This window comes from Gigantopelta aegis, chromosome 13, assembly GCF_016097555.1.
Source record: "Gigantopelta aegis isolate Gae_Host chromosome 13, Gae_host_genome, whole genome shotgun sequence".
Taxonomy (NCBI): Eukaryota; Metazoa; Mollusca; class Gastropoda; order Neomphalida; family Peltospiridae; genus Gigantopelta; species Gigantopelta aegis.
In genome coordinates this window covers 37,714,152-37,766,814 of record NC_054711.1, presented here as the reverse complement: position 1 = coordinate 37,766,814, position 52,663 = coordinate 37,714,152, and the positions used below count along the sequence as shown (strand labels likewise).

Genomic DNA, 52,663 nt, shown 5'->3' with positions numbered 1-52,663 from the left:
TTGACGAGTTACATAATTAAATTTTGTAATGAAAACTGCAATAAATTCATTTAATAATAGGGATATTTGTATGAATACCCTGACTGAACTAGTTTTGTAGTTCCTTATTACACCTACATTTTTAATGAACAACATGCTATGAACAAGTATGGTTTTTACGTTTTACTTAGGCAAAGTTATTGTTTACGTTTATTTTGTAATTGTAATACGTAATAAAGAAAGCAAATATTTATGTTGTTTCGTGGTCACTTTATTAAGCACAAGGAAGCAAAGTAATATTCAATTAATAATGTAATGTTTATTTAACACGATGGACTTTCAGTGAAAATAATTGTTCATTAATCTCTCTCTGGCAGTTTTTCCAGCAGCAAGCCTGGCACGTTCTATCATTGGGTTGTTTACAGGTAGGACTTCCTCCATGTGGGCATCTGAAGCTTGTTCATAGTCAGGTTCATCGTCACTGTCACTGTCTGTGTCTGGGACATCTAAGTTGAGCCTTCTGGCACGGTTACTTAGCATAACACATACTGCAATAACTTTACATGCCTTGGCAGGAGTCAAACGAAGTCTGCTAAGACAGTGCCATCTCCTCTTCAAAACGCCTATGGCCCGTTCGATAGCTGTACGTGTTGAACTATGACTGAAGTTGTAGTTTCTCTCTTGACGTGTAGTGGGATTAGAAATCGGAGTTAACAACCAGTCACGCAACATATAGCGACTGTCTCCTAAGATGATTCCTCTCATAGGCTGCCTTTTGTTCTCAAAATCTTCGAATAAAGATGACTCTCGTAGTATTCTTGAATCATGTACACTTCCAGGCCATTTCGCAATACAGTTGATGAATATGAGGTCTGCGTCACACATCAGCTTTAAAACAAATATTAACTGTTTATGCATTTGAAATAATTTACAAATGCATACAAAAGATATTTCAATCATAAATCAACATAAACACTTTATAATCCAGCCAGCACATTACCATATACTTATCAACATATACCCACCCATGCACCTTACCGAAAGCTAATCCTTAAATACCTACCTACATACCTATCTACATACATACATACAATACATACATACATACATACATACATACCTATATACACATGCACATACCTACCGACCTACACACATACCTACATACCTATATACATACATACATATTCATGAAATATATATTTATAATACATAAATCATCTTACCTGAACATTGATGGAATGGTAGCCTTTCCTGTTAACAAATTCATGTTCATTCTGCGTAGGAGCTTGTATTTGAACTTGAGTCCCATCGATGCATCCAACCACATTTGGAAATCCACTCATGTCATAAAATTTAGTTTTTATGGCATCTTGTTTTTTTCCATTGGGTAATCGAACATGATTTGGTACCTGACGTAGCAAGACGTCGGTGACTCTTGTCACAGTTCGGCTTACGGTTGACTGGTCAACTCCTATAAGCTCCCCACAAACGTCTTGGAAACTGCCACTGGCAAAGTATCTAAGTGTAATTAGCACTTGCAGAAGAGGGGTCAATGAACCCATCCGTTTAGATAATAGAATATCGACGCTGATGTCATCTGTGATTGCTAGAATTTCCTGTCTTCTAAATCTAAACTTGGCAAATATGACATCATCGTCAAAAACATCAAACGGATGAGTTCGGTCCCTAAATATTCTGTTTCTCCTCAGTAATCGGCGTTCTCGATAACGCTGAAGAATGACAGCAGCCATGTTGTTTTCTGACTTATACGCGGTTAAGATACTTAAACGCACAAAAAATTGTGTGTAACTTTATCCGCGTTTAAGACCTCCGGTTAGTCCTAACCGTGCTTCATGCATAGGAAATTTCAGTTTTTATACGCTGGTTAGAAATTAAACGCGGTTAAAATAGTTATACGGTCGTCATGCATACGGCCCCTGGGGTCACCACTGCCATATATCTAATGAAAAGAAAAACTACACGATGGGAATCGATTAGACTGTGACATATAGTTAACCTGACACCCATGTGTCTGTGACGCGTAAGTCAGCTACAAGTGCAATGGCTATAAATAACGTTTAGTCGAAAAAGATGTTAAAATGTGCTTAAACCCTGGTTTTTGAGGATATGTAAGAAATAGAATAATACATTCGTGTCCATTAGATACCATATATCTCACAACTCATTGTTTTAAAACGTATCAAACTCGCTTTCGCTCGTTAGATACATTTTAAAACAACATTTATGAGATAAATGGTATCTAACGGCCACTCATGTATTATTCTCTCTCTCTATATAACTAAAATAGCACATACCACGGCTTTTGACACTATTAATATTACCTTTACTACTACTACTACTACTACTACTACTACTACTACTACTACTACTACTACTACTACTACTACTACTGCTATAGACCTATCAACCTGTGGCAATTCTTATGCGTGAGAAAATTAGAAGTCAGGGTCCAGGGACTGCAGGTCCAGGGCGAAGTTTTTTGTTGTTGTTTAAGTCCAAAATCTCTAAAAAAAAAAAATTAAAAATAAAATAAATCGAGCGAGTGCAAGTTTTACTAATTAATACGGTTAATATCAGCATATACTTCCATTCAGCTCTAACATATAAACCGCGATCATAAAATATTTTTATTTTTAGAAAAAGTGTGATATTATAGTAACGTTGCGTGAGAGCTTGATGATTGTTACAAATGCGTGAGACTCACGCCAAATGCGTGAGAGTTGACAGGTATGCTACTACTACTACTACTACTACAACTACTAGGCTACTACTACTACTACTACTACTACTACTGGGCTATCGCTACTATCACTGCTACTGCTATTACTACTACTACCACCACCAATACTACTACTAACAACTTTTGCATGAATGCACTTCTACTATTACCACTATTACAACTACCACCACAGCCATCACCACCACTACTACTACTTTTACTATTACTATTTAGTATTACCCCCCCCCCCCCCACACACACACACCAATACTACTACTACATTTACCACGAATGTTATTATTAGTAATACTACTTTAACTACCTCTACTACTACTACTACTTCACTACCACTACGTTATCTACCACTACCGACACTTACACTAGACGATGGTGAGACTAAGGAATAAAGTAAAATAGCACTATTCATCTTAATTCCAGCGCTGAACATGGATGCCAAACCATGTCATTGTATTGCATTTAGAAACCGGTTGATATGTTCAGTGTTGTGACGTACGGACGGGCGGCCACTTTAAAAAGAGAAACTAGCGCATGATCATATAAGTACTGTGCAACTTATATCGTTGATTATTTATTGCTGAAATTATTGTCCTACATTGTTCATTGCAGGGCTTCTAGATTATGGTAGCCCCACTCCCATGGCTAGTGATATTCAATGTTGGGCTAGTACATAATTACTATCGCCATGCCCGATGGCTAGTGAAAACAAGTTGTCAAATGCATTCCAGTTTATTTCGTAAATATGAATATCCTGCCCCCACCCCCATCCCCCAATTTGAGTGTTTTTAACTTAAAAGTAAAGTAAAGCTAGTGAATTTACAATCGTGGCTAGTAATTTAAAAAAATCACTAAGCCCATGGCTAGTGGATTTTATAAAAATTCTAGAAGCCGTGCCATTGTATTATAGTTGATCATTGTATTCCACCTTGAAGTTGTACGGGTACTCGAGTCCTGTGAACGGACTCGAGTCTTGCTAGACTCGACCCGTGCCCGGGTACTCGAGTATCCTGGCGTCACGTGTTTTCGATCGTTTAAGCGAAATATATGAATAAAATATAAATAAAAAATTGTAAGTATTTAATAATTTACCTACCTGTTGCTACAATAGTTTACCACATAAAACAATAGTAATCCGCAATGAATTCCATAATATCCTTGGAGAAAACGTCTTGCTTTGTCGTAAAGGAATTCCCTCTGTATTTTAGTAACGTCACATGTTTTCGATCGTTTCGTTGGTCGGCTATTTTCTCGGTCGCTGTTGCGTTGTATGGAGCACTATTGATGTCATATTTTACACTTAATTCCACGTTATATAACTGATTTAAAAATGTTTGTAACTTTCAATCAATGTTACTTAACTTTCAGAATAAAGAAAAAATTAGGCTAAACGTTTAACATATTTGACATAATTTTTTTCAGTTTTTTTTTTTACTCCAGTGATTATTACTCTTCCATTTCATTATGGCAAGGACACCAAAATTCGGAATGTCTCCGTACAACCCTAACTGGAGTGCAAAATTTTAAATGTACCCAATGCTGACATGCCGGATAGGTGCATTGTGCCCACGAAACGAAGCAAAGTGAAACAGTGTTTGTATTCGTCTGGTTGGCTCTTCTTGCACTTGCAGCAAAGATCGCTAGGGTCGTCAGATTCCTCCGATGTATCGTCTTCGTCTTCAAGCTGCTGTTTTGTGTTAGCACTGGGTGGGAGAAAAATTCCTGACGTACTTGGTTTTGGTGAATCTTCAGTTTTCTTTGATTTCGTACATTTTCTTTTCTGCAATCCTTCCTTGTTTTGTTTGTTCTTTTGATGTTCCCTGATATCTTCCAAAACCAAATCTTCCGTGATGGCTTTACCACTGACCACAGCACTGTGTACTTTCCTCTTCTTAGTAGGTTTTGGTTTTCTTGTGATCACTTCTTCTGCAGTTGTGAAAAACGTCTTGCATTTTGATGAATTGTCTTCACAGTTGACAGTTGCCCTGGTTTGTGATTCATTTTCTGACTCCATGTTGTTGCTTAAAACAGCTGAAGGCAGGAATGTTGAAGGCTGTATAACGTCTCTATCAAATGGATAAATCCCGGTCTTTCTGAACGATGACTGCAGGTTGGCGGGTGTGAGTGCTGCACAGTAAGCTTTGCAGACAGTCTCACAAAGGGAATGTCTGTCAATACCCGATGTTGCATGTTCGCGTATGTAGGTATGTCTCATGCCATTGTAAATGCGTTCGAACGGCCCGAAACATCCCACATCCATTGGCCGAAGAACATGCGATGTGTGAGCAGGTAATACAAATAATATTATGTGCCTCTCTCGTGCCCACTGGATCAGGGAAACATTTATGTGTGACGTGTGACCATCATAAAGAATTAAGACAGGCTTGTCAGAAGATGCTGCTGGAACATACTTTGAAAAATGTTCTTTAAGATACTTTTGAAAAATATCAGAATTCGACCAACCCGTTTCACTAACGGTTCCTGCAGTGCCTGCCGTACAACCTACTAACAATTCCTCCCGCATGCGCTTTCCCTTGAAAACAAAATACGGTGGTATGGCAACACAAAGGGCATTTCCACACCCAATAACCGTAGTAGTGTTGGACCTGCTCGTTGTTACAACAACTGGGACACTGGAACGTGATGCTACAATAGATGGGGGGTTTGTGATTTTCTACAATGCCTTTTTCATCAATGTTGTAGATGGACTCTGGACTGTTTCGTAAATCATACTTGTCTAAAATCTTTTCCAGGCTATCAAAGTATTTGTTGATGGTATCTTTTGATGTTGCTTTGGTACGCAAGATTTCAAGTAATCGTGGTTTTTGAACTCTAAGCTCGGGCCATCGCTTCATAAACCCATAAAACTATCGCAGGGAAAATGGTTTTTCACACTTTTCTCTTTTGCCAAGATGAACAGCAAGGTCTGTGGCAATATTAAGGACTTCAGTGCGGGTATTCCCAAAGCCCACTGATGACATAAACTCAACATGTGTCACTAAAGTTTGCTCCTCTTCTTGAGACAACAATGGGTCTGGTCCTGACTTAACACAATCGATGTCCGTTTTTCCACTTAGACGGTCGTGCAAGGTGGAGTATGGCACTGAACAAATCCTAGCTACTAGCTCCTAAATCAACGGTACATAATTTTTAAAGGAATATCATTTTCTTTTTTTAATTAAATATAAAATTTATTTATAATTATATAAAATACATACATAATTTATTGAATATCAATTCTAAATTTGTCCATAACTGTGGCAAATTTTAGCTTATGAGAAAAACCCTTAATTAAAATATGTCCAAAACAAGGTAACGTCAAAAACAACATAAGATTTGCCCCAAATTGTCTTCCATATATTTTTATGGTTGCATGAGTATCACGTGGTGTATCACTTGACTTTTGACAGATGTGACGTCAATGTAGCAGCCGACAAGTTTACATTTTTTGATAACTAGATATTGCTCCGTAAAGCATTTTCTTCATACCAAATATGTACATTAGTAAAAATTGATAAAATATACTATGGTTGTAGATATTTGAGTTAAAACTTACCATTGGAAACTTGACACGCAGCATTTTTCTCTCGGAACAAAAGCAGTGACTTCCGTGTTCGTTTTCGTTCTTGTGGTGACGTCAATGCTCACCCATCCTCGCACTATTGCAATTACAAATGAGCGATCAGAAACGCGTGTCGATCGAAAACGTGTGACGGTACGATACTCACGGAGACCCTAACTGCTACTATTATTATTATCATCACCACTATCATCATCACCACCACCACCAGTATTACTCAAACTACTACTATTAATCCCAATAGTAACCAGTCACATTATTGTACATACCTTTATTTGACACCCAATAGCCGACATATATTTTTTTGTGGCGGAGTATCGATAAATATTCATTCATTCATTCATATACCGGCCTCGGTGGCGTCGTGGCAGGCCATCGGTCTACAGGCTGGTAGGTACTGGGTTCGGATCCCAGTCGAGGCATGGGATTTTTAATCGAGATACCGACTCCAAACCCTGAGTGAGTGCTCCGCAAGGCTCAATGGGTAGGTGTAAACCACTTGCACCGACCAGTGATCCATAACTGGTTCAACAAAGGCCATGGTTTGTGCTATCCTGCCTGTGGGAAGCGCAAATAAAAGATCCCTTGCTGCCTGTCGTAAAAAGAGTAGCCTATGTGGCGACAGCGGGTTTCCTCTAAAAAAACAGTGTCAGAATGACCATATGTTTGACGTCCAATAGCCGATGATAAGATAAAAAATCAATGTGCTCTAGCGGCGTCGTTAAATAAAACAAACTTTACTTTTTTTTCATTCATTCATACATTCCCAATAATAACGAGACGACCGTATAGCTATGTACAGTACTCTGACAGACACCGGTATTATACAGTCTCTGTCAGTACCTGACAAAACTGTTTTACGGAAATGCACGAAATTCGGCGATCCACACGATTACCTGACAACAGACTTCGTGATAGTTCGTTCTGACAGGAAGATTTATTAATGTCGAAGTCGATCGCCATTAGGTCCGCCACCGTTCACAGTACGCTTGGCCATACAGTATGTTGTAAATCAGCGTGGGCGTTTGTGATGACGTCTTATGTGCAAAAAAGTAAATGTTAATGCTGTCAGTACTACGGTTGTGTATGTTGCTGCTGCTACTAATTCTACTACTACTACTACTACTACTACTACTACTACTACTACTACTACTTACTACTTTCTACTTCTACTACTTTCTACTTCTACTTACTACTACTATTTCTGCTACTGCTGCTGTTTCTGCTACTGCTGCTGTTTCTGCTAATTCTACTGCTACCACTACTTACTACTACTACTACTACTACTACTACTAGGCTACTACTACTACTACTACTACTACGGCCACTACTACTACTAGGCTACTACTACTACTACTAGGCTACTACTACTACTAGGCTACTACTACTACTACTACTACTACTACTAGGCTACTACTACTAGGCTACTACTACTACTAGGCTACTACTACTACTACTAGGCTACTCCTACTACTACTACTACTACTACTACTACTACTACTACTACTACTAGGCTACTACTACTACTAGGCTACTACTACTACTACTACTACTAGGCTACTACTACTACTAGGCTACTACTACTATTAGACTACTACTGCTACTACTACTACTAGGCTACTACTACTACTACTAGGCTACTACTACTACTACTACTACTACTAGGCTACTACTACTACAACCAGGCTACTACTACTACTACTAAGCTACTACTACTACAACTAGGCTACTACTACTACTAGGCTACTACTACTGTTACTACTAGGCTACTACTACTACAACTAGGCTACTACTACTACTAAGCTACTACTACTACTACTACTACTACTAAGCTACTACTACTACTACTACTACTAGGCTACTACTACTACTAGGCTACTACTACTACTACTACTACGGCCACTACTACTACTAGGCTACTACTACTAGGCTACTACTACTACTACTAGGCTACTACTACTACTAGGCTACTACTACTACTACTAGGCTACTACTACTACAACCAGGCTACTACTACTACTACTACTAAGCTACTACTACTACAACTAGGCTACTACTACTACTAGGCTACTACTACTATTACTACTAGGCTACTACTACTACTACTACAACTAGGCTACTACTACTACTAAGCTACTACTACTACTACTGCTACTGCTACTGCTACTACTACTACTACTACTACTACTACTAGGCTACTACTACTACTACTACAGCCACTACTACTACTAGACTACTACTACTACTACTAGGCTACTACTACTACGAGGCTACTACTACTAGGCTACTACTACTAGGCTACTACTACTACAACCAGGCTACTACTACTACTACTACTGCTAAGCTACTACTACTGCTAGGCTACTACTACTGCTAGGCTACTACTACTACTACTACTATTACTACTAGGCTACTACTACTACTACTACAACTAGGCTACTACTACTACTACTACAACTAGGCTACTACTACTACTACTACTGCGCTACTACTACTACTACTACTACTGCTACTACTACTACTACTACTACTACTACTACTACTACTACTACTACTACTACTAGGCTACTACTACTGCTACTAGGCTACTACTACTACTAGGCTACTACTACTACTACTACTACTACTACTACTACTGCACTACTACTACTAGGCTACTACTACTACTGCTAGGCTACTACTACTACTACTACGGCACTACTACTACTACTATTATTACTACTACTACTACTAGGCTACTACTACTACTAGGGTACTACTACTACTACTACTACTACTATGCTACTACTACTACTACTACTACTACGGCCACTACTACTACTAGGCTACTACTACTACTAATACTACTAGGCTACTACTACTAGGCTACTACTACTACTAGGCTACTACTACTACTAGGCTACTACTACTACTAGGCTACTACTACTACTACTAGGCTACTACTACTACAACCAGGCTACTACTACTATTACTACTAAGCTACTACTACTACTACTACTACTACTAGGCTACTACTACTACTACAACTAGGCTACTACTACTACTACTAGGCTACTACTACTACTACTATTACTACTAGGCTACTACTACTACTACTACAACTAGGCTACTACTACTACTACTACTACTAAGCTACTACTACTACTACTACTACTACTAGGCTACTACTACTACAACTAGGCTACTACTACTATGGCCACTACTACTACTAGGCTACTACTACTACTGCTAGGCTACTACTACTACTACGGCACTACTACTACTACTAGGTTACTACTACTACTATTACTACTACTACTACTAGGCTACTACTACTACTACTAGGCTACTACTACTACTACAACTAGGCTACTACTACTAATACAACTAGGCTACTACTACTACTACTAGGCTACTACTACAACTAGGATACTACTACTACTACTAGGCTACTACTACAACTAGGCTACTACTACTACTAGTACTAAGCTACTACTACTACTAGGCTACTACTACTCTACTACTAGGCTACTACTACTATTACTACTACTACTACTACTAGACTACTATTACTACTACTACTACTACTACTACTACTACTACCTCCTACTCTACTCTACTCTACTCTAAGTGACGATAAAACTCCATCATATTTGGTCATGTGGGATAGAAAAAATACACCACCACATAACCGCATATGATGGAGTCTTTTTCTCTCATCCATTCCGTAAATAAACTATTATTTTACACCTACTACTACTACTACTACGGCCACTACTACTACTAGGCTACTACTACTACTACTACTACTACTAGGCTACTACTACTACTAGGCTACTACTACTAGGCTACTACTACTACTAGGCTACTACTACTACTAGGCTACTACTACTACTAGGCTACTACTACTACTACTACTAGGCTACTACTACTACTAGGCTACTACTACTACTACTAGGCTACTACTACTACTAGGCTACTACTACTACAACCAGGCTACTACTACTATTACTACTAAGCTACTACTACTACTACTACTACTAGGCTATTACTACTAAGCTACTACTACTACTACTACTACTAGGCTACTATTACTACTACTACTACTACACCTAGGCTACTACTACTACTACTAGGCTACTACTACTACTACTATTACTACTAGGCTACTACTACTACTACAACTAGGCTACTACTACTACTACTAAGCTACTACTACTACTACTACTACTACTAGGCTACTACTACTACAACTAGGCTACTACTACTACGGCCACTACTACTACTAGGCTACTACTACTACTGCTGCTAGGCTACTACTACTACTACGGCACTACTACTACTACTAGGTTACTACTACTACTATTACTACTACTACTACTAGGCTACTACTACTACTACTAGGCTACTACTACTACTACAACTAGGCTACTACTACTACTACAACTAGGCTACTACTACTACTACTAGGCTACTACTACTACTACTACAACTAGGCTACTACTACTACTACTAGGCTACTACTACTACTACTACAACTAGGCTACTACTACTACTAGTACTAAGCTACTACTACTACTACTCTACTACTAGGCTACTACTACTATTACTACTACTACTACTACTAGACTACTACTACTACTACTACTACTACTACTACTACTACTACTACCTCCTACTCTACTCTACTCTACTCTAAGTGACGGTAAAACTCCATCATATTTGGTCATGTGGGGTAGAAAAAATACACCACCACATAACCGCATATGATGGAGTCTTTTTCTCTCATCCATTCCGTAAATAAACTATTATTTTACACCAACAGACAAAGATGGCTGAAAACGTAACTTTTTTATTAGACCATTTTGTTATAAATAAACTACTACATTATTGTATTTACCGTGTTTGTTTCATGTGCTAAATATAATTTAACACTACAAATTAACAATATAGCTTTTATAATGAAGGTTTTAATAACAAAACATTCATTTGAAATTGTTGTCTGATGACCTCACATCACCATCTCGCAGTAATATGATGTCATATTACCAACGACGTCTGTTTCATGTTTTTTTTTTTTAAATATAATTTTTATGTCAACGAGTGATGTCTGAACACGAAATCACTCTGACATGAAAATCGTTTGCGAAAAAACACCATAAAATTGTATGTTTATTATGTATATCAATCCTAATTTTTGTCAATGTCGTTCGCTTGTTGTTAATATCTTTCGTTCTATGGAAAACACGTAACGCCATGATATATATGTTGTGTTGGTACTTTTAAAGAAAAATTACTGGACCATGGACTTTTTAAAAGAAATATGAATAAAAATTATCTTTATTTAATCATTAAATTAATAATTATTTAATAATACTCCTGTGAAAACATACCTAAAAAAGCGATAATACCAAAATCCCCACAAAATGAAATCACCGGCCTCGGTGGCGCAGTGGTTAAGTCATCGGACTACATGCTGGTAGATACAGGGTTCGCAGCCCGGTACCGCCTCCAACCCAGGGCTCAATGGGTAAGTGTAAGGCCACTACAACCTCTTCTCTCTCTCACTAACCACTAACCAACTAACAGCTAACCCACTGTCCTGGACAGACAGCCCAGATAGTCGAGGTGTGTGCCCAGGACAGCGTGCTCGAACCTTAATTGGATATAAGCAGGAAAATGAAGTTGAAATGAATGAAAAAACCCCCAAAAACGAACCGAACGCCAAGTTAAACGACAGGACATTGTGTGATCATTATTTAGCTTCGTATTCAGTCAGTTTTAGATATTTTCAGTGCCGGATTTATAAAGGGGCAATTGCACCGGGTCCCCCTGCCAAAGGGGCCCCCCAGACTAAGGACTTCCTTTATTAAAAAAATGTAATAATTATAAAAATGTTGAGGGGCCGCCGGACCTGAAGTGCCCCGGGCCCCACAAGGTCTAAATCCGGCCCTGGATATTTTTATCGTAATTGCACTTCATATCCATTTTTTTTTAAATAGGTACAATTGTTTAAATTACATTTTATTTTCCCTAATACGATGAGATGCATTGGTAATTCAGGGCCGTAGCTAGGAGTTTCTGTTGGGAGGAGGGGGGGGGGGGGGGGTGCAACTGAGTAGTTAATAGTCTAAAACTCCTTAAACAGTTAAGAAGAGAATTTTCTTCAAGTGTCTATAATGCTTTCCGGATTTTTTTCTGGGGGGTGGGGGGCAACTGCCCCCCCCCCCCCCCCCCGCTAGCTACGGCCCTGTAATCATCAGACTTAAACAGGAAGAAGCAACACTGGCGTCAATAATTAAAACATACTAACTTACAAGGCAGATAACTGAATCACGACTTTGTTCACAACAGTATAAATATGATTTCTATATTTTCTTTTTAACTAAGGTCTCACTACACAGATGTCATCTGCAAATTTCCCAACTTCAAACGAAGATTGCCAATAGAACGGGTTCTCATTGGCACTAACAACATACACCATTGCGAACATGCATTATATAAGCATTTATTTTCACTCCAAAATTGAGAACATTTCCGACTCAGGTTTTTGCTATGTGACCGCATCTGGCAGTACAGGTGGTACATTAACCGATTCACTCCGGCTGTCTCTTGCGCTGTACACCCATGTCCCAAAAGGTCGATGCACAATACTACAAAATAACATGGGCAAAATACAGCCAGAAGGCTTACCATTAAACATACATATTGTTTTAATTCTTCACCATTTCCTAGAAGTGAATATGTGAACCATAACATGTGTCACAGTTAGGAACTATAGTGGAACTCTCACCCGGAAGTCAACTGTGTAGTGAGACCTAAACTTTATAAGTTAAATTAACTACAGTGAAAATATGACTTTTCACCGAATATCACTTTTATGGTTTCTGTAGATCTATATATTTCATTACTATGTATATAATAAAGACATTTTCATGAATCATATGTAACAAGCAAAACATCGGAAATAAAAATCCGCCGGACTAGGAATACTAGGATTGAAAGTCCTATGGACTAGGATTCCGAAGATCAAAAGCCCGATCGGACAAAGATTTTAGAAAATCACGTTACTCAGATTGTGACTTATACTTATAAAACATAAACTTATAAAAAATATTATTAAAAATTATGTTAGTTTATTTTGGCTTTTGCTGGTGGCCAAATGGTATGTGTTTTGAAGTTACCAGTTTTTATATACTATTTTCACTATTTTGAGCTCCATGTGGGGTTTTTCCATGTTTCTTCGTGTTGAACGCATGAACATACAGCCTACTTCATGTCTGTAGTTGCATTATGACATTTTGTGAAAAAGCAAGATACTCTTTTTACTTCAGTATGCTAACAAATATGTAAGACGACTACAAAAATTTACTCACGTGACTTCCACCAGTCTATCACGTAAACAAAATAATTAGAGGTTTTTTTTTTATTATTCCCATTTTTATCCACACACAGATGTATACAGTAAATATGACAAGATATTTAACTACATGAAAAACAAAGTACATGTAGTTAAAGAGATATTTAGCTAAAAATCAAATATATGTGACTGATAATCAGACATACATGTATGAAAAATTCAACAGGAGAATGAGGACATACTGAGTATCAAAAAGAAGAGAAGAAATACAATCTAAGTTTTAAATAAATTATGACAAATTGACCAACATTTGGTGAATTTATCATAATTGCACGCGGAAAAAGCTGCTGCTTTTATAACATAATAGTATTTAGTCAACTCTTTTTGGATCCATTTCAAACTGGGTACATGTGCATTGAAATGACTTTTAAATATTAAGTGTTTTGTAACAAGTACAATGGCATACAATGACACTCCAACTTATGTGACATGCAGATTTGAACACATAATAATCATAAGAGATTGGTACACTTGTTCGTCACACTACGAGAGAAAGCTGCCAAAACCTGTTTTTTCTTCTCGTGTCTTGTTAGCAGCTCGTGCAGACAGCAGCCTGTATTAGAAACTAGCGAGAAACATTTGGCAGAGTTACGTCCCCTAACTGCTCTCCAGTTCCGGCGCGTTCAGCTAACAGCAAGCATGGCCGATGACCACAGTTATTTGTGAATTGTAAGCTGAGATTTATGCATGCCAGCCCCTGACATCATAAATATCCCCACCTATGGTTTAAAAATAAAGAATGATACATGTAAAAATTAAGTTGCTGAAATTGCGTTTCGTTATAAATGACCACGTGTCAAATATAGGAGATGAGTCTAGCGAGCTGTCATCCACCCTTGATTGTTTTGGCTTTCTCGCATAGAAATTTTCGTGTTTCTTTTTTTTAAAGCTGCAATCTCGCCTCACATTAATTATCATAATTTCATTTAAACATATAAACACACCTACAGCTTTAATGAATTGTGTTTGACAGTAACACATTTGTAATAGTTAGATAATAGAAATGTGTTTATAGTCCGTCCCACGGGGAATGCATTTTTTCATACTATAGAATTTGCAACAAGTTATTTATTTCTGAGCCGATTGTTTTCTAAATTATAATAAAAATAGTATATTTTTGTTATTTCCAAAACACTTTTATTTTTATTCTTACGTCAAACCAAACTGAAATTATTTTTAAAAAAATAAAAAAATTGTAGGATGGGACGAACTATAATGTAATATTCCAATCAGAACAGTTCCCTTCCCCACGTGCTATATTATGTGGGTTTTTTCAATGTATTTTCCGGGGACACATGACCCGACTCCTCCTCTAAAAACACCACTAACCAGTCTAGACTTCCTCTACACAATTTCCTGCACACGCGCCTGTTTGACTTAATATTTCGTTTGTTGCAAATTTACTAGGCATTATAAATGGTAAATTTTTGCTGTAATAGCTAAACATATAATTTAACCTAAAAACATCTACCTAGTAACAGTACTAGTTTTATTTCCATAAAAATATTTGTATAAACATATTTAAGTTAGTCTTGCATGCCGATTATTGAAGGTAGGTAGATGCCCAACATGTTAAAATAAAGACATTGTTGTACACTTGATTAGTGGCAGGCAAAACAAAAAACCTAATATTTTTTTAATAACACCCCCACAACAACCGTACCCCTTCTGCCCCGAACCCCCCCCCCAGTAACAACTCTGCCCCCAAATAAACAATAGCCTACAAAACAAGCCCACACGCACAACCAAAACAAAAGCATAACACAGACGTACACGCACATTAGAAGAAAAAATGTTTTATCTATGTACATACACCAATGGCGTAGGAAGGTGAGGGTGGAGGTCACGCACACGCACCCCCCCCCCCCCCCACACACACACAGATAGATAGATAGATAGATAGATACATACATAATACTTATACAGGCCAGAAAAAATTAAATTATCCCCTGCGCCAGTGCGTTAATATCTATATATGTAACAGTGAACCTCGACATACATACAATATATAGATATTGATACATTAATACATACATACATACATATAAACCATCGCTGCTGCTAGTGGATCAAGAAACGTGTGTGTGTGTGGGGGGGGGGGGCATATCCCCCATCCCGCTTCCTACGAGTGATATACAGTGCCTAACAGTAGCAAGCATCAATCACATTTGTATTTGGGGGGGGGGGGGGGGGGGGCTTTATTTTGACTACGGCGTGTCTATGAAAACTGACATTTCTTAAATCGTTAGCATGTTCCAACGAAAGCATCATCGCAGACTATTTCAAGGATCCATCCTGGCAACTATGTGAGCAAAATATTGGTTATCAGTATGCTTTTCGACTAGCTAGGTATTATTTGCTGGTGATTAGTGCACCGTATATACGTGTAATTATGTTCATTGTTCTCTAATAGTGCTAATTGACACACACACACACACACACACACAGACACACACATACAGTCACACACACACATACACACGCACAGACATACACACAGACACACAGACACACACACACACAAACACACACACACAGACACACATACAGAGACACACACAAACACACACACATACAGAGACACACACAAACATACACACACACACAGACACACACACACACATACACACACACAAACACATTCGCACACACATACACACACACACACACACATGTATATGGTTGTGCATATAATATTAATAATTGCAGGTGGATAGTCGATCGTAACTATTAAATTACATATGAAATTGTGTCCGTTACACATTGTCTGACAATGTCACTGGACACGCTGTTCCGATTTGTTTGCGTATTTTCACCAAACATGCATTTATTTGGATCTTCAGTATTAAGTCAAATTTAATATACGTCATGATGTACGATTTGTTACACGTGTTTATTTCATTGGAAAAAATAATTGCATGTTTGCTCCCGAAACTGTTTTTATTACTGGGTCAGACGGCAGAAACCGTATCGGTAGGTGACGGCGAGGACGTAAATTTCTATATCGTTAGTTTCATTATTAACTACTGCATAGGTCGTAGTTAATATTGCAGCTAGCGGTACAGAAAATCGCAGCTAGTCATTTAGTCAAATTAGTGTACCCTTCCGTTCGTACACAGTGACATATACACAAAGACATTCATATTAATTGAAAAAATCAAAACTTTTAATTAACGAATTAATCATCAATGAGCCCCTTTTTTCTTGGTCTTCCAAAGACATGGTCTTAATCATTTCTTTTGAGCACAAAAAAATATTGTACGTTAAATTTCCTATTCTGTAAAAGGAGATTGCGCACAATCTGACAAACAATAATAAAAATAAGAAACTTTATTAACGTCAAAAAATAAAAGAACATGTCGACGACTACTCCACAATTCAGTGGTAACAAAGGGACTTTGTTGCGAGCGACTGGAGCATGAACGCGTCGGAAGTAATTTAGTGGACGTTCGGGCCGCTTAGCGCACATGCAAATCAAGGCCTGACAAATATTTTTCTAATAGAGGCTATAACAAACGGACATCTATATATATTTACCGTACTAGTATTTCTGTCACTGCTGAAAATGGAATTTAAGTCAGGTAGGAATACAAGTCCTAGGTGAAAACAAACATATACAAAATAAAAATGAACCAGGTATGAAAGTCCGGGTAGGACTACGGTTCTCACGAACCTGCGTTCCTCTTACACCGGTCTGAATGATAAATGGCATTTGTTTGAAAACTCTTCGGTAGCAGACGCGACCCGCTCCGCTCTATTGTCGATAGATAACGATGAGCAGGGAATACAGATCGGTTGCATCGCATTAGGAGCCGTGCTCGACGGATTACTAGCCAATCCCGTCCGACATATGCAGCGCGAGGCGGAAACCAAGCCTAGCACCAGTCTACATGCATTGGCGCATGGGCGTTGCTTGTACGTGTGTGTGTGAGAGAGTGTATGAATACGGGGTACGGTATAGAGTCCGCGGCTGTTGAGACGGTACATGTGTGTACCCCCGTCTGAAGTATAAAAGTGTAGTTACTTTATTCCGTGGGATATTAACCTGAGAAGACGAAGAGTTCAGAAGTACTCTACCAGTGTTAACACGTGTGGCATGGTAACGAGTGGCTAATGAGAACACCTTTTTACCACTCGGTTTTACTTACGTTCATATTGCATATAACAAGGTAAGACAAATGTTTTCTTTCTTTCTTTTTTTTTTTCGTTTTGTATATATCATTGTATATATTTGAACATGATCGCTGTGGATGCTACAAAATAACTGATTTTGTTTTACAAGGACTAGCATGATGATTGCCAACTCTTCATTGGGCCAGTTTGCTTCAGTTTTTTATGCTTCTGTCTACATAAAAAAGGAGTACACTTTACATGAACTATAATATTTACAAATTCTCAGTTACCGGCCCCGTTTTCCGAAGCGATTTTACAACTAAGATCACCTTGAGTGTATTCGGTAGCTATGACCTTAAGGTGATCTTAGCACTAAGATCGACTCGTGAAATGTCCAGAGATCGAAGTAAAAAGAAACCAAAAAAAAAACGAAAAAAAAAAAAAACCCGTTGGAGACCTCCTCCTCCCCCCCCCCCCCCCCCCCGCATACATACACACTTTCTGCCTCTATGCCGCACTATCACTGCATGAAAGGACGATTTTATGTGTTTATGATCGTGGAAGCGTGTGCGATGTGGCTCGGAGTGTTGTCGTGTGGCGTGGCAGTCACAATAATTTGATTAGTTTAGATCTATTTTGTTTTAATTACTCCAGTAGATACTCCACTGACGAGCCACACAATATTACCCACGGGCCTCCGTCCCCACCCAGCTGCACACAGGTGATCATTTCGGGAATAGACCTAAGAAGAAAATGAAATCAAATGAGTTTTACGGCGCCATCGTTTTAGCTTTGTAAAGAATAAATATGAAATATGTTATTGTAATTTCACTTCCGGTTAATTCTAGCCGAAATTATCAAACATAAACTTTCTTATAAGCTGTTATGCACTGAATGTTTCCCTCAAATCTCTTAAAGGGACATTCCTGAGTTTGTTGCATTGTAAGATGTTTCCGACTAATAAAAACTAGGGGCTAGTGGTTAGTCAAAGCAGGGTGCGAACTAATGGCCCCCGAAAAGCGAAAAACAGCTCATTGTTGGACCTAGCAGATGAACTAGAATTTTATGGAGACTGGTTTGTACCTTAATATTTTATGCAGAAAACTATATTTGATATGTAATTACAATTTTTAAAAAGTCTCTGTTTGTCGATAACATCTTAAAGGGACATTCCTGACTTTGCTGCATTGTAAGATGTTTCCGACTAATAAAATATTCCTACGATTAAACTTACATAAACTTACATATTAAATATATTTTCTTATTTAGAATATCAGTGTCTGTATAGTCAATGTGTTTCTGGTCGTCTTAATATTTATATAAGAAGCCCAAATAATTTCGTACGTACGAAAACAATATATTTTAGGAAATAAAATGCAATTTAACCTAGTGCAAATATTACAAAGATCAGAAACACGTTTAGATCAGGAAAATATATTTGAAATGTAATTACAATCGTTAAAAAGTCTCTTATAGTCGATAACATCTTAAAAATTGCAGCAAACTCAGGATTATCCCTTTAATTACGGAGTTATCATGGACGACTTTATTTATTACTGTTGGAGTACCGTGTGCATTTGGTGTTATAATTCGAATATTACATTTAAGACTGAACGTCAGATAATATTATGACATTGCTGTCAAAATATGTAACTTTGTTTTCAAAGGACCTACTAAATGGATGAAATAAAATATTGCATGAAAATAAATACATTGCCTTTTTCGTGAAAAGTACATTTGATAGTTTGATTTATAATTGAACTACGGATATGTAGACCAAAAGTAAGTTTTGTGGGAACTCATGTCAGCTGCAGATGCTGGTGACACATCGAGCAAGTTGAAACCAGTAGCTTGTTTAAAAGGGCGAGCGCTCGTGAACAATTTGATTGGTATCCATCCTAATCTATTAACAACAACAGCAGCAACATCAACAACAACGAAACAAACAAACAAAAGCAAGATTAAAACAAACTTAAAAAAAAGCAAAAAAACAAAACAACCCCAACAAAACCCCAACCCAACAACAACAACAAAAAACACCGACAAACCCCCACCCCCCCACCCCCCAAAACCCACAACAACCAGCAGCCCCCCAACCCAACAACAACACAGGCGCATGTGCAGGGATTTTAGAAAGGGGTGGGTTGGGGTCTAGACAGTGGCGGGCGAAGTTTATAGGAGGGTCGAGTCATGCTAATCCGAAAAATATATTTGGACAAAAAGACCATTTCGACTCCCAAAATATTGTTGTTGCACCCGCAACAGCAACAACAAAAGCGTCGCGCCCTGCTGAACGTGCACACTGAAAAGACTAACATGGTGTATAGCCATGGCTCATAGCCTAGACCACAGCCTTCTGTTAGAATTGTTGCGACGATGCAGCTTTATTATTATTTTTTATTTATTTCTCATCTGCCTTGGTCCATCCTCAGTAACCATGGTGCCCCCTCCTTTGCCTTGGTACTCTAGATATTTTCTTAATCAGTAGCACGGGGTGGTGGTTGGTTTGGGGTGTTTTAGGGGTGCTCCTACAAAAATCAACGTCATACCGCGGGAAAATGTTGACGAGCGAGGTCAAAATCGACGCGCGCGCTGACCAGAAGTGTATTTTGTTTGGCCTTAGTGACAGCAATCTCACTCTTCAAGATCCTCTACAAAAAGATCCCAAGTAGGACTTCAATGCTGCTGGTTTTAACAGGGCTGTTCTCAAAATACAATGTTCAACAATATGCATAAGAGTTACCGTCAATCTTTGTTAGTGAGATATTCCCCATAGTGCTCGTAAATACACGTGATATGGATATTAAGAATAATTGGATACACATGTACAATGCATGTTTTCGACATTTTAAAGTACTGAGAGGAGAAATGTACAAGTATTTTGCATATACACGTCACTTCGATTCATACACCGACTTTTTCTAACTTTCTGAACAGCTATGGTATCTTGTAGGAAAGGAGAGAGAGAGAGAGAGAGAGAGAGAGAGAGAGAGAGAGAGAGAGAGAGAGAGAGAGAGAGAGAGAGAGAGAGAGAGAGATCAAACGAAATAAAGTGAAATTAACATAAAATATAATGAAAATAAGTTTAAAAGCCTTGACATTATGTGTATCGTTTCACGTCATAAACTAAACGTAAAAAATAACAACCCACCCACCTCTCAAAAAACTAAAAATCCCACCCAACAACAACAACAACAAAAACAACAACAAAAGAACCCAACAACAATTACAAAAAAAGAAATAAGAAAGAAAGAAACAAACAAACAAATATTAAAAAAAAACCCAAAACAAACAAAACAAACACACATGAAAATAAAGAAAAAAAAAAAAAAAAAAGAGAGAAGAAAACAACACCAAAAAACAATTAAATTTTAAAATGCCAAGGTGGCATGGCGGTCCTCAGACCAATCGGCATTGGAAATGTGGCTGGAATTCGGAGCCCTGAACGTGATTAATAGTCTCGGGTGATCTTGATTTATAACCCCCACCTGCAACGTCTTAGACATTATGTCATGTGTTTCCAAAACAAATAAACGAATAAACTGTGTTTTCTCATACACCAAGCACTTAAGCCATCGTAGTGTTACAAGTAAACATTCCTGGAATAATTAACATTATTCATGTGTGGCTTATAGCTATATCATTGGTGGTGGGTTGGGGTGGATCGTAATTATCATACATTCCTGGAATAATTAACATTATTAATGTCTGGCTTATAGCTATATCATTGGTGGGGTGGATCGTAATTATCATACATTCCTGGAATAATTAACATTATTAATGTCTGGCTTATAGCTATATCATTGGTGGTGGGTTGGGGTGGATCGTAATTATCATACATTCCTGGAATAATTACCATTATTAATGTCTGGCTTATAGCCATATCATTGGTGGTGGGCTGGGGTGGATCGTAATTATCATTTAATGCATGGGAGGGTTGTCGCATAACCCCCAACCACCCGAACCCCACGCTTTCACAGTTTAAATAAAATGCTATTTTAAAAAGAAAGAAAGAAAGAAATGTTTTATATAACGAGGCACTCAACACATTTTATTTACGGTTATATGGAATGAATGAATGAATGTTTAACGACACCCCAGCACGAAAAATACATCGGCTATTGGGTGTCAAACTATGGTAAATGCAACAAAAAAATGTGATGATCAACATCAATATAAAAATTCAACAGTTCAATTAAAACACAGTGTAAAGAACTGTGCAACAAATACAAATATCACAGATATAAAAAATTAAAATTTTGGAATAAAAGTCTATATGGCGTCAGACATATGGTTAAGGACAACACAGATATTGAGAGAGAAACCCGCTGTCGCCACTTCATGGTGTACTCTTTTTCGATTAGCAGCAAGGGGTCTTTTATATGCACCATCCCACAGACAGTAGTACATACCACGGCTTTTGATATACCGGTCGTGGTGCACTGGCTGGAACGAGAAATAGCCCAATGGACCCACCGACGGGGATCGATCCCAGACCGACCGCGCATCGAGCGAGCGCTTTACCAATGGGCTACGTCCCGCCCATTAACATGCTATTGTATGCCCCCCCACCCCACCCCACCCCACCCCACCCCACCCCACCCCATATGTGTTTTATCCCTCACAACTGAAGGTATTAAGTGTCTGTGGGAAAGTGCATATAAAAGATCCATTGCTGTATTAGGAAAAAACAAACAATGTAGCGGGTTTCCTCTGACGACTACGTGCTAAAATTACCAAATGTCTGACATCCAATAGCCGATGATTAATTAATCAATGTGCTCTAGTTGTGTCGTTAAGCAAAACAAACTTTAAAGGGACATTTCTGAGTCTTTTGCATTGTAAGATGTTTGCGACGAATACAATATTTCTACGATTAAACTTACATATTAAATATATTTTCTTCTTTAGAATATCAGTGTCTGTATAGTCAATGTGTTTCTGGTCATTTTAATATTTATAATAATTTCGTATAAAAAAATATTTTAGGAAATAAAATGAAATTTAAAGGGACATTCCCGAGTTTGCTGCATTGTAAGATGTTTCCGACTAATAAAATATTTCTACGATTAAACTTACGTATTAAATATATTTTCTTGTTTAGAATATCAGTGTCTGTATATTCAATGTATTTCTGGTCATCTTAATATTTGTAAGAAGCCCAAACTAGATTTTGTCTTCAAATAATTTCATACGTACGAAAAAATGATATTTTAGGAAATAAAATGAAATTTAACCTAGTGCAAATATTACAACGATCAGAAACACGTTTAATATATACAGTCACTCATATTTTATATAGAAAGCTATATTTGATATGTAATTACAGTAGTTAAAAAGTCTCTTATAGTCGATAACATCTTAAACATTGCAGCAAACTCAGGAATGTCCCTTTAAAGGCATATTGTCACAGACCACTGACCTATTTAATGGTCTAACAAAGTATTACCTGAACAAGAATAATTTGATTTGTCCCTAAATGTACTTTATTCAACCATCTTCATAAACACCATACTCCGTTTATTACTGGCATTTTGTAAAAATAATTGAATTTTGGCAATGGTACATAATTCAAAAACTAAAATTGCCGAGAGGGTTGACATGGATTTCACTCCATAATGGTTCAGATAAGGTGATGCAATAGCTAGATTTGGTTTCCAACAATTAATGTAATTTTTAGTTATTATCCATTTTTAGAGGAATAAGGTCCTTAAATCCGTGACAGTATGCCTTTAACTTTTGTTCCGTAACTGTTAAATTAGTTTGTGATGTCTTTGCAATGCATGATCTGTGTTCATCGTTGATGACAAATTGGCCCTGACGTGATATATATTATGTAACTAGTTAGCTGATTACTTGGAGTGTTATATCATATTTAGTTTATGTTACTCCTGAGCTAATTGCTGCCGTGAAGGTTTATGGAAGATAAGTTAGCAGGTTTAAGTAGTACAACAACAACAACAACAACAACAACAACAACTTTATTCACAGAAAGACCACCAACGGTGCTACACGTGCGACAGTGAATGCTGACAAGCAGTATACATAAGCTTACATCCATACAAACAGATTACTATTGGTCTCTATATTTTGTTATTATAATACTTACAACTTTGCTAAGTTTCCTCAATTTTGACAGCTGTTTTTGTTTAAGTGAAGTCATGTTTATTCCCAGTTTTACTTGAGTTCCATTAACAGTTTGCTTGTTTTGTTTAACGACACCACTAGAGCACATTTATTTATTAATCATCGGCTATTGGATGTAAACAAATTTGGTAATTTAGACATAGTCTTAGAGAGGAAACCCGCTACATTTTTCCATTAGTAGCAAGAGATCTTTTATATGCACCATCCCACAGACAGGATAGCACATACCACAGCCTTTGATATACCAGTCGTGGTGCACTGGCTGTAACGAGAAATAGCCCAATGGATCCACCGACATAGTTTGACACTATGACGATATGCACTTTCCCACAGGCAGTGCATACCACGGACTTTAATTCCGCGACACGGGGAGACTAGTAGAAATGCGAGTGCGAGTGCTAATAATTTTTACATGCTCATATACCACTAGAGTTTCGAGCATGTCCGTCCCGGGGCCCATCTCTGGAATGCCAGGGGCTTGTCCCGGGACAGAAAATAATTAAGCGGACAATTTTGAAATTTACATCCAAAAATTAAATAATGGGCCTTTAAAATTTTGATGCGCATCTCTAATTAATATATTAGAAATGCAAAGCATTCCCGGTATACTGAAATGTTACGATGCAAAGGTCTTATGTACACAGACCATAATATATCCTACCTATGCTAATACACTCGGTAATGTCCGTAAACGTTCGTTGTCGTTCGACAACACCGTTATCTTTACTCGACTGGATCTCGCAGCTTCTCGGGCAATGGTTTTGAGAAAATGAACAGGCCTCTGTGGCGCAGTGGTTAAGCCATCGAACTACAGGCTGGTAGGTACAGGGTTCGCAGCACAGTACCGGCACCAACCCAGAGTGAGTTCTTAAGGGCTCATTGGGTAGGTGTAAGACCACTACACCCTCATCTCTCTCACTAACCACTAACAACTAACAACTAACCTACTAGTCTAGACAGACAGCCCAGATAGCCGAGGCGTGTGCCCAGGACAGCGTGCTTGAACCTTAATTGGATTTAAGAACGAAAATAAGTTAAAATGAATGAGAAAAGGAGAAAATTACATCAGTGAGGGAACTGATATGTTATCAATATTGAGTAATAAACATCAACTTGTATCAGGCAGTTTCTTTATACTGTTTGAAAGCTTCGTCAAAATACCGTTGACGCTACTGTAAATAATGTATTAGGATACACATATCATCATACAGAGTATTCCAAAGCCGGGAACCTGATCATACCTGGATAAAAGGGTCGACGCTAGTTCCTGTTCGATGTATTACTGTTTTTGTTTTTTTTCAATTTAAAAACGTTATTAGTATTTTTGTTTCATTAATATGCATGTTGTAGTACATGCATAGTATTTTATCTCTATCTAGTGGGGTGAATGTATTAAAAGCAAAACACAAAAAACCAAAAACACAAAACCAACAACCCCCCCCCCACCCCCCCAAACCCCCGACCTACCCTATTTGTTTCCGACACGTTCCCAGTAACATTTTGTTTTGTTTTAAAAAGATTAAAGGGACATTCCCGAGTTTGCTGAATTGTAAGATGTTTCCGACTAATAAAATATTTCTACGATTACACTTACATATTAAATATATTTTCTTGTTTAGAATATCAGTGTCTGTATATTCAATGTGTTTCAGGTCGTCTTAATATTTGTAAGAAGCCCAAACTGGACTTAGTCTTCAAATAACTTCGTACGCACGAAACAAAAATATTTTAGGAAATAAAATGAAATTTAACCCAATACAAATATTAGAACGATCAGAAACACGTTTAATATACAGCCACTAATATTTTATGCAGACAAATATATCTGACGTAATTACAATCGTTAAAAAGTCTCTGTTAGTCGATAACATCTTAAAAATTGCAGCAAACTTAGGAATGTCCCTTTAATCATTTCATTTCAACTTATTTTCGTATTTATATCCAATTAAGGTTCAAGTACGCTGTCCTGGGCACACACCTCAGCTATCTGGGCTGTCTGTCCAGGACAGTGGGTTAGTTGTTAGTTAGTGGTTAGCGACAGAGAAGAGGGTGTCGTGGCCTTACACCTATCCATTGAGCCATTAAGAACTCGCTTTGGGTTAGAGCCTAATCAAATTGTATGGAGATAGAAGCCTTCTGATAAAACCTAGATAATTAGACTCCATGGGATGAGATAAAAGATTACTTGCTCAAATTATGTCCTGATTAAAGCTGCAATCTCGTGTAGACATTTGTTAATGAACCATTTAGAATGAACCATCAACATTAATTTCCTTGATACCGACGAATCAGCATTCTTCAACATCTTTTGGCTATACTCGCTAGTTACGTCACGCGAAAACAAAGTATTAGACCAATCTAATATAAAATTAGCTCCACTAATGTCATCTGTACATGGGGAGTCCACGCAATGCTGTTAGATCTACTGGTAGACCCAGTAGAGCTAATTTTAATCAGATTGGTATTAGAGCTACTCTGCATTTTAAAACTAAAACAAGTTCAAGATTGTTGACTATTGAATGTCAAACACTTGCTAATTCTCACAGATATCAGGGCCGTAGGAACGATATCTGGAAGGGGTGGGGGTAGAATCTCTAGTCGAGGGGCCAGTCTCTAGTGGGGAAGGGGGCACAAGCCATATATTTACCTTTATTTATACAGAGTCCTCAAATGGGGTGTGGCACTTTTATATGCACTTTCCCACTGACAAGACAGTATGTTTGACATCCAATAGTTGACGATAAATAAACCAATGTGCTCTAGTGGTGTCGTGAAACAACAGAAACTTAAAAAACCCAATGACGACAGACCTTGATGCTGTATTAAGGCCGCTGTCGATAACCAGTGATAATGAAACACGACTTATTACAACTGAAGTAGTGTTTGATAATAACACATGACTTTATTAAACGTGAAGTAGTGTTTGATACTGACAACACATGACTTTATTAAAACTGAAGTAGTGTTTGATAATAACACATGACTTTATTAAACGTGAAGTAGTGTTTGATAATGACAACACATGATTTATTATAACTGAAGTAGTGTTTGATAATAACACATGACTTTATTAAACGTGAAGTAGTGGTTGATAATGACAACACATGACTTCATTAAAACTGAAGTAGTGTTTGATAATGATAACACATAACTTTATTAACACTGAAGTAGTGTTTGCAGTTTACATTAGTAAATAAGGCTATAATGCGGTAAGGTGCATCGGCTTGTAACATTAAATTATAGAATGACTTGCTTCGATTCAAGCTTCTTATATTTACGGACTCGTCTTTGTGCCCCTTTTGATTTATTACATAAGCTGGAAGATCCCATAATTGGGATGGTAGTATGGAACTGTAGCTTTTTATCGCTTGCCAAAAATATATTAATTTATGCAGGGTGACCGGTCAAGCTGACACCAAAGGCAACGAACAGGCAGATGCAGCTGCCAAGCCAGCTTCCTGCCAGGTTATATTCAATTTTATTTCGTTCATTTATTCATTTTTCGTACTTATATCCATCACATTTATTTAAAGGGACATTCCTGAGTTTGCTGCATTGTAAAATGTTTCCGACAAATAAAATATTTCTACGATTAAACTTACATATTAACTATATTTTCTTGTTTAGGATATCAGTGTCTGTATATTCAATGTGTTTCTGGTCGTCTTAATATTTGTAAGAAGCCCAAACTGGATTTTGTCTTCAAATAATTTCGTATTTTAGGAAATAAAATGAAATTTACGCTAGTACACATATTAGAACGACCAGAAACGCGTTTAATATACAGCCACTACCATGTTATGCAGGAAAATATATTAGATATGTAATTACAATCGTTAAAAACTCTCTGTTAGTCGACAACATCTTAAAAAGTGCAGCAAACTCAGGAATGTCCCTTTAATATTAATAAGCGCCAAAACAAGTCGACCGAGCGTTACGTTCCTAGACGACTTGGCTCTTGCTTGAACAGATATTGGCACTGGTGTTCGTACTGATAATAATGTGAAGTGTTTTAATGTATGCAGATGATTTGTGTTTCTGGCTGAAAATTAATCTGATTTGCAACTTCTTCTTGACTGAACTGATCCATGGCGTCTTAAAAATAACACGCCATTATTTAAATGGACAGAAATCCAATTGTACATTTCCGAACCCCATCTATCTCTAGATCATGTTATTGTTTTAAATGTGGAGATGTGGGTTTAAACACTGTAGATTATTGTTATACATATTTGGGAATTCTGCTAGACGAGACTTTAGATTTTAATGTAACTATTAAAGCGGTTGTACTGTCTGCAAGAAGAGCTCTGAGGCTTCTTGTGGCAAAAAGTATGGCTGCTAGCCTAGTCGTAGTCCATATAACGTTGTTTTGGTGTTGTGTGTAAAACAAAAAAAAAAAAAATCTTTATTGTCCCAGAAGAATACGTAATGTTAGGGTTGGGCCCTACATCACTACAATACATAGCATATATATTAGTAGCTACATATACAGGTAATTACATAGACATATCTAGTATGAAGAAATATCCTTTAAACTCCTCTAGGGCACTGACCTAAATTGAAAAGAAATAGAGAAGAAAAGAAAAGAAAAGAAATAATGAACGAAAGAAGGAACAGAGTTACTTCGTGCATAACTGCGCGTATATGACGGTATATTCATAGATATACCCACATACATAAATGCATACACATATATATGATACATGTACATATATTCACACATGTACCCACATCTACCAGAAATATATACGGAAGAGATGAAATTAAAAGTATTATATTTGTTCTAAAATGTAGTCTGAATTTTGTTTCCAAACAAGCTGTTTCCCTGTCTATATTATCTTTAAGTCTCAATAAAATAGTGTTTGCTACATTGCCCAGTGGTAAAGCGCTCGCTTGATGCGCGATCGGTTTGGGATCAATCACCGTTGGTGGACCCATTGGGCTATTTCTCGTTTCAGCCAGTGCACTACGACTGGTACATCGAAGGCCTTGTTATGTGCTATCCTGTCTATGGGATGGTGCCTATAAAACGTTTAACGCTAACATTCTGCTGGTGGTTTGTATTGAGTGTCCACTAACTGGTCTTTAAGAAACTAATAGACTTTTAAAATAATAACCCGAAGAGTAGTCTCCATGTTAAAAAACGCGGCATCGAAAGCATGCATTCCATAAGGGCGTGATATTCAAATGATGACGTCACGCGATTCCCGATAAATATTTCACAAGGTGTCCGACACGTGCTTTGTTCTGTGACGTCATCATTCAATCTAGTATTAAGACCACCCGTATTGATCCACAAGGCTGCATTATTAATATGTGATTTTAATCACACACACACACACACACACACACACACACACACACACATCCTTTTTCTGGCATTTTATAAGGCTTGTTGTGAGAGCCGATCCTAAATAAATAAAAAAACGGGGAAAAAATAAATCCAAAGAAAATAATGTTATACATTTGTTCGAAACGTAAATGTAACATCCTGAAGACCTTAAATGACCCATAACATATTCATAACCGTTACATCTCAGATGTACTTGCATTTTAAAAACTATGAAAAAATACATTTTGTTGTATTAGAAACACTAGGATGACCAAAAACACCTCGGAGTTGTGGTAATGGATAATCTGATCAATAACATTTAAGTCATATTTGATTTCAGTGATTTATTTATCATCGGCTATCTTAGAGAGGAAACCCGCACCATTTTTTCATTAGTAGCAAGGGATCTTTTCTATACACCCAGGCCCGGATTCAGACGGTGGCCCAAGCCCCCCCCCCCCCCCCCCCCCCCCCCACCACACACACACACACTATTTTTGGGTGAAACAATATAATATTATATTACAGAATACACAAAAATGCAAATCTATGCATAATCCCGCCCACTTCTGTTTTTACCCCAAACCTAAGACACGCAGCTGACCGGTGCCTCGCAGCGAGCCAAGCGTTAGAGTAATGCGGTCTTTGACGCTAACTTAATCCATTACACACTACATGTCTTTTGGTGTCCGGTATCCTTTAACCCGTCCACCTGTCAAGGACCTTTAAATTATATTTTCAAAAACTACAACGGGTTTTGGGCCGCCTCTATTAAAAGATCGTGGATCCGCGCCTGGCACCATCCCACAGGCAGGATGCTACACATAGCACAACCTTTGATAGACCAGTCGAGGTGCAATGGCTGAAACGAGAAATAGCCCGATAGTCCCAGCGACGGGGATCGATCTCAGACCGACCGCGCATCAGGCGAACGCTTTACCATTGGGCTAGGTCCCGCCCATTGTATGAAACGTAGACATTAACCACGCTTAGCAGTGAATAAACTTGGTTTACAATTCCATGTGTTCCCTTACTTATTTACATCAGTATATAGTTTCTTTTAACGACGCCACTAGAGCACTGATTTTCTTTTTTTTTATCTTATCATCGGCTATTGGACGTCAAACATATGGTCATTCTGACACTGTTTTTTTTTATAGAGGAAACCCGCTGTCGCCACATAGGCTACTCTTTTACGACAGGCAGCAAGGGATCTTTTATTTGTGCTTCCCACAGGCAGGATAGCACAAACCGTGGCCTTTGTTGAACCAGTTATGGATCACTGGTCGGTGCAAGTGGTTTACACCTACCCATTGAGCCTTGCGGAGCACTCACTCAGGGTTTGGAGTCGGTATCTGGGTTAAAAATCCCATGCCGCAACTGGAATCCGAACCCAGTACCTACCAGCCTGTAGACTTATGGCCTAACCACGACGCCACCGAGGCCGGTTACATCAGTGTATATTACAAGTCCAATATTGCATAATCAGGCCCGTAGGAACAGAGGAAGGCGGGGCGGGGGGGGGGGGGGGGGGGGCGTTGGGCGGTGGGCGGTCTACTTGTGAGCCTTTTTTATTTTTATTTTTTTAAATATATTTTTTTACACATTAATGTTTGCCATTGTAGCCAAAATCTGATACAGAGTTTGTACCCGATCCTGTTTCCGGTTCGATATGATATATTAATTATTTATTACCTTTATGATTTACGAAACGAACCCGAATATTATCGAACATGAACGAAAGACATCAATATTTGAACTCGGAATCAGCTTGTTTTGTCATTTTAATATAAACCTTTATATCCTAATAACGTTGCTACAGCAATATTCTTACTCACGCGCTCTTCACATAGGCATTCTAGACGCAGCTAAATGGCAGTTAAATGTTTTCTCTCAATTGCACTTTTCGCTGATAGACAACAAAAGGAGGGAGCGAAAACACGTGTCGTTCCGGGGAATGGTAACAGTTCGTTAACTGTTTTCCCTGCGCATGTTGCGATACCTCGGAGGTTAATAGAAATTCCGGTTTTGTTATCAGACGCCATGGAAAAGTGCAAGCATTTGGATTGAAACTGTGCGATTAATGCGAACGAGGGGCGGGCGAGACGTCGAGTCAATAGCATTCTCTTCCGAGACCCGATCAGATGTAGGTTCGATTCCACACAGTGGACGCAATTCTGATTTATTGATTTTACACCCGTCTACATTAATAATATGTCTGTGTCTGTCTGTTGTCTGTCTGTCTGTCTGTCTGTATGTCTGCCTCTGTCTGTTTGTCTCTCTCTCTCTCTCTCTCTCTCTCTCTCTCTCTCTCTCTCTCTCTCTCTCTCTCTCTCTCTCTCTCTCTCTCTCTCTCTCTCTCTCTCTCTCTCTCTCTCTCTCTCTCTCTCTCTCAGAGTGACATTGTGATTACCCACTTGTCTTCCTCTTTCCGTAAATAGCTCACTGGTAAAGCGCTCTCTTGATGCACTGTCAGTGTGGGATCGATCCCCGCCAGTGATCCCATTGGACTATTTCTCGTTACAGCCAGTTCACCGCGACTGGTATATCAAAGGTCGTGGTATGTGTTATCCTGTCTGTGGGGTGGTGCATATAAAAGATCCCTTGCTACTGAAGGAAAAATGTAGCGGGTTTCCTCTCTAAGACTATATGTCAAAATTACCAAATGTTTGACATTCAGTAGCCGTTGATCAATGAATCAATATGCTCCAGTGGTGTCATTAATCAAAACAAACCTTTTTTCTGTCTGTGTCTCGACTAACAGTCGCAGATAATGTACTGAAAATGTGGTCCTCCCACTCCTATAACACAATGTAACAAAGATACTTTTGCATTTTTCATTCAGTTTTGTTAGATTAAGCATACATTTGAAATTCATTTGTACTATATGTCACGGTTTAGAAAAAATATTCCACATTCTTGAAATTCCAAGCACCGAATATTCCAGTACATTTTAGGAGCGATGCTTTCTAGAATATTTTGGTACTTTCTAGAATCTTCCAAATAGCTGCTGTTTTAATTCTTTCTAGAATGTTCCAGTGCTGTCTAAAATGTTCCAGTGCTTTCTAGAATGTTTTAATGCTACCCCCAGATGGTGTATATATATAGGCCTTTACATACATGCATAGGTCAACTTAGTATTTTTCAGGTGCGCAATGTCTTCATCGCGAAGCTGCTTACATTCTGGCGATTCATTTTGTTACGTTTGTGGATTCTACATTGACCCAAGGAAGGTAAAACATGGAATCAAAGTATTTACGGAATCTGCACAAGCTTATGAATTATAATCAGTACAAGTGAATACCGTTTTGTATATTTCCGTAAGCCATGATTTATATCCAGTGTTCCTCACTGCACCAGCAGACGTCAGTGACGTAATCACGCTCTTCCGTTACTTATCTCTTGGTGTTGTTTGAGGTAGTCCATTTAGTTTTCATCTACAGCGATTAATTCCTTCCTGTACATAAATTATCTAGGTAATGAATGAATACGTTTTACGAAAAAAATACGAAACATCGTTAATACCTAGAATAGTAATGGTTAATTCCGTCAATTTTCGTTAACCCTCGGTCAGATAAAAGTTAAAGTTCGTTTTGTTTAACAACACCACTAGAGCACATTGATTTATTAATCACCGGCTATTGGATGTCAAACATTTGGTAATTATGACATATAGTCTTCAGGGCCGTAGCTAGGATTTTTTGTTTGGTGGTGGTGGTGGTGGTGGGGGGGGGGGGGGGGGGTGTGTCAACTCCTAAAACTCTAAAACTCCTTTTTTTAGAAGTTGCTATAATGCTTTCCGATTTTTTTCGGGGGGGGGGGGGACTAGCTACGGCCCTGGTCTTAGAGAGGAAACCGCTACATGTTTTACATTAGTAGCAAGGGATCTTTTATATGCATCATCCCACAGACAGGATAGCATATACCATGGCCTTTGAAATACCAGTCGTGGTGCACTGGCTGGAACGAGATATAGCCCAATGGGTCCATCGACGTCGGTAAAATTACTGCAAACATTTAGTTTTTACATTGGCCTAGGATGCACGAAGAGCGTTGCTCAAAGAATGTAAGCCATTCGTGTTTTGGGCACCATCGTGTTTTCGGCACCATCGGTTTTTTTTTTCTCCTCTCCATTTGTGCAGCGCCTTACATCTGGCCTGCATGTCATCTGGGATCGAGCTAATTGCTTCGCCATGTATTAAGCTCAATCAAATGAGATATAAATTTTATATTTAGAACATTCACAACAGCACTGGCACAGTGCACTGGAATATGTATGTCTACAGGTGAATTCATATCTTAATGGCAGACCACCCGGAACACGCAACTTGTTCAGCCAGAAACAACATTCATTTATATCTACATGTGTATAATTAAGGTTCATTTCATTTCAACTTATTTTCGTGCGTATATCCAATTAAGGTTCAAGCACGCTGTCCTGGGCACATACCTCAGCTATCTGGGCTGTCTGTCCAGGTCAGTGGGTTAGTTGTTAGTTGTTAGTGAGAGAGAAGATGGGGTAGTGGTTTTACACCTACCCATTGAGTCGTTAAAACTCGCTCTGGGTGGGAGCCGGTACAGGGCTGGGAACCCTGTACCTACCAGTCTTATGTCCGGCGGCTTAACCACGACGCCACCGAGACCGGTCAGACACAACGGGCCAACGCTCGCACGACGCTAACTGGTGGAGTTTTTGGATTTGTTTTTCTTTATTTAATTTATTATTATATTTTTATTTTTTATTATTTGTTGGTCTTTTCTGTTGTTGTAGTTTGTTTGTTTGTTTGTTTGTTTTTGTTTGGTTTTGTTGTTTGATTTTTTTTCGTGATACTTGTTTAACCGAATATGAACATCGGCAACCAGTAAAGTTTGTTTTTAATTTGTCGGTAATTTCGACATGTAGTCTTCAGAGAAAACCCGCTACATGTTTCCATTAGTAGCAAGTTATCATTTATATGTACTTTCTCACTGTACAGTGGCGTAGGAAGGTGCCAAAAAGTGGTGGGGGCACACTTTTATATTTACACACTTTTACACTATTATAAAGCAAATATAAAGCAAAATATCTGCAAAGTGAGGGGGGGGGGGAGCACATGCCCCCTTGCCCCCTCCCCCGCTTCCTACGCCAGTGCCACACACAGGGAAGCAAATGCTAGTTAATTTTGTTTTTTTTTTTTTGCAAAACAATTACCTCAGGAGTGCAAGTGTTGATGGTACGCTCGCGGTCGATTCAGTGTATAACCTACTGAATTTGATCAACCTCGAGCGCTCATTCAACGCTGAAGTTTCCATAGTTGACTGAGACTTTCTCGAATGGAGGTTTCTTTTTGTTCAACGACACCACTAGAGCACACTGATTAATTAATCACCGGCTATTGGATGTCAAACATTTGGTAATTCTGACTCGTAGTCATCAGAGGAAACCCGCTACATTTTCCCTAATGCAGCAAGGGATCTTTTATATGCACTTTACCACAGGCAAGTTAGCACATACCACGGCCTTTGATATACCAGTCGTGTGAGACACACGCACACACACACACAAACACACACACACACACATAGGGAGAGAGAGAGAGAGAGAGAGAGGAGAGAATGAATGAGAGAACTATGGTAATGCAAATAAATAAAAGTGAGAGAAAACAAAAACAGTGTAAAGAACTGCAGAGAGGATACTGAATTCTACTAAAAACTTCAATTTTGTGCTGTAGGCCATTCTTAAAGAGAATGTTAGAGAGAGAGCAGAGAAGGAGAGAGAGAGAGAGAGAGAAAAAAACTTAATCCTAGTCCCCGCCATTTTGATCTCGTCTCAAGTTTCAGCATTTTATTTTTATTTTACGTGTGCAAAAAATGAATTAAATAAGAGAAAAAACGTAAACCGATACTTTTTTATTTTTTATTATTATTATTTCTGAATTTTTAGATGTAGGCCTAATTCATTAATACACTTAAAGGAATATAGAGGAACATGACGGGCGGAATTGATGTCACAACATCTTCCACGCCAGGAATCCTCTCCGTCACCTTGTCTACCCATCATGCTTCAGACACATTCGACACATTTTATTTACGGTTATATGGCGTCAGACATATGATTAAGGACCACACAGATATTGAGAGAGGAAACCCGCTGTCGCCACTTCACGGGCTACTCTTTCCGATTAGCAGCAAGGGATCTTTTATATGCACCATCCCACAGACAGAATAGTATATACCATGATCTTTGATATACCAGTCGTGGTGCACTGGCTGGAACGAGAAATAGTCCAGTGGACCCACCGGTGGGGATCGATCCCACACCGACCGCGCATCGAGCGAACGCTTTACCACTGGACTACGTCCCGTCCTCGTCGTGCTTCAAGACCACAGTGTAGGCACGAACGCTTCACGAAACTCTTAATTAGCCATACTTCACAGTCCGACTTATCCTCATACACATCTGTAGCATTATTGCAGCTTTTTCACGCTTACGTCAGTGCTACTTAGAAGAAAAAGCAAACCACGCAGAAAGTGATAAACTATTAGTTGCGCACATTCTTTGAGCAAGTACGTGGCTTTGGAAGATTACACCTGTGCGCTTTCTTCCCCCATGTGATTTGTCATGGAATTGGCATTCTTTCTTCTCGCTCACTTCCTCATTACCGAGATGCAATGCCCGTATAATTTAAACTGACGGGTGTTACTGGCAGCGTTCAGATTCAGTCTCATCTCCAATATAGCGCTAACACAATTTCAAAACAGTTTGTGTACAGATTAATAACAAAAAGAAAGAAAGAAATGTTTTATTTAACGACGCACTCAACACATTTTATTTACGGTTATATGACGTGCAGTACAGTACAGTACAACACACTACAGTACAGTACACTACATCACACTACAGTACCGTACAGTATAGTACACTATCTTGCACTGCACTGCACTGCACACTACACTACCACACTGCACTACACCACACACCACACCACCTACACTACACTACACTACACTACACTACACTACAGTACAACACACTACAGTACAGTACACTACACTACAGTACAACACACTACAGTACAGTACCCTACACTACACTACACTACAGTATAGTACACTACCCTGCACTGCACTGCACCGCACCGCACCGCACCGCACCGCACCGCACCGCACCACACTAGACCACACCACACTACACTGCACTACAGTACAACACACTATAGTACAGTACCCTACACTACACTACACTACACTACACTACACTACAGTATAGTACACTACCCTGCACTGCACTACACTACACTACAGTCTTTATTGCAACCATTGTATGTTTACACCGGTACAGATTCCCATTCAAAAAAACACAAAAAAAACCGCAAACATATGAACTAGTTATATAACAACAATAAACAACAGAGATTTAATATACATATCTGTATCCATATGCCACGCAGCTAGTACACCACGACTGGTACATCAAATGCCGTGGTATGTGCTATCCTGTCTATGGGATGGTGCATATGAAGTGGCGACAGTGGGTTTCCTCTCTCAATATTTGTGTAGTCCTTAACCATATGTCCGATGCCATGTAATCGTAAATAAAATGTGTTGAGTGCGTCGTTAAGTAAAACATTAAACAAAAATATGGCAAGCAGACATAAATACACATACACACACTCACTCACGCATGCACGCACACTCACGCACACACACATTTTACTTTGTTTGTCACTCAATGATTTGAAATCACTCAATGATTATTGAAATGGGCATTAAAATACCGGCCTCGGTGGCGTCGTGGCAGGCCATCGGTACTTCGAGGCATGGGATTTTTAATCCAGATGTATGAGAAAAGGTTTATGCAAACCACTTGCACCGACCAGTGATCCATAACTGGTTCAACAAAGGCCATGTGTAAGCGCAAATTCCCTTGCCAGTACGTGGCGACATTTCCATCTAAAAAAACAGTGGATTTTGCTTTCTTTCGTTACCAAATTTATTTGCAAAATCGCTTTCTTTACCAAATGAAAAATCTATCTATCAAGCAGCATTTTTAGAATGTCTTTTTTTTAAATTCCCATGCTATGTACAGATATACTTAGTTTTGTTAAATCTTGTTTATAGTTTTGGTTTTTGATATTGTTTAAGCAAAATGCAGACGATTATCAGAATTGTATAATAATTTGTATGTTTCTAGTTTCGGAGAATTATAATGTTTGTTTGATTAGATAATTTTTGAATGCTGTAGACTGTTTATCGTTAAGTAAATGTACAGTGTGTGTGTTAAAAACACTGGGAACTGGGATATCTTGTTACTCTAGCAGCCTTTGAATATAGATATCCCAGGTTGGATAGTTTGCTGCATATAGTAATTTACTACACTGATAGGCGTCATTAAAGGGACATTCCTGAGTTTGCTGCAATTTTTAAGATGTTATCGACTAAAAGAGACTTTTTAACGATTGTAATTACATATTAAATATATTTTTCTGCATAAAATACTAGCGGTTGTATATTAAACGTGTTTCTGATCGTTATAATATTTGTACTATGTTAAATTTCATTTTATTTCCTAAAATCTATTTTTTTCGTATGTACGAAATTATTGAAGACAAAATCCAGTTTGGGCTGCTTACAAATATTAAGACGACCAGAAACACATTGAGTATACAGACACTGATATTCTAAACAAGAAAATATATTTAATATGTAAGTTTAATCGTAGAAATATTTTATTAGTCGGAAACATCTTACAATGCAGCAAACTCAGGAATGTCCCTGTAACTTGTTAACTGTATCGTCACTGAGGCCAATTTTGTATTTTAAAATGACATTATTAATATCAAATATAAGAGTGTTTGTTTACCCTTAAATTAAGTTTACAACATTTGTAATATAGTTTTGCATATGGTTCACAGAGGCGTAGGCTAGGGGGGTTCGGGGGATTCGGACGCACCCCCCCCCCCCCCCCCCCCCCACACACACCGCTGAAGCAAATGGTCCGATTTCAGAACTAAAACATACAGGTTTATACATATGGAGTTTCTGGTGGTGCAAAAACAAAATAGAAAAAGGTCCACTTGGTTCATATTCGACCCCCCCCCCCCCCCCCCACACCACACACAGGTCCAGATCACGCTACGCCCCTGAGTTCACTATCGATTAAATCGTAATAGTGCTTTATGTTATGATTGAACTGTGTTATTTGTTCATCCCCCAAATTTCACATCTGTATAATAATGTGGGTTTGATTAATGTATCAAATAGTTTATTGTATACAACAGGTGGAGTTGTGATTCCGTTAAATGACTTATGGACCTTAAAGAGTGCTTAAATAGCTTTATTATAAAGTGCTGTTCTGGTAGGTGTGAAGTTATGGTATGTATACTCAGTTGTGCTTTTTAATTCTTCCCAGTTTACTTGCTTACATACTTATGTCCGTCGTCCCTTCTGGGGCATAGGCCATTGACTACAGTTTTCCAGGTCCCTTCGCCATGTATTCTTTGGGCGGCCTCGTTTTTCTTCTGCCTTGTGGGTTCCATGTCAGAGCCTGCCTGGTGATATTCGATGTTGGCTTCCGGAGCGTATGACCAATCCAACCCCATCGTCTCCTTTTAATCTCATCTCCAGCAGCCAGTTGGTGTGTTCTCTTTCTTGTTTAATGTGAAATTAAAAAAAATCTTGTCCTGTCTACCTCTTTGGATGTTCATTGTGTTGAATGTTTTGATATTTATTTGGAGGTGCCAGCGTTTACAATAAGCTCCTAGTGTGTTAAGACTTTGTCGGAGACCTGTTGGTGTTTCTGAGATTACTACAAGGTCATCGGTCTAAAGCAAGTGTGATATTTTACTTACATTTTATGGTAACATAACAGCATATGTCTGGTGGAAAGACCAAGTCGTTAAGGAAAATAGTAAAAACGGTAGGACTTATATTGTTTCCTTGGTTTACACCTATGTTAGATGGAAAGAAGTTTATTCTGTTGTGGTTTGTTTTTACACTTTATTTTTATTAATTGAAAAAAAAAACTTTCTTCCGATATTATATCGTAATAGTTTTACGAATATGCCTGTGTGCCATACACTGTGAAATTGTCAAATGCCTTTTTGAAATCTATAAAAGCCAAATATAGTTTTATATTTTTGACGAAATATATCTGTTGATATTAGATTTTATAATAAAACATGTATCTGTTCTTCCTTGTCTAAAGCCTGATTGATTACCCAATGCAATATTGTCTTTTTCCAGATAGTTTACACGTTTTGTGTTTAGGATTGTGGAGATTTTAGCAAAACAACTTAGTGTTGATATCCCTCTACAGTGTTGTGGAACTAGTTTAGAATCTTGTTTGTGTATCGAGGATACTTAACTGAGCGACGTATTACTGGAATAGAGTCCACTATGTAGAATACTATTAAAGCGTTTTGTGAATGCTGGTAGCAATGTATCTTTACAATATACCAATATTTCATTTGTAATTTCATCCGGGCAAGGTTATATATTAATTTTTAATGATGATATTGCTTGAAGTACTTCCCTGCTTTTAATATGATCATCCAAAGAGGTGGGTACCTCTACGACTTGTATGTTTAAAGATTGTGGTATGTGCTGTCATGACTGACACATAGATTGTTTGTTTTAGGATCATAAAAACTATTTACATGCACATAAATAAGTCATGTCGGATAAAGTTAAAGTTTGTTTTGTTTTGTTGAACGATTCCATTAGAGCACATTGGTTTATTTATCATCGGCTGCTGGATGTAAAATATTTGGCAATGTTTTGAGGAAACCCGCTATATTTTGCCATTAATAACAAGAGATATTTTATATGCATCACCCCACAGACAGGATATACCACGGCCATTGAAATACCATTCGTCGTGCACCGCTAAGGCGAGAAATAGCCCAATGGGCCCACCACTGGGTTCGATCCTAGACCGACCGTGCGCCAGGCGAGCTGTTTACCACTGGGCTACATCCATTCCTTGTCATGTCGGAGGTCAATGTCGAGTTGTACGTTTATTTTGACCTTTTATCTTTGACCTTTACGATTAATTATGCTTTCGTTTGGAACGTGCATGAGAACAAGTAGATAACCAGGTAAGGTATATATATAGGTAGTTTGCAATTGCTCCGCAGATTTCGGGATGATAGTACACCTGTACATTAACTTACTTCTTCTTTATATCGGCGGTAGATCTGATACCGTGCGTTGATAATCCTCGAGTCATTATTCTGTAATTTGCTGGTGTCTTAAAATAGTCGTAATAAAACTTTCTGTGTGTTTTCATCTGAAATATTTCGTTAGTTCACTGGCTATATACCAAAAATATGCTCAGTGTCATTTTTTTTAGGCCAAAACCCCCGACCAATCTCTAATCATATCGCATAAACACCTGTTGGCAGGCGACTGGTCTAATATACACGTCAGACGTGTTAACGATGTGGAGGTAAATTCGTTTCCGAAGATTGCCGCTGTGTGTGATATACGGTATAGTACCCATCCATATGCGTCACAAAATATTGTATCACGATATTGGGGGCAGGAAGTAGCCCAGTGGAAGAGCGGGAAAAACGTTCCAGCATTCAGTTCATTCAGGCTTAGCTTTAGGGTTAGGGTTAGTGATATTATTAGCATGCATGCTGGAACGTTCGGAAGTCTTGCCAAAAAGGAAAGCGCTCGCCTGGTGCTCCTTCCAGCCAGTGCTCCACGACTGGTATATCAAAGGCCGTGGTATGTTGCCCTGTCTGTGGGATGGTGGATACAAAAGATCTCTTGTTGCTAATGAAAAAATGACGAGTGCTACAACAGCTTGTTCTGAATGTGCACGTACACCACTATGACCTGACCTAATGGCAAAATGTAGCGGGTTTCCTCTCTAAGACTATGTTAGATTTACAAAATGTTTAAAATCCAGTAGCCGATAATTAATAAATCAATGTGCTCTAATGGTGTCGTTAAACAAAACGAACTTTATCTTTAACGTTTGTAGTACGATATAATCAGTTGCGATTGGGGGGGGGGGGGGGGTAACAGGAACAGTACAGGCCCTCCCCTTTCTACATAGCTGATCTGTTGCACGACAACATTTAAATTCATATACATGCACATATTATTACCCATATGGTTACAAATATCTTGGTACATATCAAAGTGATACGTCCCATTAAAACGCCAAGTGGGACGTAACAATTTGACGTCACACGATGATGTCATTGATTGACGCACTACATCTTTACAGAACGCCAACCAAACGAGTGGAGTCATACAAATTAAGATCGATTATGGGTAGTAAATAGGATATTAAACTCGTTACCATTTCGAATCATGTTTATGTCCCTCGTGAAATAATTTTTATTGTCACTCGCTAAAGCTCGTGACAACTGAAGATTATTTCACTCGGGACATAAACATGATACGACTCGCTAAAGCTCGTGACAACTGAAGATTATTTCACTCGGGACATAAACATGATACGACTCGCTAAAGCCCTTGACAACTGAAGATTATTTCACTCGGGACATAAACATGATACGACTCGCTAAAGCCCTTGACAACTGAAGATTATTTCACTCGGGACATAAACATGATACGACTCGCTAAAGCTCGTGACAACTGAAGATTATTTCACTCGGGACATAAACATGATACGACTCGCTAAAGCTCGTGACAACTGAAGATTATTTCACTCGGGACATAAACAGGATATGAAGTGGAAATTCGTTTAACATGCTATAATTACAAAATTAAGAAATGTTTGTTCTGAATGGCAGTGTTAAAGACTCGTATCTTCATTGTTGTAAAGTTTACAGCTGCAAAACACCGATACAACTACAGGGTCAGCGTAAACCAATAGGCTACTGTCAACATGTAGCAGACAGACAGACAGACAGACAGATATTTTTATTTAAGTCTCACCATGTGTACACAGGTTTAAAAACATTAAAATACAAAAATACAGGAATAAAGGTACACAAGCCACTCCATACGGAATTACGAGAGACTGATATTAAAATAATACCTTAAATATAATCTATATATGCTATATTAATATAATTATATATATATATATATATATATATATATATATATATATATACACACACACACACACACCAAATAATTATTACATAATATAACAAAATTCAGGGAATAAAAAAGGAGCTTAACGTTGAGTTAAAGTAGAACATCATTTTAACCATATTAAAATATAAATAATACAAATTTAAGAATATAACAGTGCCCGACGTCGGGCCAAAATTAAAAATTAAAAATAGTAGTAGAAAAAAAATCAGAACAAAACAAAAGAAAAACTGAAAGAAAACAAAAATAAATACACTAGACATCTAAACAGATCGTTCATGACTCGTCTTCAGTTGATAATTATGAGGAAAAAACACATAACAGTAGAGTATTCAAATGTGATGTGTTGCAAAACAGTTATCGATTCGAAATCTGCGTTCACATTTACACTTTAAACTAGTTTAACGAAACTAGTATAACTAAACCACAATGGCGTAGCCAGCATGAGGCAGACAAGGTGCTTGCCTCGTCTTGAATTTCCCAAGATTTATCTTATTTTCCCCATGACACTGATATTTATTTTACAGGTCTGGGTTTTCCCTCGGCGTTTTTTTCCTCTCTAGCTACGCCCCAGAACCAGTTTAAAAATTAAGTGTAAATTTGAATGCGATCATTTCACTATACCGGTGCTAAAACAATTCGGTATGTTCAGTGAAACTAGTATGGATCTCACTACATAGTTCAATTCCGGGTACGAGTTCATTGATCACGGTCCATGATGCGCGGTCGGTCTGGGATCGATCCCCGTCGGTGGGCCCATTGGGCTATTTCTCTATTCTCAGCCAGTGCACCATGACTGACATATTAAAGACCGTGGTATGTACTACCCTGTCTGTGGGATGCTGCATATAAAAGATCCCTTGCTGCTGATCGGAAAGAGTAGCCCATGATGTGGCGACAGCGACTTTTCTCTCTTAATAACCGTGTGGTCCTTAACCATATGTCTGACGCCATATAACCGTAAATAAATAAAATGTGTTGAGTGGCGTCGTTAAATAAAACATTTCCTTCTTGATCACGGTCCACTACAGTTCCTAATTGTGACATATGCTGTAGCTCACGTATTCACTTCTAGCAATTAGGTAGCCCGAGTATTCTGACTGTAAGAGAGCTAGACGAACATTTCGACAGTTATACGCTCTGTCTAGCTCCCTTACAGTCGGACTACTTGGGCTAGTAAATGGGGAAGAATTAAAACAATTTGTATTGTTCAATAGTAAGCCCTCTGGCTGCATTTTGCCCATAGTATTTTGTAATATTGTGCATTGATATTTTGGGTCAGGCGGCCCGTGTGAATGGGTTCCCGAACCACCTGTTCGGACCGGTACTACAGCTAGATGCGGTCATATAGAAAAAAACCTGAGACGGATATGTTATCAATTTTGGAGTAAAAATAAATGCTTATATAATGTATGTTCGCAGTGGTGTATGTTGTTAGTGCCAACGAGAATCCGTTCTATTATCAATCTTCATTTGAAGGTGGATAATGTAATATGGATTTTATTGGCTGATGACATCTACGCAGTGAGACCATAACTAAAACAGTTTAAATGTAGGGTCTCACTACACAGTTGACTTCCGGGTGAGAGTTCACTGATGACTGTCCACTATTGTTCCTAATTGTGACACATGTTGTGGTTGACATATTCACTTCTGGGAAAGAATTAAAACAATATATATGTTTAATGGTAAGCCTTCTGGCTGTATTTTGCCCATGTTATTTTGTAATATTGTGCATTGACCTTTTGGGACATGGGTGTATAGCGCAAGAGACATCCGGAATAAATCGGTTAATGAACCACCTGTTCGGACCGGTACTACAGCCAGATACGGTCATATAGCAAAACACTGAGACGGAAATGTTCTCAAATTTGGAGTGAAAATAAATCCTTATATACAATATGTTCGCAATGGTGTATGTTGTTAATGCCAACGAGAACCCGTTCTGTTGACAATCTTCATTTGAAGTTGGACAATTTAACATGGGTTTCAGTGGCAGATGGCATCTGTGTAGTGATGCCTAAGCCATCGGACATAAGGCTGGTAGGTACAGGGTTCGCAGACTGGTACCGGCTCCCACCCAGAGTGAGTTTTAACGACTCAGTTGGTAGGTGTACGACCAGTACAATCTCTTCTCTCTCACTAACCACTAACCCACTGTCCTGGACACAGAGCCCAGATAGCTGAGGTGTGTGCCCAGGGCAGCGCGCTTGAACCTTAATTGGATATAAGCATGAAAATAAGTTAAAATGAAATAAATGGCCCATTGGTAGCAGTATACAGTTAGCTCCCTTGTGTACCTTATCGGGGGAAAAAAATCCACTTGTTATTTTTGCATAGATCATGTTTGAAGCCTTTTTCTTGTAATATAAAGTACATTCTTTATCTAAGTGATAGCCAAGGAGTTATTTAAAAAAATACATTTGGTTTTTCACCAGCAGTGCAAACTGTTTGGCTGTGATGAGGCTCAGTATTCATACACCGGATTTCACGTGTGACAAAAGTGGGACGCGACCAGTTTAGGTAATTTTCAAACAAGCTGATTGGATTTTTTGTAAGGTTTGTTGAGCAAAGTTTCCATAAATATATGTATCATATCCGCCAACTCTCGCTTGGGTGTGGTTTGTATGTGTGTGAACATTGCCAAAAATTAACCCCAAATCATACAGTTTGGGGAAACATTTTGGAATGTAAGACGACAATTTAACTCAACATATTTAAAATGAGTCCTCTTTATAATAATGATCTTGAGACTGAAAATACCTGTATTTTTCTTTAATTTTGAACCATGGGTGGGCATTTAGGATGCCAGGGACTGGCATCCATAAATCTCAACTGAAGTTTCACATAAATCTGTGGTCTTGTTGTTTTGATGTCTTGTCCAAGTGCGGATAACTACACTTCCGCCTTATATCGGTATAGTTGTTATATGTGTCAACGCTCGTCATTTCCAACCAAAAGGTGGGTTTTTAAATTATTATTATTATTATTATTATTATTATTAATATTATTTTATATTTTTTAGCTAAACCAGTATAGTTAAACCAGTTTAAGTTGTGTCAGTGTGAACACAGCTTATATTCTAAACTTATTTTAAAATATACTCATTAATACTGTAAATAACTCAAATAGATGAAAGGTTTAGCTAACTCTAAATCTATTGAACTTACAACAATGGTGAATGGCTGAACTTTGTATTTTGAAGGTTTGGTCTGATTTATAGCACTAGATAGCGTATTACCTACACTCTTATCTACCACGGTGATCAGAAACTGTTCTGTCAGCAAAACCTCTTCCATCTTACATCTGTTATGCCATGTGTAATCGTTAAATTCTAAAAAAAACCCATCTAGGTGCTAAGTTACGAGGGTGTAAAGTCACAATGGTTTAAGAGATTCTAGATAGAGCGGTCTGAAGCTTGGGTTTTATGTTCTGTGTACGTCCGTGTTCTATGAAACAATGAGTCTATAAAACCCAAATATACAGTTAACGGAACTTGTTCAACATTCAACTAGCGACTTTTATAGATATTTTCAAAATGTGATGGTTCTTTTAGGTTTTTTGGTGGTTTTTTGCTTAGGCTGTTGATTTCCGCTTTGTGGATTTTTGTTTGTCATTCTACTGTAAGTTTATAAGAGCTAAAACCATTTGGAGGAAATGGCACTAATAGTCTTTTAATAATGGAACAATTTTTTTTATAAAAATTGAGGACATTGCCACAATAGCATTGAAATACAGGAGTCAAACCCAATGAAAAACATGGTCGTATTAGCCTGGAATACAGGAGCCAAAACAAATTAAGAACATGGTCATATTAGCCTGGAATGTAGAAGCCAAAACAAATTGAGGACATGGTCATATTAGCCTGGAATGTAGGAGCCAATACCAATTGAGGACATAATCAATATAGTAGCCCGGAATACAAGAACCATAACCAGATGAAGACATAGCCATATTAGCCTGGAATGTAGGAGCCAAAACAAATTGAGGCCATGGTCATATTAGCCTGGAATGTAGGAGCCAATACCAATTGAGGACATAATCAATATAATAGCCCGGAATACAAGAACCATAACCAGATGAGGACATAGCCATATTAGCCTGGAATGTAGGAGCCATAACCAATTGAGGACATAATCAATATAATAGCCCGGAATACAAGAACCATAACCAGATGAGGACATAGCCATATTAGCCTGGAATGTAGGAGCCAAAACCAATTGAGGCCATGGTCATATTAGCCTGGAATGTAGGAGCCAATACCAATTGAGGACATAATCAATATAATAGCCCGGAATACAAGAACCATAACCAGATGAGGACATAGCCATATTAGCCTGGAATGTAGGAGCCAAAACAAATTGAGGACATGGTCATATTAGCCTGGAATGTAGGAGCCAAAACAAATTGAGGACATAATCAATATAATAGCCCGGAATACAGGAACCATAACCAGATGAGGACATAGCCATATTAGCCTGGAATGTAGGAGCCAAAACCAGTTGGCAGAACAGAACAGAACTTTATTACACCCAGGCCATTAGGCAACGGCATATGGGGAAACATGAACAAATGCATAATATAATATATGACAAAACAGGACAGGGTTTACGGGAGAACATTATATAGTAAATAATATGGTATATGAATATTTAAATTATATAAATACATGTATACAATAAGCCAATAATATTAGGTATAGGCGACATGACCATAATAACCTGGAATTACATAACAGTCAAACTTTTAAAAGTAATTATTGTTTCAATATTATAATGTTCATAAATTAATTGTAACTAATTTCTCGCTCTAGCCAGTGCACCACGACTGGTATATCAAAGGCCGTGGTATGTGCTACCCTGTCTGTGGGATGGTGCATATAAAAGATTCCTTGCTACTAACGGATGTTTGATGATTAATAAATCAATGTGCTCTAGTGGTGTCGTTAAACAAAACAAACTTTAAAAAAAATTGTAACTAGGTTAATCTATAATATGAAGACGACTACTTTGAGAATTCTGTGTTCATCTTCTAACGAATGTATGTTTGTTTTAGTTTGTTGGGTTTTCCCCATTTCCCCCTATTTTCTTTCTTTTTTTGTTCTTTTTTTTTGGGGGGGGGGGGAGTCTTTTATGATTTAACTTTCTTTTTTTTTCTTTTTTTTTTTTTTTTTTTTTAACTTTGCGTTGTTTTCCAGGTAGCTATTGGTCATCAGAGGCGGATCGGGGGGGGGGGGGGGGGGTGCGCCCCCTAAATTGGCGACAGTTATATATTAATTTAAAAAAATTTACGATCCCCCTCCAAACCTCCCCCAAATTTCCCTTGGCATTTCGCCTCATGTCATTGGGGCCCTCCCTAAATTGATTTTCTGGATCCGCCACTGCTTATGGCCTCAACATGGACTGCGGTTTAATCTCATTTGGTACAATGGCTTAATTTCATATATAGTTATTTTCGTGCGTATATCCAATTAAGTTCAAGCACGCGGTCATGGGCACACATATCAGTGAGAGAGAAGTCGGTGTAGTGGCCTTATACTTACCCACAGAGTCATTAAACTTTCTCTTGTCATCCACATACTCATCCACCCATCCATCCATCCATAAAATCATCTATCCATCCATCCATCCATAGAATCATCCATCCATCCATCCATCCATCTATAAAATCGTCCATCCATCCATCCATCCATCCATCCATCTATAGAATCATCCATCCATAGAATCATCTATCCACCCACCCATCCACCCATCCATCCATGCACCCATCCATCCATCCATCCATCCATCCATCCATGCATCCATCTATCTATCCACAGAATCATATATCCATCCATCCATAGAATCATTTATCCATGCATTCATTGAATCATTCATCCATCCATGCGTGCATCCATCCATCAATCCATCTATCCATATAATCATCCATCTATCCATACATCCACTTACACATTCACATAAAATACATGTTGAAGTGATTATTAAGTGAATAAAAACGACGTACTGTTTTGACATGTTGTTTGTTAGTGTATTATAAAGCATGCCACGGTTAACAGTTCTAATTACGGAGCTCGGTTCTTCTCCCTTCATCCATCAAACTTGTATATCAGCCCAGCACGCTCGTCGTTATCAGGCAAGTGTCAGGAATACACCAATAAACCATAATAAAGATGCGAATAGATGTCGGCGTTTTAAAGAGATGTTACCTGCCTTCGTTTGACGTCTCGCACTCGCTTGTAGCGCACTTAATGCGTTTATTAGAAGCCTGTTCAAAGAGGGTCGATTAGGCAACTTGCAGTAGATGCGACCGATAAGTCGGTTATCGAGTACACCGTCCGATTATCACGATAAAAGTGTCCGATAACGTAACACTTTGAGATAAATTAGTGTAACGTATCTTTCATAATTCATTTGATTTTATTGTGTAGATCTACGTCTTTAAATATATATGTATTTGAATATCGAGTAATGACTGACTAAAATTATAGTTAAGGATAAACTTGACCAAAAAGACGTGTTAAAGGCACACTGTCACAGATTTAAGGACCTTATTTCTCTAAAAATGGATAATAAATAAAAATTACAATAATTGTTGGAAACCAAATCTAGCTATCACATCACCTTAACTGAACCATGATTTAATGAAATCCATGTCAACCCTCTCGGCAGTTTTAGTTTTTGAATTATGGACCATTGCCATAATTCAATTATTTTTACAAAATGCCATTAATAAATGGAGTATGGTGGTTATGAAGATGGTTGAATAAAGTACATATAGGGACAAATTAAATTATTTTTGTTCAGGTACTACTTTGTTAGACCATTAAATAGGTCAGTGGTCTGTGACAATATGCCTTTAAGTTTGATATTAAATTATAAAGAGGTTATTTTATATGGCGTCACTTTAGAACGGGTTGACTTGTGATCAGACGACAAGAAACACCTCGTCTATACAGACACTGATATTCTAAACAGGAAACTATTTTTAATATGGCGTCACTTCATAAGGGTTGACTTGTGATCAGACGACAACAAACACCTTGTTTGTATACACACACTGATATTCTGAACAGGAAACTATTTTTAATATGACGTCACTTTATAACGGGTTGACTTGTGATCAGACAACAAACACCTTGTTTATATACACACACTGATATTCTAAACAGGAAACTATTTTTAATATGACGTCACTTCATAAGGGTTGACTTGTGATCAGACGACAACAAACACCTTGTTTATATACACACACACTGATATTCTAAACAGGAAACTATTTTTAATATGACGTCACTTTATAACGGGTTGACTTGTGATCAGACAACAAACACCTTGTTTATACACACACTGATATTCTAAACAGGAAACTATTTTTAATATGTAATTTTAGTCTTCAAAAAGGCTCCGTTAGTCATAGACATGTTACAGTTTGTTTTGTTTTGTTTAACGACACCACTAGAACACATTGGTTAATTAATCATCGGCTATTGGATGTCAAACATTTGGTAATTCTGACTGGTAGTCATCACAGGAAACCCGCTACATTTTTCCTAATGCAGCAAGGTATCTTTTATATGCACCATCCCACAGACAGGATAACACATACCACGACCTTTGATATACCAGTCGTAGTGCAATGGCTCGAACGAGAAAAAAACACGTTACCATGACAGCAAACTCAGGGTAGTCCCTTTAACTAACCACGAACCCACTGTCCTGGACAAACAGCTTGGATAGCAGAAATGTGTGCCAAGGATAGCGTGCTTGGACTATAGTTGGATATAAACATTGAAATCCAGTGAAAATAGCTTTTAATGGTGTATTGTTTTAGGAGGTTTATCTCTACAATTGTTGGGTGTTTTTTTTAGTTGTGGTTTTCTTATCGCACAGGCATAGCTATCAGGGGCCTAATTCAGAAAGGTCTCTTAGGCTCTGCTAGACAACAAAGCATCCTCTTTGCAAGTCTTTTAGCATTGCACTGCGAGATCGCAAAGTTGCGAGAGTTTAATGAATTAGGCCCGTGGGTTCTATACTATTTTATAGAGCGAGTTCTTATAGGGTGTATACTACCAAATCAAATCCCATAGACGACAATAGTAACATATGTGGCTAAAACTCCTACCTGCAACGTATCAACCGACATAAACGCCACGGATATAAATACTACCACCCCTTACACTTAAAATGAATCAGAAAAAAATGGGGGTCAAGCTGCTCGTTTCTGAGATAACGGGTAGCGTCTATGACTACCCTAGTTTCGCACAAAATTCGAGTACTTTTTTTTTACAGGTACCCCATACATGTTTCAAGCACAAGGCTACTTGACACATTGGTACTAGATGAAATAAAATTGCAATTTTTTTTTACCCAGATTTTTTACAACCAACACACTCACATTTATAACCAATCACAGGACTTGTGGTGTTCATTTCTCTATCAAAAGTTCGGTGCACCTCGCACTTTAACCCAGCCGGAAGTTATTTGGTTTAGTACTACCTAAAGGGGCATTCCTGAGTTTGCTGTATTGTAAGATGTTTCCGACTAATAAAATATTTCTAAGATTAAACTTACATGTTAAATATAGTTTCTGGTTTAGAATATTAGTGTCTGTATATTCAATGTGTTTCTGGTCGTCTGAATATTTGTAAGAAGCCCAAACTGGATTTTGTCTTTAAATAATTTCGTACGTACGAAAAAATAGTTTTTAGGAAATAAAATGAAATTTAACCTAGTGCAAATAATTATTAGAACGATCAGAAACACGTTTAATATACAGCCACTAATATTTTATGCAGAAAAATATATTTGATATGTAATTACAATCGTTAAAAAGTCTCTGTTAGTTAATAACATCTTAAAAATTGCAGCAAACTCAGGAATGTCCCTTTAAGTAATTATAATCACTGGCACGCTTTTTCGTTTTCGCTGTGCAAATCGGATCCGCGCTGAGGTACAACCCCTCGAAAATACACTTTGATCTCTTCCCACCTGGAGCCAGATTAAACCAGTGTTCCCAAATATTAAAAAGTTCCCGATCAAAATAGAACGAACCGCACACGATGCCATTTCTACTTCCCTGCGGCCTCATCCGCAAATAAATTTAATAATTGTGTAGATCGGAGGTCAAAATACCCCGGGCCAGATGACATCTCAAGCCATATCGGATAGCGTCCGGTGGAACCAACGAAACAGAACAATCCACTTGCACTTGATTTATTGAGCGTCCTAACAAATGACTGTTTGTTAACAAAATTTGAACCCACTGTTTAATATTCATAATGGACAGAATTGCAATGTGCAGTGGCGGTCCTCCGAAAGACTCATTAACATATCCTTTTGACTCTGCCTTATGCAGAGATACGATTTTGATTAGAGAATACTGTTTTGTCATTCAGATTAATGTGCGAATATTGATAATATGCATATGGTGGAGCAGGATCTAACAGGATCGGTAAAATGATCGCCTGAGGTGTTTTCTGTTGAAGGATCGAATCCCCGTGGTGGAGAAATTATCTGCTTAGGTTTTTCTCGTTGCAACCAGTGCCTCAGGCGTGGTACTGTATGTACTGTCATGTGCATATAACAAGATCCTTTAAATAATTGATTGTATTTCCTCTAAGATTATATTATGTTATAATTACCAAATGTTTAGCACCCAAAAGCCAATGATTAATTAATGTGCCACAGCTAGTGGTATTGTTAAACAAAACATACTTTAAAGAGACATTCCTGAGTGTGCTGCATTGTAAAATGTTTCCGACTAATAAAATATTTCTACGATTAAACTTACATATTAAATATATTTTCTTGTTTAGAATATCAGTGTCTGTATATTCAATGTGTTTCTAGTCGTCTTAATATTTGTAAGAAGCCCAAACTGGATTTTGTCTTCAAATAATTTCGTACGTACGAAAAAACAATATTTTAGGAAATAAGATGAAATTTAACCTAGTACAAATATTAGAACGATCAAAAACACGTTTAATATACAGCCACTAATATTTTATGCAGAAAAATATATTTCATATGTAATTACAATCGTTAAAAAGTCTCTGTTAGTCGATAACATCTTAAAAGCTGCAGCAAACTCAGGCATGTCCCTTTAACCTATAACTTTAACGAATTTGGTAATTCAGAATTTAAGCTAGACCCAACATAATATTAGCAGTTTGGCGAATTTTTTTCAGAATATTCATAATCAAATTCAAATTTCAGATACCTAAACAAACAATATGAACGAATTTACGGATAAACGATCTTTTTGGCGATTTAATAATACATTTTTATATTCGCG

General features: G+C 38.0%; 1 protein-coding gene across 1 annotated transcript; it reads right to left on the bottom strand.

Annotated features, from left to right (window-relative positions):
- Positions 1–318: 318 nt before the first annotated feature.
- Positions 319–7,280, bottom strand: LOC121387302 (putative nuclease HARBI1). The gene is made up of 4 exons (XM_041518324.1): positions 7,214–7,280; positions 4,575–4,864; positions 1,206–1,712; positions 319–867 (listed from the first exon to the last, which is right to left on the bottom strand). The coding sequence occupies exons 1-4, from the start codon at positions 7,278–7,280 to the stop codon at positions 319–321; spliced, it is 1,413 nt and encodes a 470-aa protein (XP_041374258.1).
- Positions 7,281–52,663: the final 45,383 nt, after the last annotated feature.

Bases quoted from the DNA above. Each gene is read 5' to 3' on its own strand.
- LOC121387302 (XM_041518324.1), bottom strand. From the start codon at position 7,280: ATGGCGATCGACTTCGACATTAATAAATCTTCCTGTCAGAACGAACTA. The intron at 4,865-7,213 runs GTAATCGTGTGG...CTTACTGTGCAG, and splicing joins ATCACGAAGTCTGTTGTCAG to CACTCACACCCGCCAACCTG. The intron at 1,713-4,574 runs GTTTTGGAAGAT...GTCATTCTTCAG, and splicing joins AAGCCATCACGGAAGATTTG to CGTTATCGAGAACGCCGATT.